General features: G+C 37.1%; 4 protein-coding genes across 5 annotated transcripts; all 4 read left to right on the plus strand.

Annotated features, from left to right (window-relative positions):
- The first annotated feature begins 2,540 nt into the window (after positions 1 to 2,540).
- Positions 2,541 to 6,065, plus strand: LOC107809209 (uncharacterized). The gene is made up of 2 exons (XM_016633803.2): positions 2,541 to 3,077; positions 5,704 to 6,065. Exons 1-2 carry the CDS (start codon positions 2,635 to 2,637, stop codon positions 5,816 to 5,818), a joined length of 558 nt encoding a protein of 185 aa, XP_016489289.1. The 5' UTR covers positions 2,541 to 2,634; the 3' UTR covers positions 5,819 to 6,065.
- Positions 6,066 to 15,611: 9,546 nt separating this feature from the next.
- LOC107809208 (uncharacterized) lies at positions 15,612 to 31,777 on the plus strand. 2 transcript variants are annotated; one of them, XR_012710900.1, is made up of 12 exons: positions 15,612 to 15,999; positions 16,108 to 16,236; positions 16,766 to 16,960; positions 17,246 to 17,293; positions 17,355 to 17,483; positions 18,582 to 18,706; positions 20,123 to 20,233; positions 20,456 to 20,564; positions 20,674 to 20,792; positions 21,372 to 22,960; positions 30,799 to 30,943; positions 31,508 to 31,777. XR_012710900.1 is itself a non-coding variant. In XM_075255797.1 (12 exons), the coding sequence occupies exons 1-12, from the start codon at positions 15,883 to 15,885 to the stop codon at positions 31,564 to 31,566; spliced, it is 1,440 nt and encodes a 479-aa protein (XP_075111898.1). In that variant the 5' UTR covers positions 15,612 to 15,882; the 3' UTR covers positions 31,567 to 31,777. The 2 variants fall into 2 exon arrangements, 1 of the variants encoding a protein (XP_075111898.1); XM_075255797.1 differs by having other exon boundaries at positions 21,372 to 21,525.
- A 4,972-nt stretch (positions 31,778 to 36,749) lies between these two features.
- Positions 36,750 to 38,865, plus strand: LOC107814611 (GRAS family protein RAD1-like). The gene has a single exon (XM_016640051.2). The coding sequence runs from the start codon at positions 36,832 to 36,834 to the stop codon at positions 38,422 to 38,424; it is 1,593 nt and encodes a 530-aa protein (XP_016495537.1). The 5' UTR covers positions 36,750 to 36,831; the 3' UTR covers positions 38,425 to 38,865.
- A 30,401-nt stretch (positions 38,866 to 69,266) lies between these two features.
- LOC107777199 (DELLA protein GAI1) lies at positions 69,267 to 71,716 on the plus strand. The gene has a single exon (XM_016597187.2). The coding sequence runs from the start codon at positions 69,640 to 69,642 to the stop codon at positions 71,401 to 71,403; it is 1,764 nt and encodes a 587-aa protein (XP_016452673.2). The 5' UTR covers positions 69,267 to 69,639; the 3' UTR covers positions 71,404 to 71,716.
- Positions 71,717 to 72,089: the final 373 nt, after the last annotated feature.

A 72,089-nucleotide genomic window follows, 5' to 3' on the forward strand; every position in this document is an offset into this window, starting at 1 on the left:
TTACTTATGATGTCGAATCCCTTGTACGGGATAGTGTAGACCTTATTGATCCCTTGTCGGGACTCTTGTTATGATTGTTGTTGATATTATATGTGGACCGGTTTGCACGCCGCAACAATATTATATGTGGATCGGGTTGCATGCCGCAACAATGATATATGTGGATCAGGTTGCACGCCGCAACAATGTTATATGTGGATCGGGTTGCACGCCGCAACAATGATATATGTGGATCGGGTTGCATGCCGCAATAATATTATATGTGGATCGGGTTGCACGCCGCAACAATGATATAGGTGGATCGGGTTGCACGCCGCAACAATATTATATATGGATCGGGTTGCACGCCGCAACAATGATATATGTGGATCGAGTTGCACACCGTAACAATGATAAATGATACGGATCGGGTTGCACGCCGCAACAGTGTTGTTATATATTGGGATCGGGTTGCGCACCGCAACTATTATTGATACAAGTGTGTTTATTTTGGATATTAGTTTCTTTTATTTATTGTGAATTCTAAGCTACCCTTAGACTGTTACTCTGGATTTACTATTATTACTGGCATAACCCCGCAGCATGTTTCCCCCTCCCATCTTTACTTGCTTATTCATGCTTTACTTTCCGTTGTATATTATATAACTGCACAGGTTTATTTGATAGTCTGGTCCTAGCCTCGTCACTACTTCGTCGAGGTTAGGCTAGGTACTTACCAGCACATGTGATCGTTTGTGCTGATACTACACTCTGCACTCTTTTGTGAAGACCCCAGTATTGTAGACTTCGGACTGTAGTGAGATTGCTGACTCTTGTATATCAGGCGACCCGAGGTAGCCCTGCAAGCGTCCGTAGGCCTTGGCGTCTCCTTTCTATCTACTTCCCTGTTTCTTACATGTATTTCCAAAGACAGTGTTGTATTAAATTCTTTCAGACCTTTATTTGTAGTATTCTTAGACCGTCTGTGAAACTGTGACACCAGTTCTGGGTAGTCGAGACTCAAACAGTTGTAATAGATATTCTTGTTCAGATGGCTTATTATTTTCTTCCGCTTATGTTAAATTTTGTTGTTTAAATGTTATTTCTTCGTAATTGTTAAAGAGAATAAAATTGGTAAAAAGGTAGGTGGTTCACTAATTGGCTTGCCTAGCTCACATTAGTAGGCGCCATCACGACTCCCGAGGGTGGAAAATCTGGGTCGTGACACAAACTTAATAACAAACTTGCCGATAATAGTTTAACCGAGGCGAGCATAGCTGATATCCGACAGAGATTTATTTTGAACACAATAGAAGTTAAACCGTACAAAGATTCAGTATAGATGAAGTATAATAAAATTTACAGTGAGCTCCATATCAATTAAAGAATATTTTATACATAATTTAAATTACTAGCGTTTTTCTTATACAATTGAGAAACACAATTGTGAATACAACTTTAATAAACAGATAGAGAAATAATCATACTACACATAATCGTTTCATATATAAGCAAAATTTCTGTATGTTCGTCCTAAAGAAAGTAATAACAAATTTTTCGATGATAAACTTTCAGAAACAGAAACAGAATACTGGTATTACACATAATCGTTTAATTAGTACAGTTTATTGTGAAAAATTTATCATAAAAGTAGAAAAGAAACCAATTTGGAACTATGTAAAGTTGACTATGTTACCTTTGCATCTTGTAAAATCAACTCAATGGCATATGGTATTTCAGGCTTCAAACAATCTGGGATTCCCACATTCGAACGACTCTAACTTTGAGATTCAATTTCATCAAGTTGCTTGAAATTTGACTGATTTCATGAAGTGTTGTAGCCATATTTGCAAAGTTCTGTTTTTTAGCAGAGAAAAAAAGGAATGTAAAAGAAAAGAAAAGAAGTAGCAGACCGTTTGAGACATTATTATCGTAGAAGACAGTTTCTAAGTTATGGAGTTAGGTTTTGATGCTCACGTTTGGGAAGAGCATCGTGGAGTGTTTTTCTTTTTCCTTTCTTCCTATTTCTATGTAAAATTATTTGTAAATAATTTTTGTAGTCGAATATTTAGGTTTGTAGTCGAATATTTAGGTTTATAATAAAATAAATATAAATTAATGAAAAAATATGGGAGTCCATCTTTTTAATTAACGATCGTGGTGTATTTTTATGTAAAATTCTCTTTAAAAAAATGTCGTGAGTAATTATATTTTTTTAGTTTTCAGGTTAAAAAAGATATGCCCAAAAAACCGGGGCATGGTGTGAATAGATCTTCCCAAACGTGGGATGTGAATAACTGGCCAAATTAATGGCTTAAAATTTTGTAAGTTTTTTTCTATTTTCAATTTTTTTGAATCTCCAAATTTATTGGAGTTTTGTCTTAAAATATGACTTGTGTTAGATATTTCGTCTTGACACTTGGCATAAAATCATGGACTTGCCTCTCCTTTTCTATATTAAATAGATAGATTAGTTAATTTTCACTTTTATTGCCCCTAACAAAAATTCATTTGAGAAGACAATTATTGAAACTTAATAGGTCGTTTCATCATTTGTTTGAATTTTGAAAATACAGGCATACTGTCATTTAATCGGGAGGGTTTGATCAATGGCAATGTAAAACCCCAAAGCTTAAGTCTTAAACACACAAATCAATGGCCCTTTTTCCGTCACCGTCTTCCTTAAACCCTTCGCTTTCTTCTCCCAGCAACCAACATCGTACTACATACTCCCTTCCCAAACCTGCGCAACTCATTACTGGTCCTGTTGTCCCTTCCTATCTTCCATCTCTCTCGACTATATCGTCACCTACAACCCCTATAACCCCAATACTAAAACTAGACAAAGATCGTCAGTCTTCTTCCGACCATCTGTTCCCTTCACTTTCTTTTTCCAATATTCTCTTCTTTAAATCAGCGTATAATGTTCAGGTTATAGCTGGGGAAAACGAGCCCGAAGAGAAGCTCATCGGTCGCTTTCGTAGAGAAGTTCTCAGGGCTGGGGTTATCCAAGAGAGTAAGCGCCGAAGATTCTTTGAATCTACTCAGGAAAAGAAGAAAAGGAAATCTCGTGAAGCTGCTAAACGAAACCGCAAAAGGTTTGCTTCGATTGTTGCATTTTTATTATCGTTGTTCTTTAAATCTTCGTTGGATGTTAATCTTTTATCTATTCAATTTTATGCTGTTCAGAAAGAATGGTATGAAATTTGTTATGTGTTGCAGTAAATAAATAGATAAATATACGTATTCCACCACAAACATTTGATTATCTATATATCCACTCTTCATTTTTCGATGGTTCTGTTCTGTTTGGTCTCTTTGTTGAAGTTCTAAAGTTGCCTGAGTTAGTCAATTTCTTCGTGGTGGAGTCCCATGTATCACAGCAAAAGTATAAAGCACTTTAATGGGAGCTAAATGCATTTTGAGGTTAGAACAGAGAAGTATCAGATAGTGTAGTTGAGCCCCTTAAAATTTGGTCAGGTGAGGCTTTGCCCCTTCAAACTAATTTTGTGGCAATGTTGAGATTATGCTTTTACATGATATCGTAAGGCCCTTAACTGTAGAAAGGTAGGTAGGCTACCACTATTCTCCCTGACATTTTCATAATCCTTTGAGAATTAGAAAAAATAAAATTAACATTTGTTTCTGCCCCAAATCAGTTTATGCACATCCTTTTTTTGACTGCCCCAAAAATAATGTTCATGTCCTGGAAACTGAAAATTTTAAACTTTGGTTGCACTTTTACTATTCTAAAAATAGCTTTCTCTGTAGTCCATTTTAGAAATAAAAAACTAATCAATCAGATTTGCATCAATCACGAACTAGTTGCGATCCGTTATATGAATCATGTGCATCCATTTTACTCTATCAGATCCTTCAGTATTAAGAGAGTTCACTCATCATAGTTAGACTATTCTATACCGACCATGAACTTATAGTAACCCTTCTGCCATTTTTATTATAGCCATCAACATACCACAATCTATCCGACCATTGTTCTTATCCGTGTTTCGGGATCGATTAAACTTTGCGAAACTCACCTATGTTGGGTTCCCATTTTAAAAAATGGAAAGGAAATGGGGAAAATACTTGCCTTGGTCCAAAAGTTTGAGGGATTTGATTGCCTAACCAAGATATTATGGAGGTCTATAACAAAAGTGAAATAAATTTCTTCAAAATATAATGTATCCGGCTTGCATAAGCAGCGTTTCTTCTCTTATTGCTTGTTGTAGAGTAGGTCATTCACATTATGAGCACATGCCTCTGACTTTAGTTCTGCGCAACTAATTTGGTGCTAGAAATTTGTATTTATCAGTTAAAACCATCTCGATTTCAGCATTTTCTTTAGTGAAATCTGCTAATATTAATTCAATGTTTGTTTCCATACCTCTAAAAGATATGGGGCCAATTACCAATATCTCCTACATTTTTCTTCCATTCCTAGTGAATATGTGTTGTTTCTGTCTCATAGCTTCTTTTAATCCTTTGGTGAAAACATATTGGACATGTCTTTCTCTGAAAGCTCATACAGTTCAGTTATGGTCATGCCTAGTTTCTGCTAAATGCAGCATGCTGAAAAGGTACTGACTCCAACTAGCTGAGCCCAAGTGTAAGTAATTGCTGGTATTGTCATACTGTATGACAAATCAACTGGTGGATGCTCGCTTTTCCTGTTCGCTCTCTGTTGCTCTTCTGAAAGTTTTGGTCGGGTGTTAGCAGTTAAAAACCATCATAGGTCCTTCAAATAGAAAATAAGATGCCTTTCCATTGTTGATTTTTTCCAGATAGATAAGGTGAAGCTGGAATCTTTTAAAGAAGAAGCATTTGGTTATTATCTTTTCCAGGGATTTACAATTGAATCCATCAATTTGTTAATATAAATGCATTGAGATGATAACTCTTTGCAATGCCTGACCTCTTCTAGTCCCTAGCCATTTCTCAACAATGGGTGATTTGAATTCTTCAGTTTTTTGGGATGCTTATGGCAAACCAGCATTTACTGATTTCTGAAACTTCTTTGAAATCCTTGAGGTGTCATTTGACTCGGTAATTTCCATCTCTGGAGAGTGTCTTTTGGATCTCTTCTATTGGATTGGCATTGCCATTGACATCAGGAAAGAAATGAGATATGACGAACGGAGTCCTGTGAAAACTCCCGAAATGATGATGCACACTTTAATCTGATGGTGCTTACTTGAGGATATAATTGAATTGCATTTGCAGTTGTTCACTGACTTTGGTGCTGAATTCTATCTGGTCTTATTTGATTCTCTTTTCTTTACTTTGAGCTGTTGGATCACAAGACTCTATGGTTCTCGGGTAAGTTTAGGCTTGTTGTGACTGTGTTGACTCCCTTTACATAACTACTGGTATATTTTGCTCTAGTCCCTGAAATGATGGATAATTTTGCTGAATTTGAGGTCAGCAAAAGATAGATTACCTTTTATCATATTAATCTTGAGATTTAAAAGATGGAGCGTAAATAGACCGATTGGAGTGAGGTGATGAGCAAGATATCAAATGGAATCTCTCGGGAATGGAAACCTACATTTTAATTCATTGTCATATTTGTCAGATCTTGACGACTTGAGTTCTCGTGCTTGTCCTTGCTAAGTTTTGCCTTCAAATTTGATAGCTTAGTTTAAGCATTGTTAACTCTTATCGCATGGACTGGATTAACAATTGCTAATGATGGCTAACCAAGCTTTTCCTCCATATTTACAGAAGGCCTCAACCGAAAGCTCTCCCATGGGATACACAGGAAACTTTGAAGGATGAGGGGTATAAGTCCGATGAAGACAGCTGGGACCTCATTGATGTGGAAGTACCCTATACTTGACCTTAATGAGCACGGTGAAAAGGAGGTGGTTTGGGAACAAAGGTATCATATAGTAACAAATTTGATTGAAGCGCAAAGAGCTTCTACATAGCTCTCACTGGTTTTGCTATAGAACCTGGCTATGTCTGCAGTTTGATATTTTGTAAGCCAATAGGAATATATAGTCACTAGTTTCAGCATTATGGTTGCCCTGACGGCTGATGCTTTTACGAGTTTATATTGGAGATTAATGAAAGGTTGTATATCTTGATATTTGGATTTTAGTGCAGATTTTGCAAAATGTGGTGATTTTCCTGTGGTGATTCAATAGTTAGTATGCAATCAAAGCAAAGAGAATTATGTTCTAAACTGATGCTATTTAATCCAAGCAGTATTACTTTTTGGAGTTGCAATTTTGCAAATAGATACAACCCTATAGCTCTCCCTGCCTTTAATAATCAATAGAGTAAGGCCTTGCAGTGAATTGGACTGGATAACGAGTTGGTTAATATTGTAAGGTTTAAAGATATCTAGCTTCAATTTCCGCCATTCATTTCTTGTTGCATAGTAGCCTAATAGCATGTTTGGCTAAACTTTAAAAATTAGCGGTTTTTTTCAAAAGTGTTTTTCTCAAAAGTACTTTTGGTGAGAAGCAGTTTGTGTTTGGTTAATTAATTTGAATTTTTTTTGCTTCTCCAAAACTGTTTCTGCTTTTACTCAAAAGTACTTTTTTTCTTCTAAAAGTTTGGCCAAATATTTTAACTGCGGAGAAACTTGTAGGTGCTTGAGACTAGAGAAGTGGGTCTGCAGGAAGGGAAAAACACATGTTTTTCATGTGGGTGTTGGACCCCTCTTCAGAAATGAGGGAGAATCAGTCAACTGAAACGAGAACATAATCTCCTATGACCAATTGCAATTTGATTACAAAAATGATCTTACAAAGATCTAATCTGTTTTATATTGCTGATTATTGTGAAAAAGGACCTTATTAAATGAAACAGAAGTAAGAGGATGGGTTAAATGTAATGTTGGGAAGCAAACACTGATAAATTCCTATTTACCACTCAAAACGTAACAAGAGGCTCAGCAGACAAAGGGAGATAGTCTTGTTTTTTTCACTTAAAAATTAAAGTCTTGGCAAGCAAAAATGATGGGACTTTGATAGGCCAATACGGTTGTTTTAATCCTTGGGAAAGCTATCACCCGATATAATAGCCTGTTTGGCGAAACTTTTTTTTGGCCAAAATTTTTTTTTTTTTTTGTCAAAAGTACTATTGACAAAAAATTGAGGTGTTTGGCCAAGCTTTTGGAAGGAAAAAAAGTGTTTTTGAGGAGAAACAAAAACAGTTTTGGAAAAGCAGAAAAAAATAGTTTCTTTCCAAAATCACTTTTTTGAGAAGCACTTTTGAGAAAAATACACTTAGAAGTAGTTTTTTAAAGCTTGGCCAAACACTAATTGCTGCTCAGAAATACTTTTCAAACTAATTAGCCAAACACAAACTGCTTCTCACCAAAAGTATTCTTGAGAAAAGCACTTTAAAAAAAAATACTTCTCAAAATAAGCTGATTTTTGTAGCTTGGCCAAACGAGCTATAAGGCATAGAGGTTGCGTAATTTAGTTTTGTGAAAACGACTAGTTAATTAAACCAATAAACTCAGTCACTTCTCAAGATTGTGCAACCCTATTAGATAGTACATTGCAGCAATTTGTTACAAACTCAGAGTGTCGTTTAGATTGGGGTCTTTGTGCACCTGAGATCTATTGCTAGGAATTTCATATACACGTTGAGTTTTTTTTTCCCTAGATTCTCAACATATTCTTCCATTTTTTTGTAGCAACCCCTTTGGGAGGGTACTACTTAGGAAACAAATCTAATTTCCTACTTACAAAATATTAAAAGAGATATTAATAAAAATATTCAAAATAATTTTAGTAGCGGAAGTAGGCCCATGCGAAAAGGTTCAAAGTGCAATATTTTTTTTTTAAAATACACCATAATTTTATTTTAAATGAAATACAATGTCCAAAATGTTAACATATGGTGATATAACCCTTCTTGATTAATCAACAGATTAAAGAAACTTCCTAACAGATTTATACAATCTTTCAAAATCACTACAAGTTTGTATTGTACATAAATTTTAAACTATCGGGTAAAAAAAAGAAACTAGTTTTCTCCTTTTCTACATATTTACAAGACAAAGTGTAAATTCAGTATATTACAAGACTTGAGTTATTAAAACACCCTAATACAATAAAATAGGCTACAAATTCAAGTTACAAGATTTTGGTCTTTAAAATCCAACAAACGGATTCAACAGCTCTATTCGAAGAAGAGGCCATATTAAAAGTCCTATAAAAGATAAGATCACACTGCATTAGGGACATGTACATGATGCATATGCACACAGAATACAATAAATTAAATTAAACAAGTATGCAAAACTTTATAAACTCCAAGTCTTTTTCAAGAAAGGAAATAACAACAAATACTAGGTACTATCACAACAAAACAAATCCTAGAATCACAAACTGTGACTCTGATACCAAAACTTGTAGCAACCCCTTTGGGAGAGTACTACTTAGGAAACGAGTTTAGAAACTTACCAATAGGAGCAACTTGATCTTCACTAAAAACGAAATTTGTTTGTTAATTTAGTAGAAATCCATGATTTTTTTCATGAAACTTCAGATTTTCAAGTTTCTACGGAGGAGAGAGATAGAGAGAAGGAGGGATAGATAGAAAGAGAGAGATGGATAGCTACTCTTCTTTGTCTTGAAGAGTAGAAATAAAATGGTTACCCAACTACTAAATATTCTTAGATAAATACAAAAGGTTGGAAACCAAAACTTAATTATATATTATATTTAATAATAACTAGTCAAAATAATATTAAATGTTACATATAACAATATCATGAAACTTCATTGTCAATATTAACACAACCTAAAGTAAGAAATTTTCATATATTGACCATTTCACATTTAGGAAGTGCAAAGTAAAATATTTCCTCGTTATAAAAATGTCCAATCAAGAATGCAAATATTATAAAATATTTTTGGGGTGTTACAACTCTGTCCCCCTAAAAAACTAGTCCCGAAACAAATGTGGATATTGAACTCGCATATCCTCTTCTCGCTCCCAGGTAGCTTCTTCGCCTGAATGATTTCTCCAAAGAACCTTCACTAATGGGATTCTCTTATTTCTAAGCTCTTTTATCTCACGCGCTAAGATTTGGATTGGTTCTTCTTCATATGTCAAATCAGGACTAACCTCAATAGACTCAATAGGAAGAACATGAGATGGATCTGAGCGGTATTTTCGAAGCATAGAAACATGAAAGACGTTGTGGATCTTACCTAATTCAGGTGGCAAAGCTAGCTTATATGCAACCAGACCAATTCTCTCAAGTATTTCATAAGGTCCAATGAATCGAGGGCTAAGTTTACCTTTTTGGCCAAATCTCATAATCTTCTTCCATGGAGAAACCTTTAAAAATACCTTATCGTCCACCTGATGCTCAATTTCACGCCTTTTAAGATCAGCATAGGACTTTTGTCTGTCTGAAGAAATTTTCAAACGATCCTTGATGATTTTTACCTTATCTTCAGTTTGTTGCACAATCTCAGGACCCACAAATTTTCTTTCACCAACCTCATTCCAACAAAGAGGTGTTCTACATTTTCTCCCATATAAAGCTTCATAAGGAGGCATGCCTATACTTGATTGGTAGCTATTATTGTAAGCAAATTCTATTAGGGCTAAGTGTTTGTCCCAACTACCTTTAAACTCAATAATGCAGGCTCGAAGCATATCCTCCAAGATTTGTATTACCCTTTCAGACTGACCGTCCGTTTGTGGATGGAAAACAGTACTAAAATTCAACCTGGAACCCAAAGCTTCTTGCAAGCTAGACCAAAATCTAGATGTAAACCTCGGATCTCTATCAGACACAATAGAAACAGGGATTCCATGCAGCTTCACAATCTCATTAATGTACAATTCTGCTAAATGTTCAAGTGAGTAGTCCATTCTGATTGCCAAGAAGTGAGCACTCTTAGTTATTCTATCTACAATGACCCAAATTGCATCATGATTTCTTTGAGTGCGTGGATGTCCATAAACAAAGTCCAGCGTTATCCTTTCCCATTTCCATTCAGGTATTGACAAAGGTTGCAGGAGACCAGCTGGGACTTGATGTTCAGCCTTTATTTGTTGACATACCAAGCATTTAGAAATGAACTCTGCAATGTCTTTCTTCATACCACTCCACCAATAGTGCTCCTTAATGGTCTGATACATTTTAGTACCTCCAGGATGCATTGCATAAGGTGAACTATGTGCTTCAATCAAGATTGCTTTCTCAATTCATCATCATTAGAAACACACAACCTATTTTTATAAAATAAGGTACCATCTTTCCTTAATGAAAAATTTGATTCTCTTCCATTTTGGACTTCTTCAACCCGTTTCACAAGCTTCTCATCTAACTTTTGTGCTTCTTGGACATGCTCAAGTAAGACTGGCTTGACTTGCAAATTAGCAATGATAGAACCATTAGAATTAAATGAAAGACAAACATTCATGACTCTTAATTCAAGAAGCAAAGGCAAAGGACTTAGAGTTAAACTTGCAAGGGAATTGCGACTCAACGCATCTGCAACCACATTGGCTTTACCAGGATGATAATCAATCATGCAATCATAATCTTTGATGAGTTCAAGCCATCTACGTTGTCGCAAGTTTAACTCTTTTTGTGTACCCAAGTATTTCAAACTCTTGTGATCAGTAAATATGTGACACTTCTCTCCGTATAAGTAATGCCTCCAAATTTTTAAGGCAAAAACGATGGCAGCAAGTTCAAGATCGTGAGTGGGATAATTCAACTCATGCGATTTCAACTTTCGAGAGGCATAAGCAATTACTTTCCCTTCTTGCATCAAAACACAACCCAAGCCACAATGAGATGCATCACTATATACCACATAATCTTTTCCTTTAGCTGACAAAGAAAGTATTGGAGCTTGTGTCATCAAGGATTTGAGCTTTTCAAAGCTCTCTTGACACTTGTCATCCCATACAAATTTGGCGTCTTTCCCTAAAAGTTTGGTCAAGGGAGAAGCTATAATAGAGAAGCCCTTCACAAACCTTCTGTAGTATCCTGCTAAACCCAAGAAACTTCTTATCTCAGTTGGAGTTTTAGGGAGTTTCCAATCAACAATAGCTTGAATCTTACTAGGATCAACCTTCACACCTTCAGATGATACAATGTGCCCTAAAAAAGCCACTTCATTCAGCCAGAATTCACATTTGGAAAGCTTCGTGTAGAGTTGTCTCTCTTTCAGAATTTGCATGACAATTCGGATATGCTTATCATGATCTTCTCTATTCTTGGAATAGATTAAAATGTCATCAATAAACACCACCACAAATTGATCGAGATAAGGCTTGAATAAACGGTTCATTAGATCCATAAATGCAGTAGGAGCATTTGTCAAACCAAATGGCATTACCAAAAATTCATAATGGCCATACCTGGTCCTAAAAGCAGTTTTAGGAACATCTTGCTCCCTCACATGCAACTGATAATATCCAGAACTCAAGTCAACTTTTGAGAATAAGCTGGCACCCTTCAGTTGGTCAAACAAGTCATCGATTCTAGGCAATGGGTATTTGTTCTTGATTGTTACCTTGTTCAGCTGTCGGTAATCAATACAAAGCCTAAGAGTGCCATCTTTCTTTTTCACAAATAAAACAGGAGTTCCCCAAGGTGAAATACTGGGACGGATAAAACCTTTCTCAAGAAGTTTTTGCAATTGAGCCTTCAACTCTTTTAATTCAGCTGGAGCCATTCTATAGGGAGCGATAGAAATAGGAGTAGTTCCAGGGACAAGATCTATAGGAAATTCAATCTCCCTTTCCGGAGGCAACCCAGGAAGATCGTCAGGAAATACATCAGGAAAGTCGCACACAGTTGGTATGTCCTTAAGACTTGGACTCCCCAATCGTGTATCGACTATATGAGCAAGATAGGCATCGCAACCTTGACAAATCATCTTCCTTGCCAAGACCTCAGAAATAATATTAGATGACAATGATCTTTCTCTTTAAACTACCATGTGTGCATATGCATCATGTACATGTCCCTAATGCAGTGTGATCTTATCTTTTATAGAACTTTTAATATGGCCTCTTCTTCGAATAGAGCTGTTGAATCCGTTGATGAAAGTCAGGCCCAGTATAATGCCATGCCTCACCTTTAGGGAGGAAATGAGGAACCCTTGCCTGACCTAAATCATCCTCGTGTTAGTGGAAATGAAATAGGCAGTAATCCAAGAGCAATGAGTCATAATACTCTATTTATGACTCCCCCATTCCAGCAGATGGTTGAATTCTTTCGTCACTTAGCTGGGACAATGTCAGAACCTAGTGAAATGAATTTTGAGAAGATGAGAAAAATGAGCGGAGTTGAATTTGAAGGCACTACAGATCCCACGGTAGCTGAACAATGGCTCGAGCGCATGGAGAGGGTATTTGAATAACTAGAGTGTACTAATGCTGCCAAATTTAAGTATGTTATCTCTCTTTTACAAAAAGATGCCTATGATTGGTGGGTAGGTGTGCCAAATGCAAAAGCAAAACCTCCGGTGCTGACTTGGGATGACTTTGTGAAATCATTTCGTGCAAAATATGTTCCCCCTGTCTATTGTGATGCTAAAAAGAAAGAGTTTCTGAATTTAAGACAGGGGAGTATGTCTATTGCAGAGTATCAACAAAATTTCTCAGGCTTTCTAGCTATGCTAAAGGTATTATTGATGGTGAAAGAGACAAGTGCAGAAGATTTGAAGAAGGTTTGAATGGTTATATTTGAAAATCAGTGGCAATCTTACAACTTGAGGATTTTTCCAAGTTGATTTCAGCTGCACTTACTTGGGAAAGAATTGACAAGGAAGAAGCTAGTAGGAGAGAAAACAGGTTTAGGAAGGGTAATTCAGATTATGGCGGTCCATCCAAAAAGGGAAAGTTTGATTATTCCAAGATTGAGAGTACACATAAATCATTACATCATAAGCAGAATAAGTCAAATTTTTCTACTGCCAGTACTCCAAGTTATGGCCAAGGCAAAACTCATACACCTACTTGTGTACAGTGCGGGAAGAATCATTATGGTGCATGTAGACGAGCTTCTGGTGCTTGTTTTAATTGTGGAAGCATGGATCATAAAGTGAAGGATTGTCCTAATCCTAATCCTCTTTCTTATACACATACATAAGGATCAGTTCAAAAGCCTATCACTACTCATTCTTAAGCTAATAGTAGTGCTAGACCTCGAAATATGCAAGCAGCGGGCTCGAGTGTAGCTAATCAGGCTGGTGGGTCGAGAGTTGCTGCACGAGTTTATGCTATGAGACAGAAGAATGACCAGGATGGTCCGGACGTGGTTGCTGGTAAATTTCACTTGTTTGGCATATCTGTTGTTACATTATTTGATCCTGGATCTTCGCACTCTTATGTTTGCTCATCAGTTGCATTTCCCGATACTGTTAAATCTGTGAGACTTGACTTTGATGTGCTGGTCACGAGTCCATTAGGTCATCAGGCTGTTGTTAACAGGATTTACCGAGATTGTCCATTCATGATTCAAAATCTGGTCTTCCCTGTCGACTTGCTTGAAATGCCCTTCCGAGACAAACCGTGGCTCTGATACCAAAACTTGTAGCAACCCCTTTGGGAGGGTACTACTTAGGAAACAAATCTAATTTCCTACTTACAAAATATTAAAAGAGATATTAATAAAAATATTCAGAATAATTTTAGTAGCGGAAGTAGGCCCATGCGAAAAGGTTCAAAGTGCAATATTTTTTTTTTGAAAATACACCATAATTTCATTTTAAATGAAATACAATGTCAAAATATTAACATATGGTGATATAACCCTTCTGGATTAATCAACAGATTAAAACAACTTCCTAACAGATTTATACAATCATTCAAAATCACTACAAGTTTGTATTGTACATAAATTTCAAACTATCGGGTAAAAAAAAGAAACTAGTTTTCTCCTTTTCTACATATTTACAAGACAAAGTGTAAATTCAGCATATTACAAGACTTGAGTTATTAAAACACCCTAATACAATAAAATAGGCTACAAATTCAAGTTACAAGATTTTGGTCTTTAAAATCCAACAAGCCTCTCTATTCGAAGAAGAGGCCATATTAAAAGTCCTATAAAAGATAAGATCACACTGCATTAGGGACATGTACATGATGCATATGCACACAGAATACAATAAATTAAATTAAACAAGTATGCAAAACTTTATAAACTCCAAGTCTTTTTCAAAAAAGAAAATAACAACAAATATTAGGTACTATCACAACAAAACAAATCCTGAATCACTTAAATCGGAGCTCTGTACAAAAAGATATGTAGAAAATTCTAGTAGGTGTCTAGTATAAAAACGAGTTTAGAAACTTACCAAGAGGAGCAACTTGATCTTCACCAAAAACGAAATTTGCTTGTTGATTTAGTAGAAATCCATGGTTTTTTTCATGAAACTTCAGATTTTCAAGTTTCTACGGAGGAGAGAGATAGAGAGAAGGAGGGATAGATAGAAAGAGAGAGATAGATAGCTACTCTTTTTTGTCTTGAAGAGTTGAAACAAAATGGGGTGTTTATGTACTAAATATTCTTAGATAAATACAAAAGGTTGGAAACCAAAACTTAATTATATATTATATTTAATAACAACTAGTCAAAATAATATTAAGTGTTACATATATCAATATCATGAAACTTCATTGCCAATATTAACACAACCTAAAGTAAGAAATTTTTATATATTGACCATTTCACATTTAGGAGGTGCAAAGTAAAATATTTCCTCGTTATAAAAATGTCCAATCAAGAATGCAAATATTATAAAATATTTTTGGGGTGTTACATTTTTCTTATTCCTTTTTCCTTTACAACCTTTCTTTTTTAATCATTAAAAAACTGAACAAGCTCGAGATTACAAATAAAAATTTATCTCTTTCTTGGAGAATTAAAATCTTTATTTTTTGTCAATTTTTCCAAAGTCATCTATGTGTCAATCATGCGACGCCTAAAGAACTAATCTAAGTTGTGAGTCCTACACTTTTACCGTCGTTTCTCTGCTTAAAATACTTTTTTTAGTTAACTTAAGTGATATATCTATACATCTTCTGATGTTTGGGGCTAGAATTTAACTTCGATTCCTAACCATGCAGAGTCTTTGTAGATTACATAAAATAAAACTATACTTAATTTTTTAATAAAAGTAAACTAATAATCTGCACGTTCAATAATTTATAGGATAAGACATATTATATGGAAACAATTGGAGTATTTAAAACAATGCTATGAGTTAAATTCTCGGAACAGATGGAGGCCCTCCTTTTACTTTCTAACTCTAGGCATTTCTTTGCTTTAATGATAAAAAGATTAAGCTCCAATTTGCTATAGATTTTGACTACTTTTATTTTTAATTTTTTTTTTTTGAAAATATTGTTAACAATTAATTTTCAATATATTTCTTTTTAAGGTTTAATTAAATCTATGTCAAAAGTGCTAGCTAAGAGCCTGTTTGGATGAGCTTGTTGTAAGTGATTTTTAAGCCAAAAACTATAAATTAGGAACTCTAATTTTTAGTTTTTGGTTTAAAAATACTTAAATAAGCTAATCCAAATTAAAGAGGAATAAAGGGAAGAAAAAAAAATAATGTACGGATTTTGTCTTGACCCGAAAGATGGAGCCAATGTACAATATGTGTGGCTTGCGTAGACCCATTCTCGAATTCTGCGGCGTTAACACTCTCTTTACAAATTCTTTCCAATTTCACCAGTCGTCTCCAGTCTACATATTACTGCTCGCTTTTCTTATCAATCCTATTTTTCAAACTATCCATTTCGATTAATGTTAAACTCCAAGCGAAGCCATGCAAGTAATTGAGACCTCTTGAGCTGAACAAAAGAATGCCCAAAAATTCCTCATTTCAAACACCCATTTGCAATTACTAATCAGTGATCAAAGATTAATCTTTTTGTTCCACAATCGCCATGCTTTTCCATTTTGATCTAAAAGAATTTCAAGAAAAGGTGTCCACTCAACTCCGGCCTTTGCAACGGTCTTTCCAGTTCTGGGTTCGGGCTGCTGATATTTATACTGGTTATAAAGTAACCCCCTTTTGTCTCTTTCACTCTGTGTTGGTGTATGCATAGCTCTTTTGTTCCTAGATAGTAGTTCAATTATATATATTTAAGGTCTTTTTTTGGGTTGCGTAGGTATTTCAGGTAAGAGCAAGTTTAGAGAAGGATGTGCAGAAACAGGAAGTAATGTGGGAGAAGCAGCACGCGGTTGCTGCTGACAAGATATACAACATGTGTTCTGACCTTGGTGGGTTTTTCCTCAAGGTACTTCTTCTATTAATACAAGGATTTAAGTTATACAACAACAGTGCGGTGAATTTTTACACTATCAATTTAATGTAACCTGTTATAACATGTTATTTACCATTCGTTTTAGGTTACTAATTAATGCTTATTGAATAAAGTTATTTGCTGTTACCTTTTAAGTGACCTGATCATGTAGATATTTTTTATGCTGGTAGTGCATAGAATTTAAACTATTAAACGAAAAATCCAATTTCTTTATCTATAAGGGGTTTGGCTTCATTGTTATTTGCTTCAATTTTCTAATCTTGAACAGGCACCATGTGATCTAAATTTGATTTCTCCTCTTTTTCATCAAACTGTTAGTAAAATCTTTATGATTGAAACGTATTAATCTCGGGCCGCTCCCCACCCTGTTGAGGAAATTGCGTGATTGTCATTGGTTATGCTTGCGTTGTTTTTAATTGTTTGTTTCAGTTATTTTTAATATTTATGCTGTATTGTAATAATCCTGTTAAATATTCAGTCTTTTGATGCTTAATGATGTCAGGTTGCCCAAATAGTTGGGAAGCCAGATTTGGCACCAGCTGCATGGGTCAAAAGGCTTGTTACTCTATGTGATCAAGCACCAGCTACACCATACAATGTGGTTAGGGCAGTGCTCGAGAAGGAGTTGGGTCAAAGTATTGATGAATTGTTCGAATATTTTGACAAGGATCCTCTAGGCTCTGCCTCTATTGCGCAGGTATCTACTTTTCTGCTCTCTTTCTCGTTCTTGCTAAATTATAGAATGCTCAAAAACACATTTCTTTGCTAGAAAAATTGGAATCACGGGATGAAAGATAGGAAAGCTGATTAAGTGTTTAAGCGATACATTTGAGTAGTCTTTATTTCTTTAAGCTCAAACCAACAGTAAGGAAGTTTATAGATTTAATCATAGAGTTTAATTCATGTTTAAATCTAAAACATTATCTTGTCGTTTCTTGGTTTAAGACATGCTGCAAAAGTTAACTTTATGTATGATTTTCAGGTTCATCGAGCAAGACTCAAAGGTGACAAGAATGATGTTGTCGTCAAGGTAAGAATTTGAATGTCATCTTTCATATTATTGTGAGGTTCTAATTGTCATACAACTGTAGGTCCAACATCCCGGGGTTCAGGAATTGATGATGACTGATATTTGCAACTTGCAAGCCTTTGCGTTATATATTCAGAAGACAGATGTCAAGTTTGATCTGTTCTCTGTTACCAAGGAAATGGAGAAACAGGTGCAAAACGTTCACGAATTTGCAATGTGTCTTGTACTATTAGACTTTTCGTTTTCTTTTCTTCTCCTATCATTGTCCATGATATTTTCTTGCTTTAATTTTTTCTATATGCTGAGGTTCTCCTAGTGGAGGGCCTAATTGTAATTGATCCAGTTCATGAAAAGGAAGGAATATGAAACTGGGATTAATTCTAGATCCTTCCTATGATTATAGGACCTTACAAGTCTGTTGCTGTGTTATGGGTGATACTCTGTACTGCTATAACGAAAGTTCTTCCAGAGGATGTTATGCCATGTCTCAACTGCTTAAAGCAAAAGATTTAGAAAGCCTGTTCATCTAATTTGATTATCATCTGTTGAGCAATACCCATAGTCGGTCCATCATAAGTCCCTCCCTACAAGAGCAATATGTTCATGCTCACCAGGAAAATGTTTATTAGTGCAACTTATAAGAAAATGTTCATTATCGGATTCAATTTATGTCAATGCTCAGTAGGTTATCATTGCTGACGAATCAAAACATAGAAGTTGTACTACATAAGACTAGTTGTTTTTCCTCCATAAGCTAAATTAGCTAATGTTTAATGTTATTAAATATGAATTTTGAACTAGACTATATATATTGAGTGATTTCCAAACCCAAACCCACCTTTTTTTTTTGTGTGTAAGGAATTCCTAAACCCTTGTTGTTTCTTTTGTTCACCTACACACTTTGCATTTCTCTTGGTAGCAGTTTCTAATTTATAGTAGGGCTGCCATTGTTGTTTCCCTCCCCCATGAAATACCGTTCTTGTGTTTTACTCTATGCAAAAATGGTATTAATTAGGAGATTGTCGGGTACAATCTTTTATGTATTGGTTTTTGCTTTCTGTGTGGTACTTGACCTCTCTAATGTTTGATGTGACACTGTTGTTTGTCTACAAGACTCTAAATACTTAAAAATCAGTGAATATGCACCAACTGATATGTTGGTATTTGCATGCAGCTAGTTGACTTCCTCTCACCTGAATTATATTACTTGGTTAAGTGAATCTAGTAGATTATTTTTTTTCCCGACTTGCGTCTTTGAAGTAATCTGGTTTTAACTTGTTCATTCAAGATTAGCTATGAATTCAACTTTGTGAGGGAGGCTGAAGCTATGGCAAGAATTCGTCATTTCCTTTGCCAGAATAACAAAAGGTCCCCTGTTCGGGTACCTCGTGTGATACGAGACATGGTCAGCAGGTATGCTCAGGTGAAGAAAATTTGTTTTGTCTGCGTTGCATTGTGAAACATAAGATGAGACTATTTACTTTAGCTCCGCTATTGGTTAGTAATTACATTGTGTTTCTATTAATGTGTTTAACTTTGTCAAGACTTTTTTTTTAAACCTATAAGTGTTATACTTTGTTATGACTTGACTAAGTATTGAACAAAAGTCGACTAGTTTCTCCACTGTGGTGCTAGTCCATAGTACGTGGATGTCTGATCCTTAATATAAGGCTTTTCTTCAAGCGCACTGTTATTTGCAAGGCATAGTCGATGATACACGTGGATCACTTTGTAATTTGCAGTTTGTTTCATACTCACTTTATTATAAGCTTTATAGTCTCCTTGATACTGTAATTGCAAGACAATCAAATATCTGTTTGCATGTACTGAGGATTGAATATTTTCTGTCGTCCTGGTTCTTCCTGAAAGAAATATTACTTTTGACCACCTACTCATGGAATTAACCGTCATACACTGGGTGACACATGTGTAGTCTACTAACGCCCACATGCTATGGGACTTGAATGTGAGATTGGTTCAACATCGCTGTTTCAAGATTTTTCTAGTGGGATCATTTCATTTGAATAATATCTTGTCAAGTATATTTGGTCTTGCCTTAGTCATTCTATGTTTTTTTTTTATATTATATATTCTTCAGATAAGTTGCTTCAGGGTAGTTTTAACCAAATATGAGGAGTTTTAAAGTGGTCTGGTGTTTTTCTTTGAGAAAGAATATTTGATGTATTGATTTGATATTGTGGGCAGTGCTATTTGTATTTTAGTAGCTCTCTCATATATAAAGATAGTGATCACAAAGGTCAATTAAATAACTCCTACATAGAAAGAGATGGGTGGGTGGGAGGTATTTGCATCAGATTACATGGGAGTGGATGCTGGGTGTTTGCACTCTACTAGTTCTACCAAAAAGGTAATTGTTAGCAAATAGTAAAGGATAGGTGGAGTGAAAGGAGGAAATACTTTTGAAAGAACCAAAAAAATAAAAGGAAAAAGAAAACCTTATGCTTGTTGTCTGGTGCTGGATTAGATCCTGTAGCAGGGCACATTGAAACACATAAAGTTATGTGATCCACCACTTAAGGGTAGCTTTTGTTTTGTATGTTTAGTTCAAGAACTCTACTTCTACCCCCTTATATCTACTTCTGAAGATGTCAAAGGTGCTTTTCCATGTGCTTATGCAGCTCCACAAGTTCCACTTATTCTATCTTATATTTCTCTTCTCTGCATTAGTTTGATTTTTTGAGCTAATTTTAATTAGTTGATTGACAATGATGGGAATAACTATTTCTCGCGTGAATTTTGGTTTATTTCTGTTGATATTCTACCTATGTGTATCCACCTGAGCAATCACTTTCTTTATACTGCTACTAGGAGGGTTTTAGTGATGGAATACATTGATGGCATACCCATTTTGAAGCTAGGAGATGAAATGGCAAAGAGAGGCATACATCCTGATGGCAAGTTAGCGGCAGCTGCAAAACAGTAAATCCCTGAATTATCCTAAAACTTGTTCTGAACCTACCTGCTTGTTCATTCACCGACACGTTTCCTTGATGTATACATAGTCTTCTGCCTTTGTTCCCCTCTAAAGTGGTCATTTTTCATGTCCGTGTATATTTGAATGTCCATGTGGAACTCCTCTATGTTGCTCTTTTCTTAAAATGTTTATAGTGAAGCTCCCCCTTTTTCATTCTTAAAATGCAGGAATATCCTTAAAAATTTGTCACTTGCTTATGGACAAATGATACTCAAGAGTGGTTTCTTCCATGCAGATCCTCATCCGGGAAACATTCTGATCTGCAAAGGTTCTGAGGCAAGTGCACATTGGAATACCTAAAACTTATCCCTGAACGAAGCATTTACAGCCATCCTTCTCGCAATTAATGTACATCAAAGATTGTTATTTACATTATTCCTTTCAGGTTGCATTGCTTGATTATGGACAAGTGAAGGATCTTCCTGATGAACTGAGGCTTGGATATGCTAAGTTGGTTCTTGCGATTGCCGATAATGACCCTTTAAGAGCATCAGACAGCTATAGGTGCTATAATTTGCCCTGAAAATTTTTTGTTGTAAATTTATATTTTCCCTTTTTCTGCTTTCACAGCAAAAGAGAATTAGCTCGTGTCTGTTACTCTCCAATTACTCTAGAATTGGAGAAATCAGTTACTGTCCTTTGTTTGGGCAGCGGTGTTACTTTTGCCAGTTGTTATGCACATGCACAGAGAGAGAGAGAGGCGAGGGAGGGGAGGGGGGGGGGATTCATCGTTGACAGCATATGTTTATTGACCGTAAGATTGGCAGACTGGTCGTGTTTTTGTTAAGAGAAAATGCGTTCATGCAAGTATGGTTGCAAATCATCTATCATTAGAATTTAGAAACCCATCACAGTGGAGACCGTGTTGAAAATAATATATCCCTTGATATACCAGGTGAAAATAGCATATGCTTCTTCATAGGCTCATAACCATTCAGCCAGAACTAGTGGTTGATTTTTCTGTAACTGCTCTCCTGTGGCTTGGCTTAATCTGCTCTAGCGAGGAAACAATAAAACTGCAGGCTTGCAGCAGTGTACCAATTTTTCGCTTTTCCTTGGTAATTTGCCTTCTTTAAATCTCAGGGAGCTTGGTATCGAGACCTTGAGCAAATGCGAGAATGAACAGAAGGAAATGCTTAGGCTGGCACAGACAATGTTTGACACAAAATTACCCCCTGGAGTTACTATGCTGCAACCTTTTGCAGAAGGATCTTCAATAAAAAAGATTGCTGTTAAGGTATGTCTTTAAGTTCCTTAGGTAATGAATATATTGCTACTATTAGCTGAGAGTTGGGTTTATTAGTCGAGCAAATTGAATGGATGCCTTGCCCCCAGGGCCTAGCTGGCAATGAACCATACCCTTTTTCCTCAATGCATCCCTCTCTTTGATACCTTGCCGGGTATACTAGCTCAAGAGATTGAAAATGTTGGTTTATGTTTAGTCAACAATGACATGCTGAAAATGTTGGTTTATGTTTAGTCAACAATGGCATGCCAATTGGAAGAGTTGGTGGAAAGTGTTGGTGTGGATGCTAGGAGGAAGCTTCCTCCTTTGATGTCACCCATGACATCAAGAGGAGGTAGTTTGATGTCACCAATGACATCAAGAGGAGGTCTTTACCTCTATAAATAGATGCACTCCTTCACTTGTAGAAATCATCCCAAAATAATACAATACATTGTAGTGAGTAGAGAAATAAGAGAGAAATTCTCTTAAGTGTAATTGGGAAATCTCCCCTTCCTTTGTTAATATTAAAAGGGCAATTGTTCTCTGGTGGACGTAGGATTATTTTGATCCGAACCACGTTAAATCTTGTGTTCTTTCTTTTACGTTTCCGCTAACAAATGGTATCAGAGCGACAAGATTCTTTAACGATCCAAGGAGGAAGAACAAGCAAATATGAGTTCCATGAAGTTTGAAATTGATAGATTCAATGGACGCAACAACTTCAATATCTGGAAGATCCAAATGATGGCGTTACTGCGGAGGGAAGGTTCAATCCATGCTATTGACGGAAAGTATCCTACGGATATATCAGCTCCCGACAAGGAGAAGATTGAAGGGGATGCATCGAGTGCAATCCAACTATCCCTTGCACCTAACGTGCTTTGTGAAGTTGAGTACGGGTACCGAAGAGACGGCCAAACAGTTGTGGGAAAAGCTAGAAGGGCTATACCAAGACCGATCAGTGACAACAAGAATGTTGTTACAACGACGTCTTCACACATTTAAGATGGGGTCAGGTACTTCGTTACAAGATCATTTAGATGCGTTTAATAAACTTGTCATGGACTTACAGATTGCAGGAATTAAAAGGGAGGAGGAGACGCTTGCATGTGCTTTGCTATTTTCATTGACTTCAGGATATCGTGATATTGAGAATTCAATGATGTATAGCAAGGAGCCTATCAAGCTTGAGCAAGTGCGGCAGGCACTTAACTCTAGTGATGTGCGGAGGCACATTGAAGGAGATAGAGATGACCAGGCAAGTGGCCTCTTTGTAAGAGGCCGAACTAGCCAATAGGGAAAGAGCAAATCAAAGCACAGATCAAAGTCTCGTGTGAACAAGAAGAATACAGAGTGTTGGGGTTGTGGCAAGAAGGGGCACTTTGAACGAGATTGCCCAATGTCAAAGTCCAAGGAAAAGGCGAGTGCATCTACAATTGAACAGGTACATAATTTTGATAATGATTATGTACTAACAACATCGTGTAATAATAATAGTAGTTATGAAAACAAATGGGTGTTAGACTCTGCTTGTACTCTGCATATGACGTTCCGAAAAGACTGGTTTAGCAGCTACGAGAAAAGTGGAGGAACCGTAGTAATGGGCAATAATGCAACTTGTGCAATAGTTGGCATTGGCTCAGTTCAGGTTCGCTGCCATGATGGAATCGTGAGGACTATTACACAAGTCCGTCATGTTCCTCATCTGAAGAAGAATTTGATCTCCTTGGGTACTCTGGATGAACAAGGCTACAGGTACATGAGCGAAGCAGGAACTATGAAGGTGACTAAAGGTTCTTTAGTCATGCTGAAAGGCAAGCTGGAGAACGGCCTTTACACATTGGCCGGAAGCACCATTGTTGGCTCTGCAAATGCATTTACAGTGCAGTTATCTAATGATGACAAGGCAAGGCTATGGCACATGAGACTGGGTCATATGAGCGCACGTGGACTGGAGATGTTGAGCAATCGTAAACTTTTGGAAGGTAAGAAGATCAACACGCTTGACTTCTGTGAGCACTGCGTTCTAGGGAAGCAGAAGAAGGTCAGCTTCAGCACTGGCAAACACAAGACAAGAGGAGTGCTAGACTACATCCATTCAGATTTATGGGGTCCTTCTAAACTTCCATCGAAGGGCGGAAAGAGGTATCTTCTCATTTTTATTGATGATTTCTCACGAAAGGTTTGGGTGTATTTTTTGAAGGCAAAAAGTGATGCTTTTGAAGCATTTAAAGAGTGGAAGATTTTGGTTGAAAATCAAATGGAGCGGAAAATCAAGTATCTTCGCACAGACAATGGCTTGGAGTTTTGCAATGAAGAGTTTAATGAATTCTGCAAGGTTCATGGGATCTCAAGACATAGGACTGTCAGGCATACCCCACAGCAGAATGGAGTTGCCGAGAGAATGAACAGAACTCTTCTTGAAAAGGCTCGTTGTATGCTCCTACAAGCCAAAATGTCCAAAGTATTTTGGGCTGAAGCAGTTCACACTGCTGCTCATATTGTCAATCGATCTCCAGCATCGGCAATTGACTTTAAGACTCCGAATGAGGTATGGTCAGGTGAACCCTCTAACTATTCATACTTACGAGTATTTGGGTGTCCAGCTTATTATCACGTTAATGAAGGAAAGCTTGAACCAAGGGCTAAGAAGGCCATATTCGTAGGGTATGTGGATGGAGTAAAATGGTACAAACTTTGGTGTTTGTCTTTACTCAAATTTATAGTTAGTAGAGATGTCACCTTCGATGAATCCTCTATACTTGATCCTCGTAAAGTTTCCGTGGAGTTTTCAGGAAACAAGAACAACGAGCAGGTGGAGCTTCCGGTGGAGCTTGCCAAGGAAAAGGATCAAGAGACTCAGGTTAAAGACGAGTCAGAAGATGTAGGCCTTGAAGAACTTGCTGTCAATGAACCATACACAATTGCGAAGGGGAGGGAGAAGAGGCAGACACGAGAACCGGAACGCCTTATAAATCAAGCAAACTTGATTGCATATGTGTTCGTAGCTGCACAAGAAGAGATTAAAGATCTGGAGCCCTCCTCGTATATTGAAGCAACTTCTTGCAAAGATGCCGCACAATGGCGGTTAGCCATGACTGAAGAGATGGAGTCTCTTCACAAGAATCAGAGGTCTTAGTGAAAAGACAAAAGGGGAAGAGGACAGTTGGATGCAAGTGGGTCTACCGAAAGAAAGAGGGAATTCCTGAAGTGGAAGATGCTAGGTTCAAGGCGAGATTGGTTGCAAAAGGTTTCAGCCAAAAGGAGGGAATTGACTACAATGAGATTTTCTCTCCGGTCGTGAAGCATAGCTCAATTCGCGTGCTACTAGCATTGGTTGCACAATTTGACTTGGAGCTTCAACAGCTTGATGTCAAAACTGCTTTCTTACACGGTGATCTAGAAGAGACAATCTATATGGATCAACCTGAAGGTTTCCTAGCTGAGGGAAAAGAAGATCACGTATGCCAACTAAAGAAGTCTTTGTATGGTTTGAAGCAATCCCCTAGACAGTGGTACAAGAGGTTTGATGCATTCATGACTACACATGAATTCTCAAGGAGTGCATTTGATAGTTGTGTGTATCACAAGAAGATGTCTGGTAACTCAATGATTTATTTACTGTTGTATGTTGATGATATGCTTATTGCTGCTAACAACATTACAGAGATAAATGCTTTGAAGAAACTGTTGAGTAAGGAATTTGACATGAAGGATTTAGGAGCTGCAAAGAAAATCCTTGGTATGGAGATTTCAAGAGAAGACGATGTTGTACATCTTTCTCAGAAGAGGTATATTGAAAGGGTTCTCGAGAGATTCAATATGCAAACGTGCAAGCCGGTAAGTACACCATTAGCTCCTCATTTTAAACTTTCAGAGTCACAATGTAAGTAGATACATGTCCAACCCAGGAAAGAGGCATTGGGAAGCTGTCAAGTGGATATTGAGATATCTCAAAGGAACTTCTGGTGTTGGTCTTACCTTTCGAAAAAGTGGTACAGGTATTTCAATTCTCGGTTATGTGGATTCTGACTATGCAGGAGATCTTGACAGAAGAAGGTCCACAACTGGATACATCTTTACCCTTGTTGGCAGTGCCGTCAGTTGGAAGTCGACTCTGCAGTCGATTGTCGCTTTGTCTATGACAGAAGCAGAATACATGGCAGCAGCGGAGGTGGTAAAGGAAGCTATCTGGTTGAAAAGTTTAGTAGCGGAATTGAGTTTGGTTCAGCTGGAATCAACTCTTAGATGTGATAGTCAGAGTGCTATTCATCTAATGAAAAATCAGAGATTTCATGAGCGCACTAAACACATTGATGTCAGATTTCATTTTATTCGAGATGTTATTGATGAGGGAACTATCAAGGTCGTGAAGGTTATCACAGACGATAATGCTGCAGACATGTTGACCAAGATAGTCCCGCTCGCTAAGTTTGCACACTGCAAGGACTTGGCGGGGGTGTGCATCAACTGATGCAACTCCGAAGAGAACAGTTGCTAGGTGGAGGTGGTATGTTCAACAATGGTTTGATTCTTCTTGTTTCTTACAACGGGGTTGCCCAGTAAGCTTAGAAGTTTTGGCCAGAGTTGTTCACACGCTCGAAACGCAAACCAAGGTGGAGATTGAAAATGTTGGTTTATGTTTAGTCAACAATGACATGCTGAAAATGTTGGTTTATGTTTAGTCAACAATGACATGCCAATTGGAAGAGTTGGTGGAAAGTGTTGGTGTGGATGCTAGTCTTTGCACGAAAACTCTTCGTGTTTCAACACCAGCTGTGAGCACGTGATTTTTGTTTTACGCAACAATCGCTCCAAAAGAAACAAAATAATAACAATTATCACTTGCATTGACATTTAATTATACTAAACACTTAATGACAAAATACAATGAAGGATGCACACATTTTATTATTTTTTCTTTTAATAAACGGATTACGGTTCACATGACATATAGACATATATTTTTTTTATTTTTGTTTGAATAAAACAATCATGGGAAAATCACAAATAACTAGCAAAAATGCCACGTAAAAATCCAACAAATGTACAGCAAGATCAATTGCTATTATTTTGTTTCTTTTGGAGCGATTGTTGCGTAAAACAAAAATCACGTGCTCACAGCTAGGAGGAAGCTTCCTCCTTTGATGTCACCCATGACATCAAGAGGAGGTAGTTTGATGTCACCAATGACATCAAGAGGAGGTCTTTACCTCTATAAATAGATGCACTCCTTCACTTGTAGAAATCATCCCAAAATAATACAATACATTGTAGTGAGTAGAGAGTTAAGAGAGAAATTATCTTAAGTGTAATTGGGAAATCTCCCATTCCTTTGTTAATATTAAAAGGGCAATTGTTCTCTGGTGGACGTAGGATTATTTTGATCCGAACCACGTTAAAATCTTGTGTTCTTTTTTTTACGTTTCCGCTAACACCATGCAAAGCAAAACCTAGTATTTAACTAGAGAAGGGTAGAGGGGCAGACCCATTATCCACCGAGTTTCGGCTACGGTTGGTCCAAAGGATCTGCCCCAGAAGAATTTCTCGGTCATCAAAAAAAATAAATTGAATGGATGCCTTCTTATGGCGCAAGTTACTTTTAAAACCTTCTCTAATTGTACATAAGGTTTCTGTCCTTTCTTTTTGTGTTGCTCCTCTGTTTCTTTGGTGGGAGGAGGTGGTGGGGATTACATTTTTGTTGCATTTAGAAATTTGGAGTTGTATCTGGAGGAGAATTCCAATGCAAGGATCTAGAATATACATGTTTATAGATTGTGTGTGCAGCAAAAAGGATTTATGATTCGAAAGTTCATTTTCAAATTACAGCAAGTTGTTTTGGAATTGAAAGTGGATTTTAGAATAACCCCGAAGGTGTTATTCAAGGCATTTTACAGTATAAACCTTTACTAGACTTGCTTAATATTCAACAACAACAAACCTAGTGAGCTCTTATAAGTGGGTATGGGAGGGTAATGTGTATGCAGACCTTACCCCTACCCTGGAAGGCAGATATGCTGTTTCCGATAGACCCTCGGCTGGAGAGTAGATGAAAAGAAGCATAGGCCACAAGTAGTAACAACAACGGGAAATTAAGAAAACTAAAGCGAAAGATATCAATCAAATAGTAGGTAAAGATAGCAATCTATGAGTAAAAGTGATACCATACTAATACTAATGCTACCTGTTTGAGAAAGAAAAATCAAAACACTCGACTACCTGCTAGCCTTCTAACCTAATTCTCGACCGCCACACCCTCTTATCAAGGCCCGTCCTCAGTAAGCTCTAGCTGCGCCATGTTCTGCCTAATCATCTCTCCCCGATAATTCTTAGGCCTACCTCTACCCTTCCTCATACCCCTTGTAGCCAACCTCTCACACCTTCTAACCGGGGCATCAATGTTTCTACTCTTCGCATGCCCGAACCATTTCAGTCTCGCCTCTCGCATCTTGTCCTCCACGAGGGCCACTCCTACCTTTTCCCGAATAACTTCGTTTATAATCTTATCAAATCTGGTATGCCCGCACATCCATCTCAACATCTTCATTTCAGCTACTTTTATTTTCTGGACATGAGAGCTCTTGACAATACTCTGCCAGATACAACATAGTCGGTCGAACCACCACTTTATAGAACTTACTTTTAAGTTTAAGTAACACATTCTTATCACATAAGATATCGGAAGCGAGCCTCCATTTCATCCACCTTGCTCCGATACGATGTGTGACATCCTCATCAATCTCCCCATTTCTTGTATTACCGACCCAAGGTACCTGAAACTTCCTCTCTTGGGAATTACTTGTGTATCGAGCCTCACCTCCACATCCTCTTTCTGAGTTACGTCGCTGAACTTGCACTTCAAGTATTCCGTCTTGGTCCTGCTCAACTTGAAACCTTTAGACTCTAAGGTCCACCTCCAAACCTCCAGCCTCTCATGAACACCACCCAGCTTCTTGGAAATCAGAACTATGTCATCCGCAAATAACATACACCATTGTCCCTCCCCTTGAATGTGTTGAGTCAGTGCGTCCATCACTAAGGAAAATAAAAAGGGGCTAAGAGTTGATCCCTGGTGCAACCCCATCTCCACCGGAAAGTGCTCCGAGTCTCCTCCCACTGTCCTCACTCTGGTCTTAGCACCATCATACATGTCCTTAATCACCCTAATATAGGCTACTGGGACCCCTTTAGCCTCCAAGCATCTCCATAGAACCTCTCTCGGGACATTGTCATATGTTTTTTCTAGGTCAGTGAACACCATATGCAGTTCCTTCTTTATTCCCTTGTACTGCTCCGCCAATCTCCTTACAAGATGAATGGCTTCCATAGTCGATCGACCTAACATGAAACAGAACTGGTTCTAGAAATAGACACACTCCTCTGCACCCTCATTTCTACCACGCTCTCCCACACTTTCATCGTATGGCTTAGCAGCTTGATATCTCTATAATTATTGCATTATTGCAATTTTGGATATCAACCTTGTTCTTGTACAACGAAATCATCGTACTCCACCTCCATTCCCTGTCCTAAAAATGATGTTAAACAACCTAGTGAGCCACTCCAAACCTGCCCAACCTACATTCTTCCAAAATTCCACAAGGATTTCGTCTGGCCCGGTCGCTCTACCCTTGTGCATCTTACGTATAGCCTCCTTGACTTCTTCTACTCTAATGCGCCTACTTCTTCTACTCCAAAACTTGCTTAATATTCATTGGAAAAAATTATAGGAACTTCTCCAAATCAAAGGACTAAATTTGATGTCTACCCGATCCAAAATCTTTAAACCGATGGAATGATGGATCCTTTTCCTACGTGAGCACTTAGGGGTCATTTGATAGAGTGTATAAGAATAATGCAGAATTGGGTGTATTAATAATGCTTGCATTAGTTATGTTGACATATTTCTTATCGTTTGGTTTAATTTATTAAAGCATTGCACAATTTCTAAAAGAATTGTTTGTTTACAAAAATACCCTCATAACTAGTACATCACTTTATCTTTTTAAAAGAAACATATGTTGATGAATGTTTTTATATGAAAAAGGTTTTAAAAAATTATTTGATTTGTCTGTCTATATTGTAGTATAGAACTTAATATTTAATAAAAAAAATATGCTAAGTATTTATTTATTTACTAGGGATATAATGTTATTTCTCACTTTCTTGGATTATTTCAAACTTGCATTAGTATAATAGCATATTTTAATCGAGCGTAAATTTTGAAGGACAATTTTGTCTTTAACTAAGTTAATGCATGCATTAAAACCATTGCATTGTTAATACCATGGTTTCTTATGCGTTAGTTATACATAGGATAATACTAAATAGAGTGTATAATTAATGCTTGCATATATAATGTATAGGTTCAAAAAGTGTACCAAACAAAGTATTATTAATACACAAAGCTAATGCATGCATTATTTTACCTAATGCATTCTACCAAACGACCCCTTATTGCTGAAAATAGAACATTGGAAGTAAATAATTTAGAGATGAAGGTTGATATTTGCATGTAGCATCAAATATGGTAAGTGCATCACCCATGTATTCATCATGTGGCCAATTCATCCTTAATATTTCGCGAAACATAGTATGAGAGTGATAAAATGGTAATCCCTTTTCTGATACAGATTTCTGCCAAATTTCGTAGGGCTTCAATCTTGTTCATTTTTTCCCATTTTCCAATCAATTCATGAGAAACTTGCGTGAAGAGTGAATCCTAAAGCTCATTCTCCAGTGTTACTTCTTAAATTGCTTTAAATGATATTATGTTGTCTGAATATCCCTTAAGCATAAATGTATTAGTGGTGTACAATTGGATTATAACTGCAATTATTTTCCCCTTATAGTTTCCTTTCTTCTTATGTATAGACATGAAAGAGAATGAGAGTGGTGTATATGACATCTAATTTTAGGTTAAAACAGTGCATCATTTATTTGAGATAAAGGGAGTTGTTATTCTTTGCTTGATAAATGTTGTAACAAGTTTGTTTTTCAAATTTTCAGTCTATAATTTTACTTGTAAGATATTCCAAAACCAGACATGATGTCTTTCACCAAGTTACACTTTATTAGATTTCCTACTGTTTACCATAAACCCCGCCTTTGGAAACGATAGCATATTTGCAGCTAATCATTGGTTTCCCTTCATTCATGTGGTGATAACAGTTGCACTGGCCAGCACCCTGCATCGTGAAGAATTTTTCAGTTGAACTAATTGGCAAATCAAATATGAATATACTTTATAACAATTCTGAAAATTGTTTGTTCTGATGACAGGCTTTTCCAGAGGAACTGTTTTCTGTGCTCCGTACAGTGCATCTCCTGAGAGGACTTAGTGTTGGTCTAGGAATTAATTTTTCATGTGTCGAGCAGTGGAGACCCATTGCTGAAGAAGTTCTGTATGTTGCTGGAAGACTTACAGGTATCTTCAGTTACAGCAATATCTCTTTCAATGCAACTGTTCCATGGGTAAAGGGCATTTCCCAGTTTTGGACATTTGATTTTATGAGCCAAAGAAGTGATTTAATCCCCTGCTAATTTGTAAAGAAAAAAGGGAAGCCTGTTACGAAGAATCCCACGTTCACTCAGGGTCCGGGGAAGGGTTGTACCCTTAGTGAGTGTGATGTAGACAGCCTACCTACCTTAATGCAAGCTTCAGTGGTTGATCCCACGGCTCGAACCCGTGACCTATAGGTCACAAGGAACAACTTTACCAATGCTCCGAGGCTCCACTTCAATCCGCTGCTAATTTTGTGATCCATGAAAATGATTCGTTTCTATTTATTTTTAGATATTTTTGTTCCCTGGCCGAGATGCTCTGTTGCATACATCAATTTTACATCTGCATATTTTTCCTTGTCCAAGTAGACCGTTTTTCTTTAATCTGATAGGATGATTTCCTGTTGGTAATTAGTTCCTATAACACAAGCTACCAATTTTTCTTATATGGTTTGCGAGTACCTCTCTGATATTTGCTTATTTACAGCTAAAGATCTGAAGCAAGTGCATAGACGTGGAGCTTCTAGAGGAAGATTTTGGAGATAATTATTTAATGTATGGAAATTATCAATATGGGCCTACCTGGAATATGGTATTTATTGTAATTTATCCTAGTCATGTTGATGCCTTAGCTGCATCCTTGTCATGGAAAATTCAATTACAGATTTTTCCTTTTTAGTTGTATTGGATTAGAAGTATTGTCAATAACATTGACTACCAACAGTAGTCTTTCAGGAATATTTGTTAGTTTCTGTCTTGATTTTGTTTTGGTTCCTTAAAGTTGGATGGCAAATGTGACTCTTCTATTTAGGGTGGGGGTGGGGGGTGGGGGGTGGGGGACTTGGCCAGCAGGCGAGCAATAGGAGAGTTTTGTGTTGCTCCATATTTTCTACTAGTGTGGACAAACAGCTGTTAGCATTTCTTGCTCATGCAGCTTTGAGTCTGTAACTAGGAATGTACTCGGGATTTCTTCGTTGCATCTGTAGATGCTAGTGTTTGAGTCTTGAAGTGGTGTCAACTAGCATTTTTAGGTTTAGGCCTTGAAAATGGTTTTGCTTGTACTTGACTGGAATTGGAAGTTAAGGTGAATTCAAATGTTTGCAGATGTTCTTGTGATTTCTTGTGTTTTCTTGTGTTTTTGACTTCTGCATTTACTTTTTTCCTTTTTAATGCTTTCTTTTCCTTGACAGATACTTATATCTGGTGCCTTGTTCCTTGTACATTGTAGTATGAACACTTCTTATTCTGAATATCCTGGTCTTAGAATAGTCCTGCAATCTTTCTGGTCTTTGTGGGGTCGTTTGGTACGTGGGATAAGGTAATATAAGGTGCAGGATTAAATATATACCATGTTTGGTTGACGGTATCCCAGTCTTAATACAAATATCCCATCTTATTCCATCAAACTTGGGATTATATTATCCCACCTCCTAGGTGGGGATAAATTAGTCCAAGATTATAATCCTGGGATAATTTAGTTCGCGTATCAAGCGACCCCTTATGTATAAAAATTAGCAGCCAAGCCTTATGAAGTTAAAGAAACCCTCTATGATATGGTTAAACATTCATCTACATCTATATCTAGATGTTAATCCATCTATATACTATGTATATTTGTTCCTTCTTTTGTCATCTTTAATTTGTTTCAACCAAAAGAAAGGGTGATTTGGACTATTCCGTTAATTGGTGGAAGGTTAGGAGAATTAGTTCTATCAGTCCTATTCAATTAGAATAAAAGGTGATATGGCAAGAGGGCAGACCGGTGCACTAAATTCCCGCTATGTGCGGATCCAAAGAAGGGCTGAACCACAAGGGTTTATTATATGCAACCTTATCCTGGATTTTTGGGCCGAATCATAAGTGTTTATTGTACGCAGCCTTACCCTGCATTTCTGCAAGAGGTTGTTTCCACAACTTGAACCCATAATCTTCTTGTTACATGGCAGCAATTTTATCGGTTTCGCCAAAGCTCTCCTTCAACTTGTCTCAAATATCTTATGAAATAAATATTCTATACAACCGTACAAATTTGAAAGCGTTACCAAAGCCTGATTCCTAGCCGTGCGCCCTTAGTTAAAACAAAGAAGTTGCAACATTGACTTTAGAATTTAAAAAATATATTAGTTCCCCTCAATTGATACGAGTTAAGTTTCTCCTCTTTCTAAGCATGACGCTAAGTATGAACTGACGTTAACTCAGGTTAATTATGATTAAGTCAAAATCAAGGACCGCTTTAGCCAAAAATTCCCCAGAAACAGAACCGCTAAAAAATAGTAAAGTGCTGAAAGTGCCAATTATTAATAGTAAAATAATCCAAGCTTTGTCAGCAAAAATGCAAGTGTCTAGATTGGCCAATGTTCGTTGTGCACTGCTTAAATTAGTGAGTACAAGGAACTGTGGAAGCTTCTATTATTATATTATATTATTTTTGAAAGTATAAAAAAGGGAATTAAAGTGTGCAAAATATATTTCTTGTTGGCTTTACGCACAGGCTAAGAATATTCCCGCCGATGAATCTTGTCATATTGATAATAAATCCATTTATGTAAAGTCACAAACTGCTAAATATGCCTTTTTTCTTATTAACTTCACCTCCGCCGCCGTCGCCGTCTCATTCTTTATGTGCTTTTTGCAAATCAAGTGTGTACTTAATTTTCCCCATATCATTCGGCTGAATCTGATGTTACCCTCTAATAAATGTAAATTCCTAATTAATTGTCAAAGGTAATATATTTGATTCCACTGACCTTGAGATTCTCTCTTCAACGTCAGTTATGGATATTGAGATGATTAACAACTGATGTTAGCTATATTTTTTTTTTTTTTTTTTTTTTTTTTTTTTTTTTACGAAACACACCCTATATATTTGTTCGCAACAAGCTTTGGTTCTTGAACCTTATTTTTTTGAGTTATTCTGTCCAAGAGAATCAAAAACTAGTTTTCTTCTTATCTTGGTAACCTTGAAATGCCCCAATAAGTTGGAATACATTTCATGAAATACTCTAGCCGAATTGAAGTGGACAACCAAAAATTCTAGTTTTTGTTTGATATCCTTGTAAATTTAAAGTAACGTCAATACGTCATGAACCCAACAGTTCATAGACTAGAAAGGGTGCTTTAAAAATTAATTAAAGATGAACTTTTTCTCTCTCCTAAATTAGAAAAAAGTGATGTTTTGCCCCACGGCTTTGGTTCAGTAATAAATTTGTAGTGGCTAGTGACGTAGTAGAAATTTTAACAAGAAAATTCAGAAAAAATACAAAAACATTACACTTGGGGTTTGAATTTGTATTTCTCTTTATCTAAAGGGGATTCAAAATATTATATATATAAACAAATATATGTTTGTATGCTATTACCGCGGTATAACTTTCCGAGGAAGTTCATTGCATATGATTTCGTCGCTAGTAGCGCCAGATGTGTAAATTAGACGAACGTCACGAATTCGAAAGTTACCACCGACACGAACCTAGTAATAGATTTATTAGGCTCAAATCTATTATTCATACTTGATGAATTATTTAACACATGGGTATGAACCAAATTAAAGTTATTAGGTTCGAATAAAGTCATAACTTGTACACTAAATCTGCCACTATGGGGCGAGCCTATACTCCCCCTAGTTTCAAACCTATGAGCCAACTAGAGTTAAGTCAGCTAACTCACCTGGGAATTTCTTGCATGTTTAAGGTTTGTGTCCATGGACGGAGCTAGGGTTGGAAAGGGGTTCACCCGAACCTCCTTCGTCGAAAAATTACAAAAAATATTTTTATATATATATATATATATATATAGTAGATGTTGAATCCCCGTGGCTTTTTCTGGTTTCAATTCTTCGTATTTGAATACCCTTGGTGAAAACTCTGACTCCGCCAAATGAGAATGTATAGTCACCAATTAGGTGTTAGGACCGAAAAAACCTTGAACGACGATAAATCATACAACAAAGGAGAAATATACCAAAAGAGACACAAACATTTAACGTGGTTCGGTCAACTGACCTACGTCCACCGCGGAGATGAGCAATCCACTATATAAAAAGAGAGTTCAAAATATTGAGAGAACAACCTCACGAAGAGGCAAACACAAGTGACACACTAACACTTGTCCCGCAAAGTTCTCCCCCTAAACACTACTCCCAAGCCCCTATGGCTACATTGTGGATGCTACTGAATGAGAAGGACGGATCTTCAATTTATAGAACTCCAAACCTTTCCCTACAAGAAAATGGACTAGCCAAGTATAAGAGAATTATAATTTCCTTCTACAAAAAGGAAAACCCAATTAAGGTAATTATATTGTCATTTCCTTCAACAAATAGGAAAACCAAATATGGTAAGAAAATTATGGCAAACACCTAACAATTCTCCCCCTTGGCCTGAATTTTCTGACAAAATAAACTTGATCCACCTTCTTCACATAGCCTTCAACAGGTCGCATCTCCAAATCTCCACCACAAAGTTTGTCTCAACGTGCGTAGCACACCGGTCAAATTTCTCAGACAAAATCACGATTATCGTCAAATATGTTGCGGCTAGAACTGAACCCACCAAGATGAACCTGTCTTGAACCTCGCTCTGGTACCACTTGTTGGGACCGAAATAATCAGGTGTCATGCAGAAGCTAGTAACGCAAATCTTGAACGACGATAAGTCAGATAACAAAAGAGAAATCTACCAAAAGAGACATAAATATTTAACGTGGTTCGGTCAACTGACCTACGTCCACCGCCGAGATGAGCAATCCACTATATAAAAAAGAGTACAAAATAAACTCGATCCACCTTTTTCATATAGACTTCAACAGGTTGCATCTCCAAATCTCCACCACAAAGTTTGTCTCAACGTGCATAGCACACCGGTCAAATTTCTCAGACAAAAATCACGATTATCGCCAAATATGTTGCAGCTAGAACTGAACCCGCCAAGATGAACCTGTCTTGAACCTCGCTCTAATACCACTTGTTAGGACCGTAAAAATCAGGTGTCATACGGAAGCTAGCAAAGCAAACCTTGAGCGACGATAAATCATACAACAAAGGAGAAATATACCAAAAGAGACACAAACATTTAACGTGGTTCGGTCAACTGACCTACGTCCACCGCGGAGATGAGCAATCCACTATATAAAAAGAGAGTACAAAATATCGAGAGAACAACCTCACGAAGAGGCAAACACAAGTGACACACTAACACTTGTCCCGTAAAGTTCTCCCCCTAAACACTACTCTCAAGCCCCTATGGCTACATTGTGGATGCTAGTGAATAAGAAGGACGTATCTTCAATTTATAGAACTTCAAACATTTTCCTACAAGAAAAAGGACTAGCCAAGTATAAGAGAATTATAATTTCCTTCTACAAAAAGGAAAACTCAATTAAGGTAATTATATTGCCCTTTCCTTCAACAAATAGGAAAATCAAATATGGTAAGAAAATTATGGCAAACACTTAACATTAGCCTGGAAGATGGCTAAGAACCAGATATAAAATTCCAAGACCACGGGAGGTCATCTAGTCCCTAGATTTCACATTGATTGCTCTATGTTTTAATTTTTATTTCACAGGCAAACTCTCGCTGTCAAGTCTCTCCGGTAGTTAAATTAGTTATATTAGAATCAATAGCATTAGGACAAAAATTATCGAAATTATCAATCCTCATAATTGAAAAACAACCATTTTGCTAGTATATAAACCCCTCTTCCCCTGTTGAGTGGTTCTTTCAAGCAGCTTTGTTCAATTTAATAAATCTCTTCGTTTTCGTTAACGACAGAAGAAAGCTACTACACATTATTGTAATTAAGAGAAGAAAAAATGACTTATGATATGGTCACTAGTTTCCTCTCCCTTGAGCCTTGTAATGATGATAAAATTGTTTATGACTCTTTGGAAAATGGCCTTTACCTTAGTCACAAAGAATTGGCTTATTCTCTTAATCCTTACACAGCTGTTTTTAAGAGAAATGCTGCTAGCATGTTTTCCAATTTGTCCAATGAAAGTGGGGATTTCAAAAGGCTAAGGAGGACGCCGAGTCTTGGCGAATCGCTTGGGAGCAATAGTATTAGCTTTTATAGTGATAGTAGCAGTAGCAGCAGCGGCGGTGGCAGCAGTATTCCAAGAAATGATAGTACTAACAGTGTGAATAGTTTGCAGTTGGCGCCAGGGCTTCATTTTCGCGATCATGTTTGGGCGTTAAACCAAAGGTACCTTGCTGCTGAGGCTATTGAAGAGGCAGCAGCTGATATAATTAGTCAAGAGGAAGAAAATGGGGAAGGCGTGAAATTAGTCCAACTTCTTATTACTTGTGCAGAAGCTGTGGCTTGTAGGGACAAGTCTCGTGCCTCGGTCCTGTTGTCTGAGCTACGTGCTAGTGCCTTAGTATTTGGGACTTCTTTCCAGCGTGTAGCGTCCTGTTTCGTGCAGGGGCTCGCTGATCGGTTGGCTCTGGTGCAGCCACTTGGCACTGTTGGTTATGTTGCTATCCCTCCTATGAATAAAACAGACATGGCCTTGGAGAAAAAAGAAGCTGCTTTAAGGCTGTTATATGAGATTTGTCCGCATATTCAGTTTGGTCATTTTGTGGCCAATTGTTCAATATTGGAAGCCTTTGAGGGAGAGAGTTTCATTCATGTGGTTGATTTGGGGATGAGCGTTGGGTTGCCACATGGTCACCAATGGCGTCGTCTTATTCAGAGTCTTGCTAATGGCACTGGTCAACCCCCACATCGCCTTAGGATCACTGCTGTTGGACAAAATATCGAGAAATTCCAAATAATTGGAGATGAGCTTGAGGCCTATGCAAGAAGCCTTGGTATCAATTTGGAGTTTTCAGCTGTGGAAAGCAATTTGGAAAACCTTACGCCAAAGGACATCAAAGTATATGATGGCGAAGTCCTCGTGGTTAACAGCATTCTTCAGCTCCATTGCGTGGTGAAGGAAAGTCGCGGTGCTCTCAACTCTGTTCTGCAGGTAGTTCATGAACTATCTCCCAAGATTCTAGTCCTTGTGGAGCAAGATTCGAGCCACAACGGACCCTTTTTTCTTGGGAGATTCATGGAAGCGTTGCATTATTACTCTGCTATTTTCGATTCCCTTGATGTCATGCTTCCAAAGTATGACACTAGGCGCGCGAAGATAGAGCAATTTTACTTCGCCGAGGAGATTAAGAACATCGTGAGTTGCGAGGGACCAGCACGAGTGGAAAGGCACGAGAGGGTGGACCAATGGCGTAGGAGGATGAGCCGAGCAGGTTTTCAGGCAGCACCTATTAAGATGGTATCACAAGCAAAGCAGTGGCTGGCCAAAGTGAATGCATATCAAGGATTCACTATCACAGAAGAGAAGGGTTGCTTGGTTCTTGGCTGGAAATCAAAGCCTATTGTGGCTGCCTCTTGCTGGAAATGCTGATCAACTCATTGCCTTACCGCAATTTCCATCTACGGTATCATGGAAATTGTGGTAACTCCTAATAAATGAGAGAATGTTAGTGTGCCTAGTTTCAGTTTTTGAGGACTCTTGAGTGTGGACTTTAACAATAAGAACATCTGATAAGTTTGAGTAACACATTTTCAGATGGAGAGTGATAAAATAAAGTTATAGTTGTTCGTGTATAGCTTGAAATTCCTTTCGTTTTTTGAGTTCCTAAACACCAACTTAGTGTCCTTATTCCTAACCCTTCCTATGAAGAAGACAATATCGAGTTGTCTGTCAAAAAATGTGTTATTGTACTTGTTATTAGAACTTTACCAAATAGTAGAAACTTTCAGCTGGTTGTACATAAAGAAAAGACATCAGCTTGCTCCTTTGCATAAAGCATATAAATTTTGATGAAGTTTCAACCAATTTTTGTGGGTCGCGAAATAAAATAAAATAATTACGATGGTAACTAGGCTCGAGCTGAGTCCAGCTGACCTTACTCCAATAGTTTAATCGAGCTTTTTATATTATTGAGCTGATTCGAGACTCAGTCCGAACCTAGTCCAAGTCGGCTCTTCTCTATTTGTTTCCACATACCAGGGGACATGGAAATTGTGGCAATTCCTAATAAATGAGTGAATGATCATCTGCTACAACGTTGTCATGTTAGTGTTAGAGTTGTTTAGGACTCTCTTATATTCTTCTCCGAACATTAAGGGGTCTTTTGGTAGGATGCATTTGTCACACCTCCTTTTTCCGCCCCCGCGAGGGTACAAGAGAGTTTTTTCCAATTAAAGGACAATCGAAACGAGATTTGTTTATTTATTTCAGAGTCGACACTTGGGAGATTTAGGGTGTCCCAAGTCACCAATTTTAATACCGAATCGAGGAAAAGAATGACTCTGTATTACAGTCTGCGCACCAAAAATCCGGATAAGGAATTCTGTTAACCCGGGAGAAGGTGTTAGGCATTCCCGAGTTCCGTGGTTCTAGCACGGTCGCTCAACTGTCATATTTGGCTTAAATATCTGATTTTTATACAATTATGAGCTCATATGCAAATTTTATCTTTTTACCGCTTTTATCATTATTTTTTTTTAAAAAAAAATGTGAACATCGTTTAAAAACATGTCTTTAGATTGCGTCACATAAAATGCACCCACGATCCGGAACGTATTTTTATTCAATGTTTTGGGATTTGGATTTGGGTCGCATGAAATGCACACCCGAATTTAAGAAAGTAAGCTTATTAAAATGCGCGCCTAAAGCAATTAGCGTGTTATTATTTATGGGTAAGACTGTGGAATTCACTAAACAGTCCATCCCGAATTCCAAATACTCAATTAAACATTTATTGAGGGTCCCGCAATTAGTGCATTTTATTGGGCGAGGCTCATCTCATTTTATTTTTAAAAGGACATTCCTAAAATGCCTACATTTTTTATTGAAATTTGTCTCTCCAAAATAAAGGAGAAATATCTTAATTTATTTACATGTTATTACCTAGTTACATTATACTAGGCATGTTCTCAGTTTGTCAAATTAAAAAAAAATAGCAATTCTAATTTTAATCCTAGACCATTTACATGCTAAAATTAACCAATATTATTTAACTAAACAATATTTCTACCAACTTCCTACTAGATGGCCTATTCGTTTGATTTTTGACTCGACGGAATTACTACACCATTTATTTATTTTTAGGCAATAGATGTAGATAGTTCATTTGTTAAGCTATCGTCGAATGTTCCACTATATTTATTAAATATCTACATGATTCTGATTTTTTGCAAGCCAAATAATTTATACAAACAAAATTCAGAATATAATTGAATATAATTCAGAATTTCAACTCTTCATTTTTTCGTATTCATGCTTCATATTCGGATTACAATAACCAGCTTTTCAGTTGTGTACCTAATATTGGAAGCAAAAGAAAATGAAGATGAGAATCAGCAGCAGTAATAACAGTACAACACAGCAACAACAGCCCAGCAACAGTAACAACCCAGGAACAGAGTTTGCAAACCAGTGGAGCAGTAATCCCAAAAAAACAAAAGCTTCAAGCTTTGATGAAACAACAATTAATTCTGATTTCAAACAATGAAAGAAAGCAGAAGATTTTTTTTAGTTTTTTTTTTTGAAAGTTTAAATATTTTTTCGGAATTTTCTCTCTCTTAAATGTTCAGCCCTTTTTTTCTCTCTCTCTTATTTTCTTTCTGTTCAGATTCGTTCTTTCTCTTCTGTATTCCCTCCTATCTCTGTTCTCTTTTTTCTCTCGTCTTTGTCTCCTTATTCTGATTTCAAGACTTCTTATATATAACTCATCCCATAAATCTTTCAATTAATTAAAATCAATACTTTTTCTCTACCCAACCCATTATCTTCCCACTCATCCCCATTACATTAAATAAACATATCACACCACCCCATTATATTTTGTCCTCCATGCCTAACATAAAATAATACAAGATTCCCCCACTAAATTTTGTCTTGTCCCCCCTTTATATTAAATAACCATATCACAACCCATCCCATTTCATTTTGTCCCCAATGCTTCATATAAACAATTACAAAATGTACAATTCCTAAACTACCCCTCCGACCCTATTACAAATTACTATTTTACCCCCGAAAGTACTATAAATTACCAAACTACCCATCAGCTATAACACATCAATTAATCAAACTTAACCAAAATATATACAATATGATTAATTTCTAACAATGTTCAAACAACAAATTTCATGAACATGATTTCTTTAACATTTCAACAACAAATCACATGAACATGATTTCTTCAACATTTCAACAACAAATCACATGAACACAAATTGAACAACAAAGAACAACTAAAATTTGATTGAACAATATTTTAGGAACAAACAATCCTATTTTCGGATTCAACAACAACAACAACAAACAAGTATATTTAGATTTCTAAATTCAATAATATTGTACTTAAAATCAACTACTCTAAAAACATTACAACAAACAATTCCTATATTAAACTTAAACAAGATTATGAGACAAATTCAAGAAATAATCATAAATGATAAACAAGAAATCAAACTATACAAAATTCGGATTCAAGATCATCCAAACAAAGTATGAACATGAATGAATCTATTTTAACACAACAAACATGACGGATTAAAACGATTAAATCAATATATTTCCTTTAACATAACTAAATTCTTTTTAGACAAATAACAAGATCGACGAATAAACAATTATGAACTTAAGCTTGAACTTAACAATATTAACAATTTCTAACAATACATAAACACATGAAACAAATTGAAGAAATAGTTAATTAAATTTCAATTTGAATCTAACAAACATCAAACTAACAAATATTCACTTAAACAATAATACAAACATGAAATGAATATGAAAACAACTAATTAAACTTCTATTTTGAAATCTGAAAATTAATTTAACAAAGCACATGAACATGAACAAACTAGAAAATTATTTCAACGATGAACAACGAACAAGACAAGAATTAAATCATTTAACGATTTTGGATCCGGAAAATATCAAACAAAAAATATGGACAAAAATAAAACTCAAAAACAACTAACCGGAGATGAATCAACGACGAAATCGACTAAACAACGACGAACTTGACTATGTAGGGACTGTTTTGACGAGCCTCGACCAAAGCTCGAACAAATGACGACGAAGACGAAGAGAAATGAGGCAACCCGCAGGTGGAACGATGAAGTGAAGCAGCGGCGCCGATTCAAAACAGCAACAATAATTTAAGCGAAACAGAAGCAATCGTTTGGTTGTTTGATCGGAGAAGATGAAGCAGCCACAACATCGTGGCCATGGCGGAAACGCGAGCAGCAGTGACGAGCAGCTCGACGTGAAGATGGAGGGGAAGAAGCAGCGTCGCGGCAGCTGGAAGGAGGAAGGGAAGCCGCAGCGATGGGGTTCCTCCTTCGTTGGTCGAGGGTTTTTCCGGCGTGACTGGGGTTGCCTCGGGTGGAAGACGAGGCTGGTTGTTCGATGAAGAGGATGAAAGGGACTATGAGGAAGCAGCCATGAATGAGCTTGAGCTTGGGGTCGTTCATGGTGCGACGAAGAAAGCTTGGGGTCGTTCATGGTGCGATGGTGGAGTTGTTGGTGTTTAAAAGAAGAAGAAGCAGCCATGGGATTGCTCGTTCATGGTGCGATGAAGAAAATGAGGACGAGGCAGCCATGGGAGCTTGAGGGGGAAGCCATGGATGAGCTTTGGAGAAACTTGGAGAAGAAGAAGATAGGGAAGGGGGGTGGCGGATTGTTTAGCAATTTTTTAGGGTTTTCTTCATTTTTTCTTTTTGTTTTGTGTTGTTTGTAAGATAATAGGGGTGTTGGGTTATGGACTGGGTCGACCCAGTTCGAAATGGACTGGGTCGTAGGGAAGATTGGGCCATTTTTTGGGCTTGTGGCTTGAAATCGAAGAAGAGGCCCAATTCCGACTTTCCTTATATTTTTGCTCTCTTTTCTTCTTTTATTTTTCTAAAACTAAATTATAAAAAATACTTAAACTATTATTAAGAACTAAATTAAGTTATAAAAGCACAAATTAACTCCCAATAACAATTAACGCACAATTAAGTAATAATTAAGCATAAAATTGTATATTTGGACATTAAATGCTAAAAATGCAAATGATGCCTATTTTTGTAATTTTTATTTTTTTGTAAAACAAATTTAATTACTAACAATTGTAGAATTAAATCCTACATGCAAAATGCGACATATTTTTGTATTTTTATTAATTTAACAAATAAACATGCACAGACAAATACAAATAATTATTCAAAATATCACAAAATATCACAAAATTGCACACCAAAGAAAAATCATTTTATTTTTGGATTTTTTGGGAGTAATTCTCATATTGGACAAAAATCACGTGCTTACAGCATTTGATAAAATAATGCATGTATTAGCTTTACGTATTAATAATATCTTGTTTGGTATATATTTTGAACTTGTGTATTAGTTATGCCAGGATTAGTTATGCACCATATTTGGTATTATCCAATGCATAACTAATGTAATAAAATCATGTATAAACAATGCAATGGGGTTTAATGCATGCATTAACTTAGTTAAAGATAAAATTGTCCTTCAAAATTTTGCTTAATTAAAATATGCTATTATATTAATGCAATTTTAAAATAATCCAAATAGTAAGAAATAAAATTATATCCCTAGTAAATAAATAAATACATAGTGTATTTTCTTTTTTATAAGTAAATATTTAGTTCTATACTACAATATAGGTAGACAAATTAAATAATTTTTTTAAACCTTTTTCATATAAAAACACTTCTCAACGTATGTTTCTTTAAAAAAAATAGAGTGATGGACTGGTTTTGAGGTTATTTTTGTAAACAAAAAATTCTTTTAGAAATTGTGCAATGCTTTAATTGGCATTTGCATCTACACCCACTTTTTGGGTCACATTTTAACTTGTGCCCGCTTTGCAAAAAAAATTTGCAAGCGTACCCACTTTTTCGCATAACTTCATCATACGAGGCTGTAGTAGCAAAGGCAATCACGCAAAACTTTAGCATTCTAGTAGACGTGCCTGAAGTAGCAAAAATTGTTGAACCAAGTGTGTTGAAGTTTTTGTTTGTAATTGCCGAACTTTAGCATAATAGCTGAAGTTTTGTTCTCTATTTGCTGAAGTTTTTATTTATAATTGGACTAAATAAGCTGAAGTTTTTTTGTCCTGGATTCATTATTTTTGTCATTAAGCTTTTTCAAAAACTTCAGCAGAAGATACTGAAGTTATTTATGTCACGACCCAAACCGAAGGGCCGCGACGGGCACCCGGTGCCTTACTCAACCGAATACCAACATAACATATCTTTCTTATTATACTATCTTGAGTAAATGAGCCAGAAACCCGTCATGAGATAACAAGAATAAAATGTGAGGGAATACTCAACATATGATGGCCCAACATGATATACAAACTTATACATGTGACATACGGGCCTAGAAGGCCGACATGACCCTTTGTAAACTCAACACATAGGCCAACAAGGCCATACAAGTATCCATAAACCCGACATCTGTCTACAAGCCTCTAAGAGTACATAAAATCATAAAGGTCAGGACAGGGCCCGCCATACGAATCAATACATATCCAAAGCATGCTGACCAAATAGGCAACTCCGGAGCAAGTGGAGTGCACCAACACCTCCGCTGAGCTGATACCTACTAGGAAGACTGTTAACCTATCAATCGGGACCTACGGGCATGAAACGCAGCGTCCCCAGGAAAAAGGAACGTCAGTACAAATAAAGTACCGAGTATGTAAGGCAGAAAAGCATAAACAAGAACATTAATGTAAAGACAGATATAGGAGATACAACCTGTAACATCTGCGTGCCTCTAGGGGCTACTGACATGAAATGCGTAATACATATATATACATAAACTTTTAAAAACATACGCCTCTGTAGGCATCATCATCATATCGTACCCGGCCACGTGGAGCTCGGTAAATCCAACTAATCAGTGGTTGCACAATAGGTGTCGTACCCGGCCTACTATAGCGCGACACGATAGAGTAAAATAGATACTATATATAATGCATGCTAGACTCATGGAATCACGTTCTAAACCTTTTGGGGTGACTTAAGGTCATTGCATCTTAGATTAACATTATGGACATCATACCATCAATATGAGCTTCTATAGGATTCAAGGATCATACATACTTACTTAAAATAACTTTATAAGGAAAGAACAACATGTGCAACCTTAGTTTCTAGGAGTAGATACGTTATGAAATAGCGTATTCATTTCACTTTAGATCATGCCAAAAGAAAGAGGAAAGTGCCTTAACATACCTTAACCATGGTGAGTCCTTAATACCTCCCAAGCTACTCTTCAAACAACTCAACTCAGTCTACCATTGCCTAAGGAGATTCAAAATCAGTGTTGAATAAAGGCCAAGTCTGCAACTTAAACTTGTAGCTCGTTTATATAAATTCGGGCAGTATCTCCCCTGCAACAAGTGCCTCCTCCAATATCATATACCAACAACAATTACCAGAGAAATCCAGCAATACATAATTATCAATAACAAGACACCATAAAACAACAACAAGTCATAATTATTTTACGACGAGCGACAAGCTCCAATTGGAATTCGTATACCCCATATCATCCCTTATAAACTTTTTACTTTAACTTAATAGTATCATTAACATGATAATGAAGTCATTAATCAATAATTCAAGCCTTATACTATATATCCTTAACAAAGAAAATGATCCACAACTCCAATTATTCTTAATTAGCAACTTTATACACTAGTCCATGTCTAGTTCATCCATTTAACTTAACCAATGCCAAGATAACTTTAAGCACCTGTAGGAACACAATATAATTACCTCCTACAGTGGATTCAAGTCTAAATCCATGTTATATTTAGCTTACAACAGCCCAATATACCCCAATCAATTCATATCCAAAACGACGACTATAGTAGTGTCAAACATAATGACTAATCCATGATTTTGCCATTATGTGGTGTTTCTCCACACCATTTATCCTCCAAAAACTCCATTTAACAATAACAAAATATACATCCCAAAAGCTACATGAAATAGCCCAAAACAGTCCATTACAAGTCAAATAACTCGAACTCACGGCTTTCGATCATCGTCCCGTGAGTTCTAACTATTATGAAATCAATTAATCAACCTTCCTTAATATTTAGGAGCTTAAAACCAGAAATTAAGAATTTTCTTAACTATTAAATACCTTTCAAAACTCAAACTACAAAGAAAAAGAGAGGCAATATAGTAATACTTACGCTGTGGGGTTCGTTCTAGTGTTATTGCTTCTTGATTTCGTGCCCGGGATGATGGTATTGTTTGAAACCCTTGTAGAGAGATTAAGGGTGATGTTAGGGGTCTTATTTGGTTGTGCTCTCTGGAAATATGCAGAAAGAGATGAGATAAAGGAGATAATCTCCATTTTGTTGAAAAGTCAAAAGGTGCTACTTGGCACCCTATAATTGGCTCGTCTTCAACGCTTATAACTTTTTATCCGGGTGTCGTATGAGAAAACGGTTAAGAGAGTTGGAAACTACATTCAAAGACCTTCAATTATACAATATGTCTCAAAAAGACCTCATATAACACATGAAATTTATTACTCAAAAAGCTTCATTACAATACAAATCCTTAGTCGGTTTTTTCCGCAACTTAATTCCGATTTTTCTCAAACTTTATACTTTATATAAAAACATCATATATAGTCATATCATGGCTTTAAAGTCATTTAAATCATGATTAAAAAGTCTCATATTTATCTTAACTTGCTTAACACTTTGACAAACCTTTCTTGTCATTGTAAAAGGATTTCATCCTTTTTGAGCTTACATCAATTGACTCATGACGTACTTTCAGGTACAAAAACATGGGTTGTAACATTATTCCCCCCTTTGGAACATTCGTCCTCGAATGTTGACTGATGCGCTTCTCATTCTCATACCATATGGCTCTTATGAATACTTTAATATTGTCCTTTGTCATCTAGGTAATTGTTCTGTGAATAAATTTAAAAACCAGGGCATTCCCCCCTTTTGGCCTATTCTCAACTCGCGAATTATGGCCGGAGTTCTTCCAATATTGTAACTTCGACTACCTTCTATGATGTATCCTATATGACTATGTCCTTTTATGCACGACTCTTCTCTCCTTTTTTTCCTCCAGCTTTTTGCCAATCTCTTGGATTCACTTTGTGAATACATATATAGAACTATGACATGATGTCCCTTTGGGCATATATAGGTATACTTAAGCTCTTCGCTTGGTACTTTGCTGAATGTACGACTATTGCTATATTTCATTTTATAGCCTTGGTATTATTACCGAGGTGTGCTACACAACTCTAGGTTACTTTCTCATTGCTTGTCCCATAACCTGCCGGTGCAACACTGCCACATTAGGAACATATAATCGACCTCGATATCTTGAGTACTCCATCTCACCCTGCCACATTAGGAACATATAATCGACCTCAATATCTGAGGACTCCATCTCCTGTAATCTCAAATAGTGTCTTCTCCTTTTGAGGGGTTGTATCTCTTTAATGATCTAGCACATGATCTTCATACTGGCATTCCTTCACTTCAGTTACTAAAGAGGAGGTTTCCATGTCCTAAGTAGTAACTCTGGTACAACCTGCATCTAGTAATCGAATTCCAAGATTAGCTAGCAGATGAATCTCACAAGCTATCTCACTCTTCTATGCTAGTAAATACGATAAGCTACACATAGATCTACTATTGAGGGCGTTGACTACTACATTCGCCTTCCCTGGATGATATAAAATATAAATATCATAGTCTTTCACTAAGTCCAACCATCGCCTCAGATGTAATACATTGTCACTAAGACTCGCGTCTCATCGGGGAACATCTAAAGTGATTTTCTTGATGCACATAGGGACGATACTATACTTCAATAACTGCATTTTCATAACATCCCAACGTATTCATCTTACGGGGGCATTCTAATACCGTGCCATCCATGAAATCCTTTTTCTTTAAATCATTACTCAATCGAAGGCACAAACGTCATTCTCTTAACTATCACAATTACACCCTTATTCTACTACCATGGCAGTATTCCATCTCTTCTAATTTCTCTTGTTCTTAGACTCCTCTGAGTTCATTCAGAGTGTATCGATATTTCTATAGCTCATGGGAAGCATCAACCCTCTGATTTTGACGGGTTTAATCTTGAGACCTTGCCTATTATTGTCACCTTCTCACTCACATTTACCATACTTACCTTTAAATCTCGCACCGTATCTTCTATCGATTTCATAACCTCCCTTCTACATTGGTGGAATTCACATCCATACCTTAAAGCTCAACTATAATACTTGCAACCCTAGTGCATACACAATCTGGTGGGAGCTTCGTATTAACATCTTATGAGGCTGGTACTCTTCTAATTGATTTATCGTAGAGCTTTTATAGAATATGATTGTTGTACTATCTCTTTTATACCTCTACTATTAAAAGTGTTCCTGCTATGGTTTGAGTCACCATTTCTGTAATCATCTGGGTCTAACAATTGGACTCATGATGTAACTTTCGAGCTTCCTCTTCCTTCTCAGCCTTTAATTAAGCTTAGGCTATCTTCCAATCTTCAGCTTAGGGTATTAGCTATTACATTAGCCTTTCATGGACTCTATGTAGCATCCATGATATAATCTTCTAACAATTCAAGCCTTTATAGGTGACGTGGACTTAATTCTTTCTTTTAACTTATACCAGAGTCTCATATAGCTGTATGAATGTCAACATATATGCTGCATGGATATAACTCTAAAGTCTTAAGTGCATTCACAACGTAATTAACTCTGGATCATTGATTGAATAATTCCTTTCGTGCCTTCTCAGTGTTCTTTAAATGTAAGGAATCACTTTTCCTGGTCGTTATACCACTTGTTGCATGAATACTTGGCTTATCTTATTGCCCACCAACACTTGAATTTCCTATAACTCATATGATATCAAATATCATTTTTGACTTCCCGTTCATTAGTCACGATAGGTGCCACTTTAGTATTGAGTGCATACAATGTTGTAGTAGGACTATTGTTACCCGGCCATATCTTCTTTATGTCATTATGCTTAAGTTGAAGCCTTCTTCCTTATTTCTTCAGCTAGTATTTCTTTGTAGTACTTAAGGAAACCTTCTATATCTTGTAAAGTTACGATCTTGTTATACTGTATACCCGAAGGAATTTTCGATGTTCTTACTCGCCAACAAATATCCTTAGTTACATACCTTCGTGCCCTTGTGCTCGTAGGGTTACTTCTAAACTCAGATTTTGATTGTCCCCTTAGTGGCACTCTCCATTATTCCCATAACACTTATACGGTACCTTTAGTAACCCAACTCCTATCTGAATATTTCTCAAGGTTACGAGACTGAATTTACTAGATTAGGATTCACTACGTTTATCTTGCATGATCTGTTGATTTGCTTATACCCTCTTGTCTAGCCATAACTAGGCTTTTCCTAAATCAACTACAAACTACTCATTGATCCAATCTCATATCTATATTCTGAGTAATCTCTCTTTAGTTTGTCTTAAGTTACTTTGTCTTAAGTTACCTTTCGTATTGGCTCCGTATGTATTAAGTGTTCATTTGCACTTATTTATCAATATTATTGGGTGCGCAATCCTTACTGCTTCTATCCGGCGTCATGCTTGCATAATGTTCTGGAGTCATATTATATCTATAGGATCTAAATAGATGCTATCTCATTCCTTTCACCCTTTTACCGTATTCCTCCTTTACTATTCCATAGTTACCTCTTCATCTTACCATTTTTTTTACATCTTCACTAACATCTTACTCGCCTTGCGGTAACCTCTATATACCGAGGATAATTGAATTTATTAAGCACAAGGGTGACACTTAGTGTAACTGGCACACTTACTCCCTTAAGCTTAACTCTGCTCCACGTGCTTGCTTTAGGGAAGCATCTTCCTGAATGAACCTTAAAGGTTATTTTTTTTGTCCATTCTATTGTTGTCGGAATTTTATCTCTGAAATTCTCATGATATCAACCATTATAAAATCCTTCCGTGTTACACCCCAAGTTTTCATACGTGAGAGTACATCGTAAGTCATTGATGTAAGCTCGGAAATGAGATTCTATTTGGAAGCAAATAAAGTAAGTTAATAATGTTACCTTGGAGGTTACAAATATTTAAGATCATGAATAACGATTACCAAGAGGGTTGGAAATCTTAGAAGCTAAACCAATTGAAGAAAATAAGTTTCGTCGAAAGTCGATAAGTTTCGAATGTTATATCATGTACTTTGGGGTGAGACTAGGGTTATTAACATGATAAGGAGGTTATTCTATGAGTTATTTTAGTCGTATGATATTCATTTTCTATATTTTGAAGGCAAGCAAGTTGTGGAACAAGAGTTGGCAAAGGTCATCACAAGTTACATTCATAAATTTGCTGAAATTTAGGTCAAATGTATCTGAGAATTTCTCCAAATATAATTGGAATAATGGGGTGTTCTACCTACCAAATTGAAGGTCTACGAGTCTAGTTTCTAACTCATTAAACCGTTTGTCAATACGACATCGGAGTAGAGAGATATTCGCATTTTCGCGAGACCGCGCAAGCAGCTCCCAATGGGACCCACTTAGGCGGTGGTTGACCTACTTCAATTTATAAACGATTTGGACGCCTATTTTTGCTCATTTTTCAACTAAAGTTCGTCTCCAAACTTCTCCTAACCCTTCTAAACATATATCACAAGGGTTTGAAGTGATTCCAAAGTGATTACACCATATTTCAACATCAAAACTTAGTTCTAGTGAAGAACAACACCTCTTTGAGGTTGTGTTGTCATTGAGGATTGTTGTGGGCTGTATTTGGATGAAATTCCAAGTTGTTGCTACTTTCTAAGGTGAGTATAACAACCTACTAATTGTGCTTAATCTTGCTTGTATGTTGGTTAAGTTGTTAGGATGATAAACTATAAGATAATACTTGGACTAGCTTAAGTCACTTCTATGGTGTTGTATTGCTATTAAGGGTTGTTGTAAAATGAATATAACTTGGATTTTGACTTGAAGTTACTGTAGGAGGTATGTATATTGTGTTCTTGCTTGTGCCTAAGGTTATCTTGATATTGATTAAGTTAAATGGATGGGCTAGACCTGAACTAGTGAATAAAGTTGCTAGTTGGGGATAGTTGAAGTTGTGGATTATTTTCGTTGTTATAAATATATGGTATAAGGCTGGAATCATTGATTAATGACTTCATTATCAAGTTAATGATACTTTTATGTTGAAGTAAGAAGTCTATAAGGATTGATAAGGGGTATACAGATTCCAATCGGAGTTTGCCGCTCGTCGTAATGTAGTTGTGACTTGTTGTGGTTATATGGTGTCTTGATATTGATAATTATGTATTGATGGATTGCTCTGGTCATTGTTGTTGGTATATAGTATTGGAGGAGGCCCTTGTTACAATGGAGATGCTGCCCAAATTTACGTAAACGAGCTACTAGCTTAAGTTATAGACTTAGCCTTTGCTCAGCACTGATTTTGAATCTCCTTATACTATGATAGATTGAGTTGACTTGTTTGAAGAGTTGCTTGGAAGGGATTAAGGACTCAACGGGTTTAAGGTATGTTAAGGCACTTTCTTCTTTCTTTTGGCATGGTCTAAAATGAAATGAACATAAACGATACGCTATTTCTTAATGACTCTACTCCTAGCAACTAAGGTTGTCCATGTTGTTCTTTCCTTATAAAATTATTCTAAACAAGTGTGTATGATCCTTAAATCCTACTAAGGTTCATATTGATGGTAGGGATGTCCATAATGTTCTTAAGTCACTCCAAAAGGTTTAGAAGATGATTCCATGAGTCTAGCATGCATTATATATAGTATCTATTTTACTCTACCGAGCCGCGCTATAGTCGGCCGGGTACGGCACCTATTGTGCAACCACTGATCAGTTAGGTTTACCGAGCTCCACATGGCCGGGTACGATTCTACCGAACCTTATGATGGTCGGGTACGCTTTTACCGAGTCCTCTTTGAGGCCGGGTACGATATGATGATGATGATGCCCACAGAGACGAATGCTTTAAAAAGTTTATGTATATATATGTGTTATGCATTTCATATCAGTAATCCCCAGAGGCACTCTGATGTTACAGGTTGTATCTCCTCTATCTCTCTCTTTACATTACTGTTCTTGTTTATGCTTTCCTGCCTAACATACTCGGTACTTTATTCGTACTGACGTCCCTTTTGCCTGGGGACGCTGCATTTCATGCCCGCAGGTCCCGATTGATAGGTTGATAGTCCTCCTAGTAGGCTATCAGCTCAGCGAAGGTGTTGGTGCACTCCACTTGCTCCGGAGTTGCCTATTTGGTCAGTATGCTTTGGATATGTATTGATTGATATGGCGGGGCCCTGTCCTGACCTTTATGATTTTATGTACTCTTAGAGGCTTGTAGACATATGTCAGGTGTATGGATAATTGTATGGCCTTGTCGGCCTATGTTTCGAGTTTACTAATGGTCATGTCGGCCTTATAGGCCCGTATGTCACATATATTAGTTTGTATATCATGTTGGGTCTTCATATGTTGACTATTCCCTTATGTTTTATTCTTGTTATCTCAGGACGAGTTTTCTAGCTCATTTACTCATGATAACATGATAAGAAAGATATGTTACGTTGGTACTCGGTTGAGTAAGGCACCGGGTGCCCGTCGCGGCCCTTCGGTTTGGGTCGTGACAGAAGTGGTATCAGAGCAGTTCTGTCCTAGGGAGTCTACAAGCTGTGTCTAGTAGAGTCTTGTTTATGGGTGTGTTGTGCACCACACTTATAAGCAGGAGGCTACAGGGCATTTAGGTCTGTCACTCTTTCTTCTTACTCTAGATCGTGCAGTAGAGCTCAGTTGTAAGAATTCAAACTCCTAAATTCGACTTTAGTCATAATACAACGATACCTACTTCCACAAAGATAGTTGGTAAGAGATTACATGTGGATGTGAAAGAGTTGAGTCAGAGGAACTCGATTTCACATCATACTTATGATGAGTAAATATGAGGTCTTCAACAGATCGTGTGTGTACTAAGATGTGTATGCTTCTTAATAAGGATCCTTAAGGCAAGGATATCTATTCACGAATATGGTGAAAATCTATGAGGGATTCAGAATCTAGATACAAGTTTCAACAAGTAAAAGAAGTAAGGTGAAGAGGGGTACAAGGCACCCAAATAATGAAGATTATCAATATTTTCAAATCAGGCAGAGAAATATAAGCATTTTGGTACCTTCATCAATGACAGAGGTAAGTACAATTGGCCACACCCATCTCAGTTATGTTCTATGGGAGCTAACAGATATTATTTAAGAGAAAGATGGGATATCAGGATCCAGTTGGAGTTAGAGTAACCCAAAAATTGTGGATAGGTTGTTATCATTAACCAATGTTTCCGAAAGATGGTACAAATGTGGTAAAAGATATCCTTCTAAGACACCCAGATGGTGAACTCTAGAGTAGTACAATCAGATACGAATACTGGAATATTCAAAAATTTCAGAATATAGGCAGTGGGATCCTAGAAGGGACAAATATTTACCTTAGTATGACTCTAGCCCCGAGTAAAAAAAAAGAATGTTAGGCATTCTAATGAGATGAAGCTAGGGGAGCTTATAGGGAAAGAACTTTTTGTTGAAGTTTTCAGAATAAAGTGATAGACAAATAGAATATTATCCGGAGAATAAGAAGAAAATAAATGAAGCATCATGAGTAAGATGTGATATAGGGGTGATAACAGTAAATCAAAATATGACACGATGACAGAGTCTATAGTCAAAGTGAAGGAAAATACAAGAGGTGACAAGCCTTAAGGCAATAAAAGAGTATAAGCCATAAAATCATATTTTTATTTCGAGAAATGAGTTGGTGACTTCAACGTGATTACCAAGAGGAAAAGTTAGACCCCAGAGTAATAAAAATCAGTATGGGCTGGTGAACAAGATAAAACCGAACATGAATTAGGGACCGGAGGATTTGATAATGGTCGACATCGTGAGAATTTCAAAGATCGTGCTCCAAACAATAATAGAATAGACAATAGACGAATAACCTTTAAAGGTTATTTAGGAAGTCGCTTACCTAAAGCAAGCACACTGAGCAGAGTTAATCTTAAAGGACTAAATGTGCCAGTTACCGTAGGTGTCACCTTCGTGCGTAAGAAATTTAGTTATCCCTGGTACAGAAGGTTACCATAAGGTGATTAATGTTCATTGATAATGTGAAAAGACGCCGAATATGAAAAGGTAAAACAAGTATAGGTAGATCGTCGTAGTACTAAATCTTAGTACTCCCCTGAAGGGGGAATATGGTGTGATATGGTATTAAGTCGGAGTTAAGCGGTTCAGTTAACTATGGAATGGTAAAGGAAGAATGTGGTAAAAAGGAGAAAGGGATGATGTTGCATTTATTCAGTTCCTGCAGATATGTTGCGAATCCAGAACATTATACAAGCATGACACCGGGGAGAGGCAGTAAAAGTTTCCGGCCAGGATGTTATTGATAAATAAGTATGAATGGACATTTGATACATCTGGAGCTAGTGGTGAGAGATAAGTTAAGACAAAGGATATATCCCAAGAGGGATTATGCAGAATAAATATATATATATATGAGAATGGACCAACGAGTAATTAGTAGTTGATTTAGGAAGAGCCCAGTTATGGCTAGACAAGAGGTCACAGATAAATCAATAGATCATGCAAGATAAATGTAGTGAACTGCAGCATAATGAATTCAGTCTCGCAGATACAAGATCGCAATCATTTGAAAAAAATTCAGATAGGAGTTGAGGCAATTAAAGGTATCACTTTTAAAGGTTTATGAAAATAAGAGAGAGTGTCACTAAGGAGACAATAAAAATTTGAGCTTAGAAGTAACCCTACGAGCACAAAGACATAAATTTATGTAACTAAGGATTATTATAGGCAAGTAAGAATAACGAAAATTACCTTCGGGTGTACGATATATCAAGCTCGCAACTTTACAAGAGCCAGAAGGTCTCCCTAAGTACTACAATGAAAGACCAGTTGAGGAAATAAGGAAGAAGGTTTCCACCTAAGCATAGTGAGCTAGAGAGTAAATGATCCTGTAACAACAGTCTCACTACAATATTGTATACACTCCATAAGAAAGTGGCATCTATCATGGCTAATGAATGGTAAAAAAAAGAAGCTATCAAAGGTGATGTTTGAGATCATATAAGGTACAAGAAATTATAGTATCCGTGGGCAAAAAGGACAAGCCAAGTATTCATGCAACAAGTGATAGAACGACCATCAAAAGTAATTGCTTACATTCAAGGACAACTGAGAAGGCACAAAAGGAAATTTATGGTGCTATCAAGTTAAAGGAAGGTTGGGAGTAGTATAAATAGATCGGTGTAGGTCCTAAGGTAAAGTATTGTAGAGCAACAAGGTTTTAGGTAGATATGAGTAAGGATATGAAAAGATGAGTGAGAAGGTGACGAGAATATGTATGTCCTCGGGATTAAACCCATCAAAACAAGGGAGCTGATGATTTCCATATGAATAAAAAAACTCTATACAGCCTGAATGAACCCAGAGGAGTCTAAGACTAGGTGCATTTAGAAGAGATGGAATGTTGCCCTGGCGGTAGAATAAGGGTGTAATTATGATAGATAAAAGGATGATTCTTAGGCCTTTGATTGAGTAATGATTTAACGAGAAAGGGATTTCATTAATTGCACGGGATTAGAATACCCCCATAAGATGAATCGTGTTGGGATGCAATGAAATATGGTTATTGAAGTATAGTATTATCCCTAGGTGGATCAGGAAAATCACTTCAGATGTTCCCCAATAAGATGTGAGCCCTAGTGACAGTGTATTACGTAAGAGGTTGCAAATTATCAGTGATAGATTATAGATCAACATTAAGGTGAATAAACAATAGATGGGTACAAGTTCCAAAGTATGAGATGAGATTTGTTTGTTATTCTTAAGATGAATAAAAATGAGGAAGCACTAAAGGACTTAGATTTATACATATAGGATAAGCAGCGAGAGAGTAACCTGGAGTTGGGTAGCAAGCCTCGGTAATTATAAAACGAAGTAAGTTTTATGGTATAGTATAACCTGCCTAGATGTAGTAAATCCATAAGGATAGATATGCAAGGCTATGAAACAAGAGATAGCAATAGTCTTAAGTTCGATAAAGTACCAAGCGAAAGACATCAATACACCTATAGATTTCTAGAGGGACAACTTTTCATAATTCTGTATATGTTCATACGGTGAGGCTTATAGATTGGCTAAAAGATGGAGGAAAAAGGGAAGACGAGTCGCTAGGCACTCATATAAGGACACAGTCGTACATACTGCATGATATAAGGTAGCAAATGTTACGATGTTGGAAAAATTCCGACCACATGTCATGGCGTGACAAAGAGGCCTAAAAGGGGGGAATGCCCAAGCGTTTGGATTTATTCACAAAACTATTACTTAGATGGCAAGATGAACATTAAAGTATTCGTAAGAGCCATAGTTTATGAAATTGATAAGTGCATCAGTCAACATTCGAGGACGAATGTTCCAAAGAGGGGAATGATGTTACACCCCAAGTTTTCGTACGTGAGAGTACATCGTAAGTCATTGATGTAAGCTCGGAAATGAGATTCTATTTGGAAGCAAATAAAGTAAGTTAATAATGTTACCTTGGAGGTTACAAATATTTAAGATCATGAATAACGATTACCAAGAGGGTTGGAAATCTTAGAAGCTAAACCAATTGAAGAAAATAAGTTTCGTCGAAAGTCGACAAGTTTCGAATGTTATAACATGTACTTTGGGGTGAGACTAGGGTTATTAACATGATAAGGAGGTTATTATATGAGTTATTTTAGTCGTATGATATTTATTTTCTATATTTTGAAGGCAAGCAAGTTGTGGAACAAGAGTTGGCAAAGGTCATCACAAGTTACATTCATAAATTTGCTGAAATTTAGGTCAAATGTATCTGAGAATTTCTCCAAATATAATTGGAATAATGGGGTGTTCTACCTACCAAATTGAAGGTCTACGAGTCTAGTTTCTAACGCATTAAACCGTTTGTTAATATGACATCGGAGTAGAGAGATATTCGCATTTTCGCGAGACCGCGCAAGCAGCTCCCAATGGGACCCACTTAGGCGGTGGTTGACCTACTTCAATTTATAAACGATTTGGACGCCTATTTTTGCTCATTTTGTCAACTAAAGTTCGTCTCCAAACTTCTCCTAACCCTTCTAAACATATATCACAAGGGTTTGAAGTGATTCCAAAGTGATTACACCATATTTCAACATCAAAACTTAGTTCTAGTGAAGAACAACACCTCTTTGAGGTTGTGTTGTCATTGAGGATTGTTGTGGGCTGTATTTGGATGAAATTCCAAGTTGTTGCTACTTTCTAAGGTGAGTATAACAACCTACTAATTGTGCTTAATCTTGCTTGTATGTTGGTTAAGTTGTTAGGATGATAAACTATAAGATAATACTTGGACTAGCTTAAGTCACTTCTATGGTGTTGTATTGCTATTAAGGGTTGTTGTAAAATGAATATAACTTGGATTTTGACTTGAAGTTACTGTAGGAGGTATGTATATTGTGTTCTTGCTTGTGCCTAAGGTTATCTTGATATTGATTAAGTTAAATGGATGGGCTAGACCTGAACTAGTGAATAAAGTTGCTAGTTGGGGATAGTTGAAGTTGTGGATTATTTTCGTTGTTATAAATATATGGTATAAGGCTGGAATCATTGATTAATGACTTCATTATCAAGTTAATGATACTTTTATGTTGAAGTAAGAAGTCTATAAGGATTGATAAGGGGTATACAGATTCCAATCGGAGTTTGCCGCTCGTCGTAATGTAGTTGTGACTTGTTGTGGTTATATGGTGTCTTGATATTGATAATTATGTATTGATGGATTGCTCTGGTCATTGTTGTTGGTATATAGTATTGGAGGAGGCCCTTGTTACAATGGAGATGCTGCCCAAATTTACGTAAACGAGCTACTAGCTTAAGTTATAGACTTAGCCTTTGCTCAGCACTGATTTTGAATCTCCTTATACTATGATAGATTGAGTTGACTTGTTTGAAGAGTTGCTTGGAAGGGATTAAGGACTCAACGGGTTTAAGGTATGTTAAGGCACTTTCTTCTTTCTTTTGGCATGGTCTAAAATGAAATGAACATAAACGATACACTATTTCTTAATGACTCTACTCCTAGCAACTAAGGTTGTCCATGTTGTTCTTTCCTTATAAAATTATTCTAAACAAGTGTGTATGATCCTTAAATCCTACTAAGGTTCATATTGATGGTAGGGATGTCCATAATGTTCTTAAGTCACTCCAAAAGGATTAGAAGATGATTCCATGAGTCTAGCATGCATTATATATAGTATCTATTTTACTCTACCGAGCCGCGCTATAGTCGGCCGGGTACGGCACCTATTGTGCAACCACTAATCAGTTGGGTTTACCGAGCTCCACGTGGCCGGGTACGATTCTACCGAACCTTATGATGGTCGGGTATGCTTTTACCTAGTCCTCTTTGAGGCCGGGTACGATATGATGATGATGATGCCCACAGAGACGAATGTTTTAAAAAGTTTATGTATATATATATGTTATGCATTTCATATCAGTAATCCCCAGAGGCACTCTGATGTTACAGGTTGTATCTCCTCTATCTCTCTCTTTACATTACTGTTCTTGTTTATGCTTTCCTGCCTAACATACTCGGTACTTTATTCGTACTGACGTCCCTTTTGCCTGGGGACGCTGCATTTCATGCCCGCATGTCCCGATTGATAGGTTGACAGTCCTCCTAGTAGGCTATCAGCTCAGCGAAGGTGTTGGTGCACTCCACTTGCTCCGGAGTTGCCTATTTGTTCAGTATGCTTTGGATATGTATTGATTGATATGGCGGGGCCCTGTCCCGACCTTTATGATTTTATGTACTCTTAGAGGCTTGTAGACATATGTCAGGTGTATGGATAATTGTATGGCCTTGTCGGCCTATGTTTCGAGTTTACTAATGGTCATGTCGGCCTTATAGGCCCGTATGTCACATATATTAGTTTGTATATCATGTTGGGTCTTCATATGTTGACTATTCCCTTATGTTTTATTCTTGTTATCTCAGGACGAGTTTTCTAGCTCATTTACTCATGATAACATGATAAGAAAGATATGTTACGTTGGTACTCGGTTGAGTAAGGCACCGGGTGCCCGTCGCGGCCCTTCGGTTTGGGTCGTGACATTCCGTCCCTAATTCATGTTCAGTTTATCTTGTTCACCAACCCATACTGATTTTTATTACTCTGGGGTCTAACCTTTCCTCCTGGTAATCACGTTGAAGTCACCAACTCATTTCTCGAAATAAGGATATGACTTTATGGCTTATACTCTTTTATTGCCTCAAGGCCTGTCACCTCTTGTATTTTCCTTCACTTGACTATAGACTCTGTCATCATGTTATATTTTGATTTAATGTTATCACCCATATATTACATCTTACTCAGGATGCTTCATTTACTCTCTTCTTATTCTCCGGATAATATCTTTATCTATCACTTTATTCTGAAAACTCTGATAAAATATTCTTTCCCTTTTAGCTCCCCATTGCTTTATCTCATTGGCTCTTCGGAATGCCTAACATTCTCATTTTTTTACTCGGGGCTGGAGTCATACTAAGGTAAATATTTGTCCCTTCTAGGATCATACTGCCTATCTTCTGAAATTTTTGAATACTCCAGTATGCATATCTGATTGTACTATTCTAAAGTTTACCATCTAGGTGTCTCACAAGAAGATTTATTATCACATTTGCACTATCCTTATACATTAGTTAATGATAACAATCCATCCATAATTTTTGGTTACTCTAACCCGAATTGAATCTTGATATCACCTTCTTCTTTTAAACTATATTTGTTAGCTCCCATAGGGCACAACTGAGATGGGTGTGGTCAATTGTATATATCACCGTTAATATTGAAGGTAATACCAATACTTACATTTCTCTACCTGAATTGTAAATACTGATAATCTTCATTAACTAGGTACCTCGTACCCTTCGTCATCTTGCTTGTTTTACTTGCTGAAACTTGTGTCTACTTTCCGATTCACTTATTCCTTTTTACTATACGAGTGGACAGATATTCTTGTCTTAGGGATCCTTATCAAGAAGCTTACACATCTTAGAACACACATGATCTACTGAAGACCCCACATTTGCTCATCATAAGTGTCACACCTCCTATTTCCGCCCCCGCGAGGGGTGAAGGAGTTTTTCCAATTAAAGGACAATCGAAACGGGATTTGTTTGTTTATTTCAGAGTCGCCACTTGGGAGAGTTAGGGTGTCCCAAGTCACCAATTTAATCCCGAATCGAGGAAAAGAATGAATCTATTTAACAGTCTGCACACCAGAAATCCGGATAAGGAATTCTGTTAATCTGGGAGAAGGTGTTAGGCATTCCCGAGTTCCGTGGTTCTAGCACGGTCGCTCAACTATCATATTCGGCTTGATTATCTGATTTTATACAAATATGAACTTATGTGCAAATTTTAACTCTTTACCACTTTCATTATTATTATTATTATTATTACAGGGAATTGCAACGTTGTGAAAATGTATCTCGAACCGCGTCACAATCAATGTACCCGTGGTCGTCGACACACTTTGACTCCGTTGAGATTTGGATTTGGGTCACATAAATGTGCACCCGAGTTTAAGAAAATTAAATTATTAAAGGCGCGCCTAAAGCGACTAGCGTATCATTTACTTTGGGTAGGGCCGTGAAATTTTGTTAAACGGTCCATCCCGATGTCTAAGCAATTTTATAGCAAATATTTACTGAGGGCCCCGCAATTTTGTATTTTTATTCGGCGAGGCTCATCTCATTCTTATTTTTTAAAAAGAAATTTGCAACGTCATGGACACGCATCTCGAACCACGTCACAATCAATGTACCCGTGATTAGAGACACATTTCGACTCCGCTGAGATTTGAATTTGGGTCACATAAATGTGCACCCGAGTTTAAGAAAGTAAGATTAATTAAGACGCGTCCTAAAGGACTAGCGTGTTGTTGTTTTGGGTAAGGCCGTGAAGTTCTCTAAACGGCCTATCCCGAGTTCTAAGTAATCAACACATACATTTTGTGAGGGCCCCGCAATCTATGCGTTTTATTTGGCGAGACTCGTCTCATTTTTATTTAAAAGGGCGTCCTATAGTGGCTATGTTTTCTACTGAGTTTGTCTCTAATAATGAAAGAAGAGTAACGGTCCAATCTTTATTTTTCATGCTTACAAGTTAGTTATAGTCGGGTTCCGAATATGATTTGCCAAATCCGAAATATGACCGCGTGCCTGGGCAGTCGTTTAGATATCATGGGCCCAGGCCCAGCGCACACTGTATGGGCTGGACCTGGGCCATTCCTTTTCCTATAAGGGCCTGTTAGTTCATTCGACTCAGGCCCAACATTTATAAGGTTGAAATGGAAACTGTTGTTATTTTATTCTAATGATATTGTTGCAAGTTATAGCGAGACAACCTGCTAAATGGAGTAAGATTAACTAGCAATGGACAATTTAACACTTAACATACGTTAGAAGATATGCTAATCACAAACACAGCTAAAATTCCAGATATTGTTTACTACATTCTTACTTCTTTTCTATCTACCAACATACATACATAAGGTGATACAAAGTAACCATACGCGAGGCTTAATTATACATGAGGACTGCCTTCATTATCCTAAATAGAAGATGTGAACTATTATATATACAACTTTAATGTTCAATATACATACTGAAACAGATTCGAAAACTCGGTAAAAAAACAGCTTCAACGCTTCATTTTTTTGTATTCATACTTCAACTTTCAGCTTACATTGACAGTGTATCAGTGGTGTACCTGGTATTTGGGAAAGCAAAAGAAGAAGCGGAATGATCAGTGCAGCAGTAGCACACACACACACAGCAACAACAGCAACAAGAAAAGCAGCACTCAGCAGCAAATAACCCAGCAGGCAGATTTTGTTAAACCAAAACAAACCCAGCAGGAAAACCCAATAATGGCCAGTAAGAGGAACAAGCGACAGATTTAGACCAAACAGGAGACCAGTGAACTTTCAAACCAACAGAAAACCAAGACGCTCAGCTGAAACAGTGTTCAACAAGTAAAGAAACCAGGGAAACTAAACTGAAACCCAGCAGTATCCCAACACAACAGACTGGTGCACGAAAGCAGTAATTTCTGATTTTTGTCAAAACACTCAAGAAAAGCAACCTCAAACTCTTTAATGTAGAAGTTTAGCTTTAACACTCGACCTCTCTCAATTTCTAATGTCCAACCCAGAAAAACTGTCCAGCCAAAGCCAGAAAAACTGTCCAGCCCGAAAAAAAAACCTCTCCCCTTTTGTTCTAAAACCAGCCTATTTATAAGCAAAGTAGGCAAGCACCAGGCTGCCTTGATCCCTTCAGCCCTTACCCCTTTAAACTAATCGACAATGCCCCTCCTCCTGACAGCCCTCTCATACCAACTAATCCCCCATCAATTCATTTTATTATTACTCAAATGTTATGGGCCTATTATAATACTCAACTAACATCCCATGCTATCAAGTTTTGTTCCCCACTATTGTATTAGTTTAATCATACTTCAGTACCCTACTGTCAGCCCAACTTAAACTAACCATTTTCTGATCTTTTCAAACCCCAAACTACCCCTTTTAAACCCCTGGTTATTACTGTTTTAACCTAAACTTCAACAAACTGAAATTTGAACTTATGGAAGTTCAAACTCAACAACTATCCTAAACTGAGTTCCAGCTATTGTACTGCAGCTACAAACCATTCACAAATAGTTTCAAACAATAAGCTAAATGACAATGGTTCGATCAATCATATGAAGCTTATCAGAATCAGGACATTTGAACATTCAGTCCTATAAAACTAATCGACGACGTTTATCTAATCGACTATACTAATTATAACGTAGAACAATCAGTCGATCAAACAAATAATACGAACAGGGCCCCAAATGGCTTCAAACAACTTTGCACAAAACAGAAGAACAACATGAATGGAACACATGATGACACTGATCAAATCGAGTATGTATATCACCATACGTATTCAACCATAAACAGAAGAATAGTCGACCAAATAAAAATGTCTTACGAAGACGAAGGAAATTGAAAGAACACATCAGAAATACCAACAAACTAACTAAACATGTTAACAAACTCAAACAACATTCGAACCAGAAACAGAAAAGAAAAAGAGAACTTACTCTGGAAGCTCAACAACAAACGACCCAAGCTTTGACTGGACTTGACCATTTGAGGTCGAGCAGACTTTAATAGAGGTGTTCTCAACCGAGAACACTTCGATTATGGTCTATTAGACCCCAACCCTCCGTTTAAACTGGTCGGATTCCCAAAGTTCTTGTGTTCTAGGGTTCGAACAGTCCGATTTGGGGCTTGAGGATTTGTGGGTAGATTCGGACCAAACCAAACTTGGTTTGGTCATGAGTGAGGGCAGGGTCGTGTGTGAATCTAGGGTGGGTTGGTGTAGATCGGGGTTTTGTTCGAACCTTCAAACGAAGATTCGAGACGATGGGGAATGATTCGAGGCCAACTGCTAACAGATTTGTGTTCAGGGTGGTTGGGTGCATCAGGGGTGTTATTTTGGTGGTCACCGGCATCGTGGTTGCCGGATTTATGGCGAGGGTGAAGGGTGGCGGTTAGGATTTGGCAAGGGGTGTTAGGTTAGTCTCTTGAGAGAGATGATGGAAGGGGGGGTGTTCGGATGGGGGGGGGGGGGGCGCGGGGTGTGATGAGGGGTTTATATATGGGACGTGGCAATTAACTTGAGCCGTTAGATCAAATGATCTCAACGGCTTGGATTAATTGGTGAGGGACAGGACGGGGTCGTTTGGTGTAGAAACGGGGTCGTTTGGTTTTAATGAGGGGCTGGGTCGACCCGGGTAAGCAGGTCGGTTTATGGACGCGATCGTGGACCGTTGGATGAGTATGGATGAACGGCTCAAATCAAACGCCCTATGCGGCGTCGTTTGGGGGCGTCCCTGGAAGGCCTGGTTTCGGACTTGGTCATTGTATTGGTTTGGGCCTGATTTCAGTTGAATTTTTGGCCCAAATCCGATATTTTCCTTCTTATAATTAAACAAAAATTCCTAAAAACCAAAATTAAACTACACAAATATTAATTAACACCTAACAACAGTTATCACATAAATTAAAACATTTAATAAAATCACCATGACAACAAAAATAGAATAAAAATGCATATTTTTGTGATTTTCGCTTTTTAAAACCAAATAATGGTTAATTAATTCCTAAATGTATCATGCATGCGACATGTATTTTTGTATTTTTTAACTATAGCAAGGCGAGCATTTATGGACAAAACAATTATCAAAATATCACACAAATCCTCAAAATTGTACCCGAAGGTAACTTGTTTTATTTCTTTTCCGATTTCTTTTGGAGTATTTTCCGTGAAGCAAAAATCACGTGCTCACAATAAGCATGATGCAAAATCGAGTTCCTCTGACTCAACTCTTCCACAACCACATTCAATCTCATACCAACTGTTTATTTGGATGAGGTATCATTGTATTACGAACACAATAGAATTTAGAAAATTGAGTTCTTACAATTGAGCTTTATGACATGATCTAGAGTAAGAAGAAAGAGTGACAGTCCTAAATGCCCTGTAGCCTCCTGCTTATAAGTGTGGTGCATAACACACCCATAAACAAGACTCTACTAGACATGACTTGTAGACTTTCTAGGACATAACTTCTCTGATATCACTTCTGTCATGACCCAAACCGAAGGGCCGCGACGAGCACCCAGTGCCTTAATCAACCGAATACCAATATAACATATCTTTATTATTATACTATCTTGAGTAAATGAGCCAGAAACACGTCATGAGATAACAAGAATAAAACGTAAGGTAATACTCAACATATGATGACCCAACATGATATTCAAACTTATACATATGACATACGGGCCTATAAAACCGACATGACCATTTGTAAACTCAACACATATGCCAACAAGGCCATACAAGTATCCATAAACCCGACATTTGTCTACAAGTCTCTAAGAGTACATAAAATCATAAAGGTCGGGACAGGGCCGGACATACCAATCAATACATATCCAAAGCATACTGACCAAATAGGCAACTCTGGAGCAAGTGGAGTGCACCAACACCTCCGCTGAGCTGATAGCCTACTAGGAAGACTGTTAACCTATCAATCGGGACCTGCGGGCATGAAACACAGCATCCCCAAGCAAAAGGAACGTCAGTACAAATAAAGTACCGAGTATGTAAGGCAGGAAAGCATAAACACGAACATTAATGTAAAGAGAGATAGAGGAGATACAACCTGTAATATCTGTGTGCCTCTGGGGGCTACTGACATGAAATGTGTAATACATATATATAAATAAACTTTTAAAAATATACGCCTTTGTAGGCATCATCATTATCATCATATCATACCCGACCTCAAAGAGGACTCGGTAAAAACGTACACGGCCACGTGGAGCTCGGTAAATCCAACTGATCAGTGATTGCACAATAGGTGTCGTATCCGGCCTACTATAGCGCGGCTCGGTAGAGTAAAATAGATACTATATATAATGCATGCTAGACTCATAGAATCACGTTCTAAACCTTTTGGAGTGACTTAAGGTCGTTGCACCTTAGATTAACATTATGGACATCATACCATCAATATGAGCTTCTATAGGATTCAAGGATCATATATACTTGCTTAAAATAACGTTATAAGGAAAGAACAACATGGGCAACCTTAGTTCTAGGAGTAGATCCGTTATGAAATAACATATTCACTTCATTTTAGATCATGCCAAAAGAAAGAGGGAAGTGCCTTAACATACCTTAACCACGGTGAGTCCTTAATACCTCCCAAGCTACTTCAAACAACTCAACTCAATCTACCATTGCATAAGGAGATTCAAAATCAGTGTTGAATAAAGGCCAAGTCTGCAACTTTAACTTGTAGCTCGTTTATATAAATTTGGGCAGCATCTCGCCCGTAGCAAGAGCCTCCTCCAATATCATATACCAACAATAATTACTAGAGAAATCCAGCAATACATAATTATCAATAACAAGACATCATAAAACAACAAGTCATAACTATTTTACGACGAGCGACAAGCTCAAATTGAAATTCGTATACCCCATATCATCCCTTATAGACTTTTTACTTTAACTTAATAGTATTATTAACATGATAATGAAGTCATTAATCAATAATTCCAGCCTTATACCATATATCCATAACAAAGAAAATGATCCACAACTCCAATTATTCTTAATTAGCAACTTTATACACTAGTCCATGTCTAGTTCATCCATTTAACTTAACCTATGCCAAGATAACCTTAAGCGCCTGTAGGAAGATAATATAATTACCTCCTACAGTGGATGCAAATCGAAATCCATGTTATATTTAGCTTACAACAGCCCAATATCAATTCATATCCAAAACGACGACTATAGTAGTGTCAAACATAATGACTAATCCATGATTTTGCCATTATGTGGTGTTTCTCCACACCATTTATCCTCCAAAAACTCAATTTAACAACAACAAAATAGACATCCCAAAAGCTATATGAAATAGCCCAAAAACAGTCCATTACAAGTCAAATAACTCGAACTCACGTCTTCCAATCACCATCCCGTGAGTTCTAACTATTATGAAATCAATTAATCAACCTTCCTTGATATTTAAGAGCTTAAAACCAGAAATTAAGAATTTTCTTAACTATTAAATACCTTTCAAAACTCAAACTACAAAGAAAAAGAGAGGCAATATAACAATACTTACGCTGTGGGGATTGTTCTAGTGTTATTGCTTCTTGATTTCGTGCCCGGGATGATGATATTGTTTGAAACCCTTGTAGAGAGCTTAAGGGTGATGTTAGGGGTCTTATTTGGTCGTGCTCTCTGGAAATATGCAGAAAGAGACGAGATAAAGGAGATAATCTCCATTTTGTTGAAAAGTCAAACGGTGCTACTTGACACCCTATAATTGGCTCGTCTTCAACGCTTATAACTTTTTATCCGGGTGTCGTATGAGCAAACGGTTAAGAGCGTTGGAAACTACATTCTAAGACCTTCAATTTGGTATATAATATGTCCCAAAAGACCTCATATAGTACACGAAATTTATTACTCAAAAAGCTTCATTACAAGGCAAATCCTTAGTCGGTTTTTTCCGCAACTTAAATCCGATTTTCTCAAACTTTACACTTCATATACAATCATCATATATAGTCATATCATGGCTTTAAACTCATTTAAATCATGATTGAAAAGTCTCATATTTATCTTAACTTGCTTAACACTTCAGCAAACCTTTCTCGTCCTTATAGATAATTTCATCCTTTTTGAGCTTACATCAATTGACTCACGACTTACTTTTAGGTACAAAAACATGGATTAACAATTTAGTTCATTTATAAAAACTTCAGTACTTGATAAGCTGAAGTTTTTTACTCTGGATTCAATAGTTTTATCGTAAAGTTTTTTCAAAAACTTCAGCATAGATGCTGAAGTTATTTAGTTCATTTATAAAAATTTCAGCACTAAATAAGCTGAAGTTTTTTTAGTCCTGGATTCATTAGTTTTGTCATAAAGCTTTTTCACAAACTTACCAGAAAATGCTGAAGTTATTTAGTTCATTTGTAAAAACTTCAGCACTATATAAGCTGAAGTTTTTGAAAAATCTTTCTAACATACTAGATAAATAATCAGATTGTCAACAGTATCTAAATCATAAATTTTGAAAACAATAAACGTGAAAAGAACAGAATTATCATGAAAAGAATCACTAAGTATGACCTTAAACTTCCCGTACGTGGAAATATTTAAAAATTATTGTCTACTAACTTACGTAATTATTTATAATTTATTTTTAAATAATCTGGTAAACATACTTATGGAAATCATCCCATGAATTGAAGTTTCATAGCAACATCAACAACGACAGAAGAAAGAAGAAGAAGAAGAACAAGAAGAAGGAGAAGAAGAAGAAGAAAACGAAGGAGGAGAAGGAGGAGGAGAAGGGGAGCTGAAATTGTTTAAAAAGTAGGTACAAGTTTAAAAAATTTTAAAAAATGAGTATAGGTTAAATGGGGGCGACCAAATAGGGCGCCCCGTGCAATTCTTACTACTTTAATACATCAAATCAAACAATGGATAAAAAATATGTCAGCATAACTAATCTTAGCATAACTAATACCACCATTACTAATCATCATATTTAGCATTATTCTTATGCACCCTACCAAAACAACCCCTAAGGTGGAATTGGGATAAAAATTAGTTGTCTAAAACACATACATAAACTATGAGCTTTTGCATTTAAACATTTCATTGTTTTCCTTTTCTTTTCTTCTCTTTTTCAAATAGTTTTTCTAATTGGTGAAGTAGTTCGTCATTAAGTATATATGCAGTGCCTAATGCTGCATTATGTTAATTAATTTCAGGTGATTAAGCTGTCCAAGGAGGAGGAAGAGTAGTAAAAATAAAGTTTTAATGTTTTATTCTAGATCATGTATTAGCAGATGATTTGCTATTAATTATCCTTTATGTTGAAAGTCTCTAGGTTATATTTTTGGTCTTCATTGTGTTTCAGTAATAACTTGGCATATTGTCAAAATCTTAATACTCACTCCGTTCCAATTTATGTGAACCTATTTGATTGGGCACGGAGTTTAAAAAAAATGAAGACTTTTCGAATTTGTGGTCTTAAACAAATCAAAAGGGGCATAGAGTATTTGTGTGGCTATAAAAACTTTTCATTAAGAGTAGAGTTATAAGTTTAAGCTTAATTGTTACTAAATTTAGAAAGAGGTCATTCTTTTTGGAACAGACAAAAAAAAAAATAGATTCACATAAACCGAAAAAGAGGGAATATTAATAATAAAAATATTATTATACATAAAATCTCTCATATAGTATCCTTTAAAAAGTGAGCTTTACAAAAAACTCCTATGGGTTTCGAGGTTCTATATAAAAATTTAATTGGCAGATTTAAGATGTTGTGCATATGTTTGTGGGGGCTTTATATAATACAACTATTGGCAAAGAAACTACAAAAGAAAAAGAGAAATTATTTTTAAAAAGAATTGCGGTGCGGGGCGGAACGGGATGGGCGAACGCGTGTGAAGTGTGAGGTGAATGGATGCCGGTTTAAATTTTATGAGGGGAGGGGCGGGTTGAAATTGTGGAGGTTCAGACAGAACCCACCCGCACCGTCTGCCATTCCCTTGACTCTATACAACACTCTCTCTCCTATGCAACTCTCTCTCTCCTAAAAACCTCTTTCTTATCTCTAAAAAAAAGAAAAGAAAAAAAGAAACCACCCCATAAGGCCATAATCATATACATGTAGCAGAAATCCCATCAATTTCTGAGTCCACAGAATTCAACTATTTTCCTTAGCTCAAAAGAAAAAAGAAAAGAAAAAAAAATGAAGAGAGGGCACACGATGCCGTATGAGCAACTGGAAGATTCATTTTCAGGTGGTTGTAGCTCCGCCGCGGGTGGCGGCGGTTGTTCCGGAAAAGGAAAGATGTGGGAGGAAGATGGAGGAGTTGATGATGAGCTGCTCGCTGTTTTGGGTTACAAAGTGAAGGCATCAGACATGGCTGAAGTTGCTCAGAAACTGGAACAGCTTGAGGAAGTTATGGGTAGTGTTGAACAAGATAATCTTTCATTTCTTGCTTCTGAAACTGTTCATTATAACCCTTCAGATCTCTCATCTTGGCTTGAATCTATGATATCTGAGCTCAATCCGCAAGACCCTTTTTCCAATTCATCTTCCTCCTTCCCAACAAATCAAGTTTATGAGGATTCCTCCTCCTTCGATTCAGATCTAACAGCTATTCCAGGTAAAGCCGTTTTTCCCCAAATTGAAAATCCAGCTCATGAACCGCAGGTGCAGCAGCCACAGAGCAAACGATTCAAACCCACTACAGCAACAGAGTTATCGTCGTCGTCCTCTTCAAGCATCTCCGTGGGGGGTGGTATGTGGGGAAGTTTTCAGAGCGAGTCAATTTCCACACGGCCGGCTGAGTCAACTCGGCCCGTGGTGCTTGTTGACTCGCAAGGCAACGGCGTTCGGCTCGTCCATACATTAATGGCATGTGCAGAAGCAATTCAACAGGAGAAGATGAAATTAGCTGAAGCTCTATTGAAGCAAATTGGATTCTTAGCTGTGTCACAAGCTGGGGCAATGAGAAAAGTCGCGACGTATTTCGCTGAAGCTCTGGCAAGGAAAGTTTACAGATTGTACCCTTCAAACCCTAACGATCCTGCCTTCACCGACCTTCTACAGATGCACTTTTACGAGACTTGCCCTTACCTTAAATTCGCTCATTTCACTGCAAATCAAGCCATTCTTGAAGCTTTTGCAAACAAGAATAAAATCCATGTGATTGATTTCAGTATGAAACAAGGTATGCAATGGCCTGCTTTGTTACAAGCCTTAGCGTTAAGGCCAGGTGGTGCACCAACTTTCAGATTAACTGGAATTGGTCCGCCATCACAAGATAACACAGACCATTTGCAACAAGTTGGTTGGAAATTAGCTCAATTGGCAGAATCAATCAATGTTGAATTCGAATTTAGGGGCTTTGTTGCCAACACTTTAGCTGATCTCGATGCGTCCATGTTCGATATCCGTGAAGGCGAAACTGTTGCAGTGAATTCCATGTTCGAATTACATCAGTTGCTAGCTAGGCCTGGAGGTATAGAGAAGGTGTTGTCATTTGTGAAGGACTTGAAACCTGAGATTTTCACTATCGTCGAGCAAGAAGCTAATCACAATGGACCGGTTTTCATGGACCGGTTCACGGAGTCATTGCATTATTACTCAACCCTTTTTGACTCGTTGGAGGGTTGCGGCAGCGGTGGCGAATTAGGGCCGGTGAGTGACCAAGATAAGTTGATGTCGGAGGTGTATCTAGGGCGGCAAATCTGCAATTTGGTGTCGTGTGAGGGTGTAGACCGAGTTGAGAGGCACGAGACATTGGCTCAGTGGAGAACCCGGTTTAACTCGGCTGGTTTTGAGCCGGTTCATTTAGGTTCTAATGCATTTAAACAAGCTAGTATGTTACTAGCTTTGTTTGCTGGTGGTGGTGGATACAAAGTGGAAGAAAATAATGGTTGTTTGATGTTGGGTTGGCATACAAGGCCCCTAATTGCTACCTCTGCTTGGAAACTCAGTAGTTAACTCACCGAGTCGGTTCGTTGGCGAGTTGCTTAAGTGGTTCACTCGGTTTTTGGCCTTTCTTGTTCCTTTTTTCCTTTTTTACAAATTTTTAGCAACTTTCTTTTAATCTTCTCTTTTACTAGGTGTTGAGATCTGTTTTATTAAATATATTTTGGTTTTTGGTGGATCGAATCTTGTAATTTTCATGATGAATCTGAACTGTCCAATGTGTATTTACATATGAAAAAGAAAAAGAAAAAAAAAGGACTCTTGAGTGTGGAGTTTAACAATAAGAACATGTAATAAGTTGAATATCATCTTTTCATTTTTTGAATTCTCTATGTTTACCAATAAAAATCGTATAACAATTGAATTTGTAAGCGGTTTTAATGATATGTGGATTAACTTGACACAAAGTAATAGATTAAGTTGCAATTGAAATAAACAATGATAAAATAACAGCAAACCACACGAATTGAACAATTTCAGTCTTGGAAGGTCAGTCACACTTCGGGCCGTTTATCGGGCGGTTATTTACTTTTAACGGTTTGGCTTATCGGTTATCAGCTTGTAAATGTATTAATCCGCTAGCCATCCGATAAGATATCGGACGGACATTTCAGATCTGCACGAGTTCCAGCAACACGTTTGAGTAGCAGGGCTACTGGAAACACCAAGTATAGTGTTACATTTCAGCTAGCTAGTTT

Source organism: Nicotiana tabacum, chromosome 6 (genome assembly GCF_000715075.1).
Source record: "Nicotiana tabacum cultivar K326 chromosome 6, ASM71507v2, whole genome shotgun sequence".
NCBI lineage: Eukaryota > Viridiplantae > Streptophyta > Magnoliopsida > Solanales > Solanaceae > Nicotiana > Nicotiana tabacum.

Coding starts and splice junctions, on each gene's coding strand:
- LOC107809209 (XM_016633803.2), top strand. CDS start 2,635: ATGGCCCTTTTTCCGTCACCGTCTTCCTTAAACCCTTCGCTTTCTTCT. Junction 3,078..5,703: donor GCTAAACGAAACCGCAAAAG/GTTTGCTTCGAT, acceptor CCATATTTACAG/AAGGCCTCAACCGAAAGCTC.
- LOC107809208 (XM_075255797.1), top strand. CDS start 15,883: ATGCTTTTCCATTTTGATCTAAAAGAATTTCAAGAAAAGGTGTCCACT. Junction 18,707..20,122: donor ATACGAGACATGGTCAGCAG/GTATGCTCAGGT, acceptor TACTGCTACTAG/GAGGGTTTTAGTGATGGAAT. Junction 21,526..30,798: donor TAAAAAAGATTGCTGTTAAG/GTATGTCTTTAA, acceptor TTCTGATGACAG/GCTTTTCCAGAGGAACTGTT.
- LOC107814611 (XM_016640051.2), top strand. CDS start 36,832: ATGACTTATGATATGGTCACTAGTTTCCTCTCCCTTGAGCCTTGTAAT.
- LOC107777199 (XM_016597187.2), top strand. CDS start 69,640: ATGAAGAGAGGGCACACGATGCCGTATGAGCAACTGGAAGATTCATTT.